The sequence below is a fragment of the Bos taurus genome, chromosome 19, assembly GCF_002263795.3.
Source record: "Bos taurus isolate L1 Dominette 01449 registration number 42190680 breed Hereford chromosome 19, ARS-UCD2.0, whole genome shotgun sequence".
Lineage (NCBI taxonomy): Eukaryota > Metazoa > Chordata > Mammalia > Artiodactyla > Bovidae > Bos > Bos taurus.
The window spans coordinates 32,895,908-32,967,562 of NC_037346.1; the positions used below are offsets into that span (position 1 = coordinate 32,895,908).

The following is a 71,655-nucleotide window of genomic DNA, read 5'->3' on the forward strand; positions in this document are numbered from 1 at the left end:
AGAAGCAGTCCAGGTGTTCACGGGCTGGCCGCCAGTGGGGTTTCTCAGATACATCCCCTCTCCTGGGTGGGTTTTTGATGGGACTCAGGGAGGTCAGGTTTCCAAAGAAAGAACTGTCCTCGGGGAATTCAGGGGGCTTTGGCTAATGAATAAATAAAAGCTCCCGAGATGCCCCTGACATCCATTCACCGACACTGTGCTATTTAATCTTTGATCTGAGAGGTGAGTGTCACCCCTAACCTGCAGGAACCGAGACAGACTGGGCCAACCAGCACTGCTTCCCAGTTCACCCACATTATTTGGGTAGCAGAAAGTGTTCGTCGCTCAGTCATGTCCGACTCTTTTGCAACCCCACGGACTATAGCCTGCCAGGTTCCTCTGTCCATGAGATTTTCCAGGCAACAATACTGGAGTGGGTAGCAGAGAAGTGGAAAAGAATTGTAGGAGGCTCAGATGTTAGCTAATTCAACTCCCCTATTTCACAAAAGAGGAAATGGAGGCCCAGAGAAAGGATTTGCTCGAAGTCTTTTATTTGGGGAGGACCCATAGGTGATACATGAGTTTGAGTAAATTCCAGGAGTTGGTGACGGACAGGGAGGCCTGACATGCTGCAGTCTATGGGGTCGCAAAGAGTCAGACACGACTGAGCCACTGAACTGAACTGATAGGTGATACTGGAACTCAGACATCATGATGTCATAACACCCAGCACCCACCAGGCACACGCTGCCCGACAGAAGAAAGATATGAGTCCCAGTTGTGCTTTTTAACTTTCGAGCGGCCCCATTTAAAAAGTGAAATGGGCATCTAGATCACAAAAGCGAATTATGCCAAGTTAAAAAATTTTTGAAGATATGAAACCAACCTGAACACAAGCTTTTTCTTTTCTATGATTGAAGTCTGTACTGAGTTGTTGAGACTGTATAATAAGATTATATCCAAACACATTAGCAGAAGCAAACTATTACATACTACATATAGGATGGATAAACAATAAGGTCCTATGGTATAGCACAGGGACCTATATTCAATATCTTAAGATAAACCATAATGGAAAAGAACACATACATGTATAACTGAATCAATTTTCTGTATGGCAGAAATTAACACAACATTGTAATCAACTGTACTTCAATTTAAAAAATTATACCCCTAAAAAGGAGAAGGAAATGGCAACCCACTCCAGTATTCTTGCCTGGAGAATCCCATAGACAGAGGAGCCTGGCAGGCTACAGTCCATGGGGTCGCAAGAGTCGGACATGACTTAGTGCACTGTCTCTCTCTCACCTCTAAAAAATAAAAATAAACATTTTAAAAAGTGAAATGGGGATTTCCCTGGTGGTCCAGTGGTTAAGACTCTGATCTTCCACTGAAGAAGGCACAGGTTCAATCCTCAGTCAGAGAATTAAGATCCCACAGGCCACATGGCCAAAAAAATTTTTAATAAAAATAAATAAAAACTGAAATGAATCATAATATATTTCATCCGGTCGATGCAAAATATACGGACTCCTCTGCACACACCTCTCCTTCCACCAGCTCAAAACACGCTCTGCACCTGCCAGGACTTGTGGGGGATGCGGGCAGAGAGTAGGGGGCCGGGCTCTGAATAGCAGCCTCTCCAAGGAAACAGTAGAATGGAAGCCCAGTAAGCCACAAATTCTGCAGAAAATCTGCACTTCTGTCAGGAGCCTAGAGCAGAGCAAGAAATGTCCCCATAATGGAAGCGTGGGCAGTCGTGGACATTGTCCCCGCCCATGGCACACAGAAGACTTTTTATCCAGCCACCCATCTCCAGGGCTCTTTTTGCTGACACAGGAGGCCCGTGGGCTGCTGGCATTCCAGCCATCTCCAGAGGTGGCTGCATGGGGGCGGCACTGCCAAGTCCTGGGAGGAATGCTCCGTCTGGCCCTGATGCTGGAGGCCCGCAGGTCAGCCCAGAGGACTAGTGCAGAATCCCCAGTCCCTCCAATCCAGGCCACTGGACCAGCTTCCAGAGCTCCACTCCCTTCCTACCGCCTGGAGTCCATTTCAGGTCCTTTAAAAGCTGCTGCTGGCTCTGCTTGTCCAAAGAGGTCCACGTGCATCTCAGGGCACGTGCTTCTTCCCTGACCCTCTAGACAAGCTCTGATGTGGGAGCCACTGAACAGGGTTGGGGAGGCAGCTGCTGACCAAGGACTGGTTCCCAAGGTCACAGAACCCTGATATCGAGGCTGGTATATCCCTCACTCTCAGCCAGCCCAAGGTGTGGCCCACCTGAGTGCCAAGGGGTGTGGAATTAGCCAGTTCCTCGGACAACAGGTTTTCGCAGAGGTGAGCTGTAAGGTTTGATTTAGGTCTGAACTGACCAATACACGTGGCCACTGAGCAACATGGCTCATCCAAGCCAAGATGCTGTAAGTGCAAAACACACACAGGTGTCAAGAGCTTAGTGTGCAGAAACGGTGTGAAAGATCAAATTGAAAACATTTATGTTGCTGCCATGCTGAAATGAGCATATTTTGCATCTATTAGGTGAAGTATAATGTGCATGCGTGCCTGCTAAGTCATTTCAGTTGTGTCCAACTCTGTGAAACCCCATGGACTGTAGCCCACCAGGCTCCTCTGTCCATGGGATTGTCCAGGCAAGAATACTGGAAAGTGTTGCCATGCCCTGCTCCAGGGGATCTTCCTGACCCAGGGATCAAACTCGTGTCTCTTTAAGTCCTCCTGCATTGGCAGGCAGATTCTTTACCACTAGTGCCACCTGGTAAAAGTCACTCAGTCTTGTCCGACTCTTTGTGACCATGGACTGTAGCCTGCCAGGCTCCTCCATCCATGGAATTTTCCAGGCAAGAATACCAGCATGGATTGCCGTTTCCTTCTCCAGGGGATCTTCCCAACCCAGGGATCGAACTCAGGTCTTCAGCATTCCAGACAGTCTCTTTACTGTCTGAGCCACCAGGGAAGCACCACCTGGGAACTGCCCGCCCCCCCCCCCAAAAAATGGTTAAGATAGTAAACTTCATGTACATGTCTTTTACCACAGTGTTTAAAAAGTTAAAAATCAGGGCCTTTTAGCCTAAAGATCAATGTCTTTCTTTCACCAATCACCCTATTCAAGGCGGCAGAACCAACAAGCTGTTGGGCATGTGAGCAGGAGCCAGGCGGCCAGCTTTGGGGTGATCAGCCTTCGAGAGGAGCAGAAGCAGGGCGTGCGCTCAGCAAATGGGCTGGGCGTTGGGGCAGGTGGGGCCCAGCTCGTGCCAGGCCTCACCTCAGGCACGTCCCATCCCCAGACGGATCTCGTGTGCCCCCTAAAGGTGGAACTCAACCTGTTATTACAGAGGTGGCTGTGATCAAAAATGTTTATACTGTCAGGGGCAGGGAGCTGAACATCCAGGTGGAAATATGCATGCCTGGATGGGGCTGGGAAGGTAGGGGATGAAACCTGAACTGGCAAATTAGATCTACTTTAACGTGGCGGTGGGGGAGGTGGTGGGATTGGCATTTGGGGGTGTAGTTTTTCATACCAGCTCATAAAGGTGCCAGGTTTGTCCTGTACAAACTAAGGGAGGAGCTTGACCTTTTGAGCCCAATTGTGCAGTTGAAGCAGCCATGTGCTTCCTGGGACAGGGCACATGTAATCCAACCTGCTGAGTCAGGCAGGGCAGGGCGGGGGGTCCCTGCACCCCAAGAAAGTGGTCACCCAGGGCTGACTTCAGTGTCAATGAGGAGGAGGAAGGAGCTGCCGGGCTGGGAATATCTTTCTTATCCAATCATGAATGTGCGCAGGTATCAAGGGTCCATTTCTGGGAATGGGGGCATCCCAGAAGGTGGATATTTCTTCCCTCTGAAATTCACCCAGGCTGCCCAGGAGCCCCTGGATGGCCTGGAATGTTTATCCAGGGTGACAGATGTCTTAGTGTTGCTCCTTTTCAGCCACTGGGGTGTTAAGACTGTCTGCCTTCATCACAGCCAGTGGTCACACACAGTGCCAGCAGCAGTTTTGGTGGTCTTGCACCTGACCTTGGCAAAGGCAGGTGGGCATATATGCATGATTCTGCTCCCCGAGCAAAAGATTCAACTGTTTATGAAAAACAGTATTGTTTTCCCTCTTGGTCGTCTAAGTCATAGGAAATTTTTGTGTGGTGATGCAAAAATCCCAGAAAGTTTGGTTTTTAAAAGTTCCCTCAAATGTGGGTGGTTCCTCAAGTTTGCCCAGATTTATTGACTACCCTGCATCCATAAATCAAGCCTGACGCTTTCACCCCAACACCCTCCAGAGGCCCCTGGGATCCTCATTAGTGAGTTTTGGCAGCTGGCGGATGCATGCAGGACTTTTAAACTTGAAGTTAGAATGACTCTACAAGCCTAAATTAACAGTCAGCAGAGAATAGGGTTTGAGTTCAGTTAAAGACAATGCTCCCAAGATTCAAAATCCCTCTAATAAAGGCATCGTAATTAGTCCCAAATAAGTTAGCTGTTTTCCTTGAAAAACTTGTCTTTGTTGTTTTACTCAATCCGTCACCTGTGCATGGTACTGTAGGAAGCCTACCCAACCCAATTCCTTCTCCTGCCCTCCCCGCCCCCACCTCCTCCCCACCCAGACAATGACTCCGCTAAGATGCCCCCTCAATGTCCAAAGCAGCCAACAGTGCATTGACACGGAGAGATGGGGGCTGACAAGGCAGCCCTCGGCCAGTGCTGCCTCTGTAAAAACATCAATGCTGTCGTGCTGTGTTCAGTCGCATCCAACTCTCTGCGACCCCATGGACTGTAGCCCAACAGGCTCCTCTGTTCTGCAGGAGGAGCAAACAGTTGGCATGAAAACCCAAATTCCTGGGGCTTCCCTGGCGGTCCAGTGGTTAACACTCTGAGCTTCCAAAGCAAGGGGCACAGGTTCAATCCCTGGTTGGGGAAATAAGAGCCCACATTCTGCACAGTGTGGCCAAAACAAAGCAAAATAAAGTAGGCCTGGACTTCTCTGGTGGCCCAGTGGTTAAGAATCTGCCTGCCAATGCAGAGGACACGGGTTCAGGGAAGATCCTTCTTGCCACAGAGCTGCTCGGCCCAGGAGCCACAACTACTGAGCCTTCATGCTCTACAGCCCGAGCTCCACAAGAGAAGCCACCGCAGTGAGAAGCCCGCACACCGTAACTAGAGGGTAGCCTCCACTCACAACCAAAGAAAGCGCACGTGCAGCAACAAAGACCCATCAAGGTCAAAAGAAAATAATTTTTAAAAAATAAAAATAGCCTATTTGTTCTCTCATAGTAAAAAAAAAAAAAAAAGGCAATATAAAGTTTAAAATAACAATTTTTTAAACCAAATTCCTGGTGTGGATATGGGTGGGAGGGGGTGATGAGGGGTAGTGTAGCTCCTGACAATAGCAATTTACATTTGGGAAAGGTTTGAAATCATGTGTTAGAGGATCGTAATTGTAGGGCTTCTTAGAACTGGTGGTTTGCCTACTGAGCTCCCAGCATGTGCTCAACCTCCTGCAGGGAAGGGGGTGAGCCTGACCAGCTCCAGAGCCCCTCCCTCCCCTTCAGCCCCAGCCTTCTCCCTGCCTCCAAGCAGACCACCCAGCTTTCACCTGCTTGATTTCACCCCAAAATCATTTCATGGGAAGAAAAGTCTCTATGATTACAAAGAGTATATAAAATAAATATTCTATATATAATATCAATACACATTAATTATAATATACTAGATTATATATAATGGTATATAATTAGTATAATATTATATGTTGTATGGGAGCTTCTCAGTTGGTGCTAGTCATAAAGAATCTGCCTGCCAGTGCAGGAGCCACAGGAGGCAGGGGTTGCATCCCTGGGTCGGAAAGATCCCCTGGTGGAGGAAATGGCAACACACTCCAGTACTCTTGCCTGAAAAACCCCATGGACAGAGGAGACTGGTGGGCTACTGTCCATTGGGTTGCAGAGAGTCAGACACGACTGAGCCACTGACTACCACCACAGATATAACATAGGATAATACTATAACCCTGGAGGAGGAAATGGCAATCTGCTCCAGTATTCTTGCCTGAAAAATTCCATGGCCAGAGGAGCCTGGTGGGTTACAGTCCATGGGGTCACACAGAGTCAGACACGACTGAGCAACTGAGCACACATATAATAAATAATGTATATGTGTATTATATAGTATTACACTGTAATATATATAGCATAATACACTAATTATATATATACTTATAAATATGTATATATGCCACTGATTTAGCTGATTTTGACATGCATATAAAATTACTCAAAATACAAATATCCAACAAAAAGTTTCTATGGTGAAATACAGGGAACTACATTCAATACCCGGTGATAAGCCATCATGGAAAAGAATATATGTGTGCATACCTGAGTCACTTCACTGTGCAGAAGTTAACACAACATTGTCAATCAACTATATATCAATAAATATTTTTTAATTTTTTAAATATAAATATTCCTCTTGCCTATGATGCCTTTTCTGAATCACATGGATTCGACACGTGTGTCTACAATTCATTCCTAATGAGAAAGAGCTCTTCAGGCCAACAGGAAACTAACTCTGGAGGAGATCTGTCCCTAGGGAAGATGCTCAGACGTCAAAAACGAGGACTGTTTGGATGGAGATGATCTCTGGCAAGAATGCCCTTGGCGGGTCTTGTGTGTCCCAAATTAACGCTTCAAAGTCAAGCCAGCCGAGAGAACCGGCTCTTCCTCCCCAAAGAGGCCGTGAGCACCGAGATGTTGTACAGATGTGGCTGCCTCTGTGGAAGCCCCTCCTGGGAAAGGAAGGGCTGAGCTCGCCAGGTGGCTGCAGGGCCTGGCCTCAGAGGTGTGTTGTGCAAGAAGCAGGCCCTGGACCGTCATCCTGACTTAAGGTCCTCACGGGTGGGCATGGGGTGCAGCGAGCAGAGCGGCTCCAGGACAGACATGGGTGCTGCCTGCACTGTGGGCTCAGTCACTCAGTCTCATCCGACTCTTCGCAAGCCCACGGACAGAGGAACCTGGCGGGCTACCGTCCATGGGATTTCCCAGGCAGAATACCGGAGTGGGTTGCCATTTCCCCCTTCAGGGGATCTTCCCAACCTAGGGATCAAACCCGTGTGCCCTGCTTTGGCAATCAGATTCCTTCACCACTGAGCCACTTGGGAAGCCTGTACTGGACCTGCTCTCATTCTGTCCCCAGTCCTTAGTGGGGCCTTCTCTCTGGGAAGCATCGAGCTCCATGCTGAGGGGACTGAGGTGGGGAGGAGGGTTCTTATTGTGAGGTTGGGAGAGGGGCCCTACGTACAGGTGATGGAATGTCCTGTGTGAGATGTCTCTGCTCCAGGGCCCCAGGGTGAGGCAGGGCCTGACGGGAAACCCAGAGAGGCTTTCGGAGCTCCGGGCAACCTCGCCAGCACGCTCATTAAAGGACTGTCTTTATGGACTTGGGGTCTATAAATATCTTCCAGTCACAGCGAATGCACTTGCTCAGAGAGATAGAATTTCAGCCTTAGGAGCAACCCCCATCTCCATGAACCCACACACTGGTCTGAGGCAGGAAGCCCCTCCAGGATGCCCTCCATGGAGTGGCATTTTTGATTGCCCTCAGGACGGGGTGCTCACTCCCACCTGTCAGAGGCTGGACTAGCTGGCATCCACTCAGAGGCACCTACTCTGTAGAGCCAGCATCCATTCTGGGGTGTGCAAGGCTGAGTTATGCTGTTCCCTGGGTGTCTGGCTTGCTTGGGTACGCCCAGGGCCCCAAGCTTGGAGATGCCAAGCCTTGGGTTACATCCCAAGTGGGGCACCCAGCTGCCCACAGTCCCTCTGGAGGCTCACAGCTCCTTCTCCAGCATGCAATGCGCCTCTCAAGGCAGTCGGCCTGGCCAGAGGTCAGGGGCACAGTACCTGATGCCCCCCTATCTGTACCCCTGCTCTGTACCCCTGCTCAGCCATGGGGCCTACAGTGACCTAAGCCTTCAGGGCTCCACCCAGCCTGGCGGCCAGCTCAGTTCATTCACAGTGCCCTGGGCTCCACTCGGATGTGCTGCCTTCCTGGCTTTCAAGAGTTCTTTTGTCTTTTAATGGGGATATAGCTGATTTACACTGTTGTGTTCATTTAAAGTGTACAACAAAGTGAATCAGTTATACATACACATATATCCACTCTTTTTTAGATTCTTTTCCCACGTAGGTCATTACAGAGTGTTGGATAGGGTTCCCTGTGATATACAGTAGGTTCTATTATCTATGCATGCTCAGTCGCTCAGTCGGGTCCAACTCTGTGCCACCCTATGGACTGTAGCTCACCAGGCTCCTCTGTCCATGGAATTCTCCAGGCAAGAATATTGGAGTGGGTTGTCATTTCCTTCTCCAGGGAGTGGTATGTATATGTCAAGCTCAATCTTAGCTTTGGAGAGTTTTTTTAAAAAGCAAGAGAGTGGGGTTTGTTTGGGTTTGGTTTTTTTTTTTTCCCCATTTATTTTATTTGGCTGCATCGGGTCTTCATTGCTATGCGGCATGTGGGATCTCAGTTACCCTACAGGAGATTGAACCTGCATCCCCTGCGTTGGAAGGCAGGTTCTTAACCACTGGACCACCAGGGAAGTCCCTAGAGGGTTCTAACTTCCTGCCTTTTGTTTCTGCTGTGGCTCAGGGGTTCCTTTTCACTATCTCAAGTGCATCAAGTTCCCTGTGAGCACAGGGGCTGTCTCTCTTGTAAGCTCTCATCAGCCACGTGGCTGCCAGTTTCAGTCCTAAGTCCTCCACCTCAGAGCTTCTTCTAGCCCTGTCTGTCACCACCCGCTACTAACCTCACCCTTTCTCAGCATCTTCAGCACCTTCAAGCTCCACCTGCCCAGCCAGGGTCTCATCACATCCTGCCTCCGGTTTCTCTCTGACTCCTCCTCCCAGTGAGCTCCTAACAGAAGAATTTCGTGTCATCTTCTTTTAATCCCCTTTGAAGCATGTAATAGGCTTTTAAGAATGTTTGTTGAATGAAGACATGAATACAATTTGAGCCCTGCCCTTGAAGAATCTCATAATCTGGGGATGGGGAGGGGAAATGATAACAAAGGACATAAAAAGCAGCATGAGGCGGGGCAGCAGGTTGCGATCACCCCAGGTGCTTGGCGAAAGTTCGGTTGCTTGATAAGATGTGCACACCGTCTGTCTCTTTCTTCCCTTAAGTCTTTGCATTCAAACCTCCGGTCAGCTTTATTCCTTACAACACACACTTGGGTTTGTGCTAAAATAAGGAGACCTGTTATCATGAAAATCGTGGTGATTGCACTTAGGTGATGATTCACAGTCTTCAGAATTTTCTGTGAACAGAGAGTCTGTATGGAGCAGTGATGGGCTGGGTGCTTCTGGAGCTCCTTCTAGATCAAATTCCCTTACTTTACGGAAAAGAACAGACATTCCAAGTGGCTTTCCTAAGTTCCTGCAGGGATGTGGGCTCCCGGGCAGCATGTTTGCTTTCAAGGACCTGTTCAGAAAAACGTGTGGCAGGGCACCGTGACACCCACTTACCTGTCCCTGACATCACACCTGTACCTGGAGGTTCCCCAAACCGTTTGCCCCTGAGCACAGACCCCTCGAAGGTGTTCTCCTGCCCCTGAGGCTGAAGACCACAAGAGTAAAATTCTTTTCTGATTGAAATTTATCATCAGTATGATAAAGATGTTCCCACCACTTTAAGCCATTTAGGCCGGTCCCCTCTTTCAGTGCATTGATTTTCTCCAGGGGATCTTCCCGACTCAGGGTTCAAACCCAGGTCTCCTGCATTACAGGCAGATTCTTTACCATCTGAGCCAGGAAAGAAGCCCATATTGATTTTAGTAGGGGTCAATTCTAAGATAATTTCTAGGTCATAGGAGTATAATCTTAGTAAGTAGTCATGGTGCTGAAGCGGGCTCTTTAGGAAAAAAAACAAAAACCTGATTTGTAGTATCTGCTGATTTCTGTGGTGTGAACACTCCCACCCTGGTCCATTTCAAGCTGCCAACATAATGTCGCGGAGTCGGCAAGGGGCCAGCTGTTCTTGGCATTGGAAGTATTCATACAGTTAGCTCTTATGAGCCCCTGTGAGTGGCTGTTCCAGCCACATTAACCGAGATTTGTCTAGGAACTAGGCATTTCTTTAGGTTCACTGAATCCTAGCATTTAAACTATGATTTATCTATGACAATAGGAACAATTAAGAGTACTTACCTCTCTGGTTTTGTAAAGTCTGAAGTCATACAAGGTGACTAAGCCCTGCCTGGCTCATGGGAAGCTCTCAGTAAACAAACACAACCATAACTGTCCTTATTACTCCATACATCATTTTATTCACTCTTTTCAGTAGCTGAGTGCAGCCGATGTCTGTCTGTCAGGCATGGGGAAGATGATGCCACAGTTCCCCTTGTGACAGACCTCCTTGGGGATAAACTGTGACAGTATCAGCTGGGCTGGGCTAAGGGATGCCCAGAGAGCTGGTAAAATGTTATTTCTGAGTGTCAGTGGTGAGGGTGTCTCTGGAGGAGATTAGCCTTTGAATCCATGGATAGAGTAAAGATCACCCCCACCTGTGCAGGTGGGCCTCATCCACCATGCTGAGGGCCTGACTAGAATAAGACAGAGAAAGGCAAATTCTCTCTCTCTCTGCTGGAGCTGAAACACTCCTCTTCCCCTGCCCTCTAGCACTGATGCTCCTGGTTCTTGGACTTTGGGATGCAGACCAGCTCTTATACCATCGGTGCCCGAATTCCCAGATCTTTAACTCAGATTCAGTTACACCACTCAGAAAGTGAAGAGGAACTAAAGAGCCTCTTAACGAGGGTGAAAGAGGAGAGTGAAAAAGCTGGCTTCAATCGCAACATTCAAAAAACTAAGATCATGGCATCCAGTCCCATCACTTCATAGCAAATAAAGAGGGGAAAAGTGGAAGCATTGACAGGAGACAGTGAAGGACAGGAAAGCCTGGTGTGCTGCAGTCCACAAAGAGTCAGACGTGACTGAGTGATTAAATAACAACAGTTAGACCACAGGCTTTCCTGATTCTTCAGCTTGCAGAGGGCAGACCATGCGCCTTCTTGGCCTCCATCACTGCATGAGCCAAGGCCTATAATAAGTCACTCTGGAGCTGTCGAACAGCATGAAATTTTCTTAAGGGTAATCGGTTTTAGATGGCAGGTTTACAATTTTTCTACAACTTGTACTATTTATGTTAAAATGTTTTGTAATTACTTCTTTACATATTATGTTCATGCTTTCTTCTTAAAAAATTTAAAAATTGTTTTGTACAAATGTAACTCTAAAACCAAAAAACCAAAAGTCTCTAGCACCTGTTGATTGAGCTGAACACTCACAGAAGTACAGGGGGGTGGGGCTTTACTGGGCACTGGGCTAGAGGCAGGGGCCCTTCCCTCACTTGACCTGTACTCAAAGCTTATTAAAAAGCAGAGACATCACTTTGCTGACAAAGGTCCGTATAGTCAAAGCTATGGTTTTTCCAGTAGATATATACAGATGTGAGAATTGGATTATAAAGAATGCTGAGTGCTGAAGAATTGATGCTTTTGAAGTGTGGTGTTGGAGAAGACTCTTGAGAGTCCTTTGGACTGAAAGGAGATCCAACCAGTCAGTCCTAAAGGAAATCAATCCTGAATATTTATTGGAAGGACTGATGCTGAAGCTGAAGCTTCAATACTTTGGACACCTGATACAAAGAGCCGACTCATTAGATAAGACGCTGATGCTGGGAAAGATTGAAGGCAGGAGGAGAAGGGAACAATAGAGGACGAGATGGTTGGATGGCATCACCGACTTGACGGACATGAGATTGAGCAAACTCTAAGAGATGGTGAAGCCTGGCGTGCTGCAGTCCATGGGGTCGCAAAGAGTCGGACACAACTGAGCGAATGAACAACAATGCAGCTCCTTCACTCTCCCTCCCTGTTATCCTCATCCGCCCTTCTCCATCTAAGACACACACCAGCGTGGTCCTCAAGAAACGGATGAGCCCAGTTGTACGTGATGCTCATCGGCTAGGTATGAGGACCCACTAGTGGGCTCATCTCTGAGTGTCAAGCTCTGGACTCTTCCTGAGTTTTGAGTGATTCTGCAGGACAGATGCTGGTGGAGAAGGGGCATGCTGGGAGGGGGGGGTCTGAGCGGTCTTGTAGCTGCAACTCTGGAGCCGAGCTCTGCCCCCCAGGGCCCGGCACACTCTCTCCTGGGGCGGGCTATGGCACCCTGGCCAAGCTCCCCAGGGTGGGCACGCACAATGAAAGCCTGTTCCTGAGGAACCAGGAATAGTCTAAGAGAAAGAAGCCGAGAAGGAAAAATGTCTTCGTATCTGTTTTGCTTCCCACGCCTCACCCACTGCGAACATTAACTTCATACCAAGCTCCCACTGCTGGGGACCAGAGACAGGAGCTGTCAGGGTGGGGGCGGCTGCTCTGCACCACTTCTAGGTCCGCGGCGGCCCCAAGGCCTTGGCCCCATGCTCTGAGCTTTCAGTGTCCTTAAATATTTGTCAGCATCATCTGCACCAGTCCTTTTCCAAGGGTGACGAAGGAGGAATTTCCTTCTGAACTGCGTTTTCCTTCTATTTTGGTATCACTTTCCCAAGTGGAAAGGGCAGGCCTTCAGACCACTACGTGAGTTGGCAAATTCAAGTTCTGATGTTCCCATCTCACCTGCTGGAGGTGAGTCAGCCCCAGCACACCATGGTTATCACTGCCTGGAGGTGAGGGAATACAGGTACCTTGCTGTCACCTTGTTATGGAGTTCAGCCTTTCAGCAGGAACAAGAGGACTGTCAATTACAAGGGTCAAGGAGCCTGCCTTCTAGTCACCAGTCTCATTACCTAAGAGAGAAGAGGGCAATTTTACTACCTGAAAATCACTTTCATTCTCACCAAGAGGCTTAGTGGTCATCAGGAAAAAAAATTCAGAAAGATTCTCTGGGCTTACTCTTATCAAACAATAAAAGAGATGTTAAAGCTGCCATAATGGAAGCAATCTGACTCTGGCAAACAGGCAGATCAATGAACTGAAATAGAAAGTCCCCAAAGAGACTGGAAAATGTAGAATAATTTAAGGTATAAGAAAGGCAAGTTTCCAATCATTGAGGGAAAGATGGATTGTTCCATAAATGTTGTTGGGAAAACTGGCTGACCGGAGAGGGAAAGTTCAACTAAATCCTCCTTCCTGCCTTTATACTAAAATTAATTAATTACAATTTATACTAAAATTAATTTAAGAAAAAAAAACAGAAAAACTGTAAAAGTACTAGAAAAGGATATGAGTTAATTTTTTCATATCTGATTAGGAGAGGAAAAAGCTTTTATAATTAAGACAAATTTTTTTTGTCTGAATTAGACAAATATTGATGAGGCTGACTGTATAAATATTTTAAAGTTTATGCATTTCAAAAGTACTAAAATGGAATCAAAATACAAAGGAAAGGTTGGGAAATATTGGAAAGATGGGTTATGAACAAAGGACTGAAGAGCTTAATACAAAAAGAGGACTTGAGAGCCACAAGTAAAAGGCCAAGTTAATTTTTTTTAATCAGTAAAACATATTTTACAAATGGTTCACACAGAGAGAGCATTAGAAATGGTGAATAAACAAATGCAAAGAAAGAAAAGGCACATTAAAATCTGTAAAATTTTTACTAATTAGGTCAAAAATGAAAGTATTAGTCGCTCAGCTGTGTCCTCCTCTTTGCGATCCCATTGACTGTAGCCCTCCATGCTCCTCTGTCCACAGGATTCTCCAGGCAAGAATATTGGACTAGCTATTCCCTTCTCCAGGGGATCCTCCCAACCCAGGGATCAAACCCTGGTCTCTGCATTGCAGGTGGACCCTTTACTATCTGAGCCATTAGGGAAGTCTTTTAGTAAAGACCAAAAATTTATTAACACATGTGCCGATTAGGAAGTGGGGGAAACAGGGCTTCTCACAACTGTAGGGGGAGTGTGAATAGGTGTGACCTTTTCTGAGGTCAATTTGGTAATAGTTTCTGTCCAGATAAGAATGAACCAGGGCAGCTGCACTCCAGGAATTCACCTTGCTGATGTGCCCCTCGTGTGAGCAGACACACAGCAGCTCTGCGTCCAGGAACCACCAAATGTCCACTATGCGGAGGCCGGCTAAAGAGCTATATTCATGGTGGACACACAACAACATTACACTCTGTGGCTGCTTAAAAGGATGCAGTGATTCTATGTGCCCAGAGAAACCACCTCCAAGATGGCTAAGTGCGAAAAGCACCAAGCAGGACGCTGCATATCATACAACATGTGGGGGGGTGGGGGGAGTGTGCACATGCACGCACATGTGCATTCATTCAGCAAAGCTTTGCCAAGCAGCTGCCTGATACGGAAACTGTTCCAAGAGCCGGGGACCCAGCGGTAAACACAACACAGATCCTATGCTCTCCTGAGAATGTATCCTCCTGGGAGAATGACAAGCAGTAAGTAGGTGGGGGGGGCTGGCCACCAGGTGGAAAGTGATGTAGAAAAAAACGAAGAGATATGAGGGATGCAGGGGACAGGTTGGAGCTTTACCAAGAAGAGGGTATTTGAGCCAAGATTCCTACGATGCGGGAGAGAGAGAGTGAGGATGGGGTGGGAGCATTTCAGCCAGGAGGGCGCAGAGAAGGAAGCCTGACAGTCCAGGCAGGCGGGAGCTGCCAGTTGGAAGGAGAACGTGGAGAAGAGGCACAGAAAGGAAGCCAGAAGAGCTTGCTGGTTGTACAAAGGATTCTGGTCTCTTACTGAGAGGAGATGTGACGTGACCTGACTTCAGGGTTTAAGAGCGCACAGAGAAAAATCCCCCAAGGAATGCACACACACGCACACACACACACACACACACACAGAAGTCACTCAGTCATGTCCGACTCTTTGTGACCCCCATGGATTGTAGCCCACCAGGCTCCTCGGTCCATGGGATTTTCCAGGCATGAATACTGGAGTGGGTTGCCGTTGCACATCCACCCGTTAATGGTGGTCACCTCCAGGCAGAGGAATGGCAGGAGGCCGGCAGGGAGGTGGGGGCGGAGAATGATTTCTCATCATATTCCGTAGATGTCTTTTTTGTTTCTTGACCGCAAACATGCACGCCTTGCTTTTTTTTCACGTTTCAAAGAGCCCTTGTGCCCTGAGTGAAACACAAAATAAAGAACTTCCCCCGCAAAGGGCCTCCTTTATTCTTGGGTGGCTGGATAAGCCAGGGGTTGCCTGCATGATGTTTTAGCTTGGGTTCCCCAAAAGCAGACTCTGAGATGAGGATTGGAGAACAAGGAGCCTACTGGGGGGTGTAAACCCAAAGACACAGGCAGGGGAGTGGAGAAGTGGGCAGAGGAAGAACACAGGCTGAGGTACAGGGCATCCTTGAGCAGATGGCCACTCAAATACTCAAGTCTGTCACCAGCATGGGACTCCCTCACTTACACGCCCAAACTGGGGAGTGGGGGAGGGGTAGGAAGCTGGGCTATTTGTCCTCCCACTCCTGTTGGCCATACTGAGGGCATTTCCCGGGACCTGAACTCCTTGTCCCCTCCAGGGCATCGAGAGAAAGCTCCAGGTGGAGAGTTATTGGTGCCTGGAGTGCGGGCAGGGGAGGGGACGTGAATGTTGCCTTTAAAAAGTCCTGGCAGTGGTTTGCCCCATGGGTATTTTCACCCTGTCTTTTGTAAAGGATGCTGGTCTTTAACTCATTCCACATGAAGATGAAATCAGTAAAGGAGAACCAGGTGGGCTTGGAAATGTTTCAAAAAACTCTCCTGGAGCACAAGAATCTAGAACCACCTTGGAAGGAGGGTTTGCACGCAAAAATGACTTGCCTGGGGCGCTCTGCTGGGAAAATAAGTTTCAACAAAATCTCTGGGGAAAACTATATTTGGCGATTTTCTTAAGAAAAGGAATTGCAGATAGTGGTCCACCCACCCCCTCCACAAAGAAATTCCAGCCTCGCACTCAAGGCTATCTGGAGAGGCCCCCTTCCCTGATCCATGGCAGACGTCAGCAGTGGATCAGGAAGACCAGGATGAACTGCTTTCAAATCCTCCAGAAACCATTGGGCCTCTCTAACCTTGTCTTCTTATCTTCAGAATGACTGGGGGAGATTAAAGGAGCCACTCTTACAGGCCCTCCCTCTTTCTGTGGTCCTAGAGCAGCTGAGTTTTGCTACAGCCCGTGAACTGAATCAGAAAATGACAACGAAAGTGGAGCTCAGAAGGCTCCAAGCAGAGCCAGCTTTTTGAACAGGACACAACTTCTCAGGTTGAGGACACGGCATCACATGGATGACTTGGAGGGGACAGCCCTCACTTGAGAACAAAATTCATGTATATATAATACTCTTTACTCCTCAGAGGCGGGCCTCATATCCCTCTTTTCCTCGTCTCTTGATGTTTAAGGTGGTTGGTGAGCTCATGTTCATGGTACCAGGCCAGGGAGCCAGGAATCCAAACAGAGTTTAGCCTCTCATAGATCTCGCTATTTCCCTGCCTGAAACCCTGCTGTAGCTGTTGGTCATTCTTAGGGGGAAAATGGTCTTTCATTTTTGTGTCCTGAGTTGACCCACTCTTACCCCCTTACTTCCCAACCTCTACTTGGATCCCTCACCCCACCCCACCCACTCATACTGGGGCTTCTCAGAATGCATTCTTCAGTCCTCCTTCAAACATTTACATGGTATTATTAGCTATAATCGGCATCCTGTACATTAGGTCTCATCAATCTTATAACTGGAAGTTTTACCCTTGGACTAATATCTACTCCTCCCCCACGCCCAGCCCCTGGGGAACCACCACTCCACTCTCCTGTTTCTGAGTTGAGCATTCTTAGATTCTACCTAAGGGCTTCCCTGATGGCTCAGATGGTAAAGAATCTGCCTGCAATGCAGGAGACCTGAGTTCGATCTCTGGGTTGGATAGATCTCCTGGAGAAGGGAATGGCAACCCATTCCAGTATTTTGCCTAGAAAAGTCCATGGAGAAAGGAGTCTGTGGGCTGTAGTCCATGGGGTCCCAAAAGAGTCAGACATGACTGAGTGACTAAGCACTCACACACTGTACAGTATTTGTCTTCCTCCGTCTAACTTATCAATAGGCCCTTTAATGAGACTGTGTCTTTGCTGGTTTCATAATTGTTCAATAAATAAGGGCTGCACTTTAATAAGTTTGTTCAGAGGTGACGTGGCCTGATGGAGGTGGTGAAGGTGAAAGCGGTGGTGGTGATGGAGACAATGACGGTGATGGAGATGATGATGGTGATGGAGATGGTGGTGGTGGTGGTGGTGATGAAGACGATGACGGTGGTGGAGATGGTGGTGGTGGTGGTGATGGAGACGATGACGGTGATGGAGATGGTGGTGGTGGTGGTGATGGAGACGATGACGGTGATGGAGATGGTGGTGGTGGTGGTGATGGAGACGATGACGGTGATGGAGATGGTGGTGGTGGTGGTGATGGAGACGATGACGGTGATGGAGATGGTGGTGGTGGTGGTGATGAAGACGATGACGGTGATGGTGGTGGTGGTGGTGGTGATGGTCACGGTCGTAGTGATGGATTTGCAGGTGGAAATGGTGGTGGTGGTGCGGTAGTGTGTGTTCTGCCAGGAGCTCCCCACTCTGGCACATCAGAAGGCAAAGTTTGCCCAAATTCTGCCAGCAGGACCCTAAAGAGGACTAGACAAAAGCCCCCTGCTAACCATTCTGAGCTATTAATTGCAGTGTGTTCTGTTGAACATTGGGACTGCCTTCTCCAGGTCAGAACTACTAAACCTCTTCTTAGAAATGGGGCACCTGGTATCCTAGCAGCAATTCTGTGATCAAGAGGGAAGCTATTGATGCAGGAAGGGAAGATGAAGGATTCAGGGGGAACTGGTTCTGGAATCTGAGTTAACGGAGATGCCCTGAGATCCGTGTTGGAGGTGGAGCTGGTCCTCACCAGGGAGTACCACTCAGAATTAGGCTGTGGGCCTCCCCAAATACACACTTCCAGTAGAATTGTAATTTATTCTGTTGAGTTTCTGCCACCCCCAGGCCTTCAGGGCAGATTTACTGATGTGTGTCAACCTGGAGGAGCCATGCCCTGGGAAACCAGAGGGGGACCCAGTGGAGAAGAGGGACAGCAGTGGCCTGGGACCTTGGAGCAATGGCTCTGGAGAGAATGGCCAGGGTGACCTCAGGTGACACACAGTCCTCAGAGCTTCCCAGGGGGCACCTGAGCACATCTCACCTCCTCAGGATGGAGGCTCAGACCCAGGATCTGAGCACAAAGGGACCTGCTTCTCCCAAAATTTGTGCAGCCCAGGCCATCTCAGTCACTTCTACTGCAGGGAGATTGAGTCACAACAAGCATCATTTCATTTTGCAATGACAAAAAAATAAACAACAATGAAAATCAGATGGAAAGGAAGGAGGAAAAGGGAGGGAGACAGGCAAGCGGAGAGGGAGGGCTCTGCAGGTATGACCAGGAGGACGACGAGGTGGAGCCGGGGACCACGCCTCATCCCTTTGTTGAAGGGCACCCCTCGCTCTGGTCTACAGAGGGGTCCCCCAAAACCCAGAAAGGCAGGTAGAAACCATGGAAAGCCAGACCTGGTCTCTTTGCTCTGAGACCTGGGGAAGTTCAGGTGAGGCTCATGTGCCTGGGGGCCCAGATGCTAAGGGCTTGGCACCACCCAGTGGGGAAAGTACAGACACTGGAGGTGGCCCCCCACATCTGAAGCTGCCTCGCCCAGCCCCAGCCCTCCAGCCAGGAAGGTGAGAGGTAAGAGTCCTAGGGCGAGCAGCCTGCAGATGTGGGTGCTGCCTCTGTTCTGCTGCGAGGGGCCGGGCCGGGAGAGAGAGGCCACGCCCCGGGGACAGCTCCATGGTGCTACAGAAACAAACACGGCAGCCGGGTAAGCGTAAACTGAAGGCAGCTTGGCAAAGCTCAAAAAACTCAGCAGGCCGCCAAACTTCAGTTTGGCCAAAAATTCAACATGACCTCACCCCCTTTTATAAGCAGCTGTCCTGATACTAATCCTGCCTCTTCCCTAATCCCTTTCTCATAAGCCTGGGGGAACACACCAGGTGCTTCAAGCAAGAGCACTCCACAGAACCCCAAGCTTTTCTGTAACATGCAAGGGCGACGGACCAGGGTCTGCACCTCCAGACGGAAGACCGAGTGTCTGCCATGCTCACGCTGGGCTCCCATGGGGTCCCTGGCACAAGCCAGCACCCAGCACATATTTGTCAGGTGCCCATTGGATGGCTGCTGATGTCAGAAAGGGAGATGGCATTAGGTCTGTGAATTTACATCCCTTCTGATAAAGGATGGAGAAAATACATTAACTTGGAGTTCCATCAGACGGGCATGGGCTGGTCATTTTAAGAGGACAAAGTAACTAGATGTTGAATTTTGAGAAACTGTGCCCACTGCTCCTCCATGTCCTTCAGGGAAGGGCACATCCAGGGTACCGCCTGGGTCTTTATTCAAATCACACCATCAGGGCCAAAAGGAGCTTTCCAGCAAAGCTGCCTGCCCCTTGCCTCAAACCTTCTACACAACCCTGGCCAAGTGGTTTCTCCAGCCTCTGAACATTACAAAAGATACCACCACATCGCAATTCATTCTGTTTCAGGTGTTGGGAACTGCTGTTGAAAATTATTTGTAATTGAGCTCAAATCATGTGTCAGGCCATGGGCCATGTTCTAGGAAGATGACCATGAGCATGGCTGACCTTGTCCAGCTCTCACGACACTTTCAGAGCCTCCTTCCCAACTTGGCTGGTCCGGCGGCAGGTGAGTTGGCCTTGGGGAATGGGCCATGAAGGACGGGCTTCTGGTAAAGCCACTCTCAAGGAGGAGTGGATGCCTTCCAAAAGGATGCCTGGCACTGACCCTGAGGGTCAAAGCCACAGGCCAAGCTCACCTGACCCTTCTGAGGATACACCAGCAGGACTGCCAGTGATGAAAACAAGGAGGAAGAGAAGGAAGAGGGGGGAAGGGGACCCAGGTACAGGGAAGGTAGCCAGGAATTAGACCTGAGGGCTTGGGTCCAGTCCCAGAATGGCTCCCTTCTAGCCAGGACAGCAGACAGAAGCCCCCAGGCAGTGAATGGACCTGGACGAGCTGGAACACACAGAAGTGGGCACAGAGGGCCTGGTGCACTCAGGGCCCACAGGGCAATCGTCCTTCCAGTGGTCACTTCCCCTGGGACCAGTTCGCCTCTCTGCAAGACCCCTCCCGACTGGTGGACCCACAGAAACCATTCTGACTTGTCTGAAATGCAGAAGCTTCCTGCCTGCCTTATCTACCAAAAAATGATGGAGGTTACTGGGTGGCTGGAAACTGGACCTGAAGGGGAAGTGTGTTACCTGGAACCTTGCTGGGCCCTCAGAACTAGGAGCTTCCTAGAAAGGCCTTGGGTGGGGTGGAAATTCTTTGCCCTGGAACAGAGAGCCTAGGAGAAGAGACGGGGCTCTCGGCACCAAGTCCAAGGTCATCTCCATATCACTGTTTTTCCTGCCTGTCCCATGCGGAAACTGGATCAAGGTGGGGACCAAGGCACAGAATGTGGGGGCAGTGGTGGGCTCCACCTAAAACTGGGGTGTTCCCGCATCCCCTGCCTGCCCCCCATGCCCATCCCAATGCCCCAGAGGAAGCCCCCTGCATATGCCCAGCCATGCCTCGCTGGTTTAGGGCAGCACAGTGTGAGTTCCAAGTACCTAAGCAGATGGCACTAGTGGTAAAGAACACGCCTGCCAATGCAGGAGACGTAAAAGACACAGGTCCACTCTCTGGGTCAGGAAGAACCCCCGGAGGAGGGCATAGCAACCCACTCCAGTATTCTTGCCGGGAGAATCCACTGGACAGAGGAGCCTGGCGGGCCATAGTCCGTGGGGTCGCAAAGAGTCAGACACAACTGAAGCAACTTAGAAGGAAAGCAGGTGGCTGAGGCTTTGGGTCCCTGGTGAGAGTTGGGGCTGGGGAAGGGGGTAGTGAGCAAAGAAGAGGGAAGATTTCCTGATTGTCTGAGCTTCAGTCAAGGCTCAGCGACACTGCTGCTGCTGCTGCTGCTGCTGCTGCTGCTGCTAAATCGCTTCAGTCGTGTCCGACTCTGTGCAACCCCATAGACGGCAGCCCACCAGGCTCCGCTGTCCCTGGGATTCTCCAGGCAAGAACACTGGAGTGGGTTGCCATTTCCTTCTCCAATGCATGAAAGTGAAAAGTGAAAGTGAAGTCGCTCAGTCGTGTCCGACTCTTCGCAACACCATCTCTCAAATATAGTCCTGAAGCTACTGCTTATCCAACATCTCCCAAACTTTGTTAGCCAAATATTGCAAACCAACTAACCATCACACTTATTTTTACCTTGTTAGATAGTTTTCAGTCCCCTTAAATCTCAGGATCAATGTTATTCTAGCCAGCTCTGTCTATCATTAACTATGCATCTCTACTCCTTTATATTCAATACCTTATACCTGACTCCATAATAGCCATGTAATTAATATATATCCAAACAAAAACAGAAGACCTACTTACATGAATTCCACTCTATAGGATGGTCATAAAGTCTGAAAACATAGGTATTATGTTAACATATTCTATAACATCAATAAACCATTTGTCGTGTATGGTTTTTTATTGTTGTTGTTTCCAGATTTGGTGGCCACCCTGTACTTAAAAAAAAAGGCAAGTAAGCAGAGACAGAGGCAGAAAGAGCAACATAAATCAAAAGCCCAACAGCAAATAAACTGAACTAAAATACAAACCTATCACTGAGAAAAAGACTCAAGATGTTAAGAGTAATAACATCCTAAATTATCACTAATCCTTAGAAGCCTCTACTTCCCTTACAAACTAGAGTCAGATTTTATAAAACAAAAACAAAATGAAAGTATAACTGAATCTATTATGTCTTAAGCTAAAAGTTACTATTTCACTTTCACATTCTGATTCAAAACACTCCAAAACAGTTGACTAGAAAGAAGCTAAACTCAATTTCCTTACATTTAGGACCTAGAGTCACCAACACTTTATAAAAGATAATTTTAGAAATCAAGTAAGGTTATTTTTGCTTCATTTTTCAGTCTAAAATATAGGCACTCAAAGATGTCCAGATGTTGAACAGCTTAATGAACCTTGTCTGAATTACAATCTTAAATTTAATATATTCAAAAGTTCAAGTTCTGCACATTAGAGTTTTGATAAAAGTGATAAATACAGTTACAAAAATACATTAAAAGTGAAACCAGTACTCTGAAGGCTTATTCGGGTGTTATAAAGGGAGTCTCTTAGGTCATGAATGGAACTAGTGTTCATTTTCATATTGGAGCACTGAAATAAACAGAAGTTGATTTGCTTTATAATAAAAAAATCATTAAAAAATCTATCTCAATTCACTACAGCAGGCAAGATCACATGAGACTCTGACGGAATGACTCATAAATGAAAGCAAAAAACGATTATGCATTAAAACAAAAACAAACATCAAAGATCTCTCATGCTTATCTTTAAAAGTGTGCAATGTATTGTGTAAACTCAAGAAGAGACTTCTTTACCAAACTGGATGGTCACTGAAAAAAAGCTGTAAACAGAAAGTAGAAAACTAAGCACCTGCTTTGTCTCTTAAGTACAACAGGACATCATGCAGAAACTTACAAGGCAGGAAAACAAAGGCACAACTTCAAGTAATACATAAACAGCTATGGAATTAAGGGATGCAGTTCGATATACAGGGCAATTTGAGGACAATAAACTAAGAGATGGATTGACTCCATCAGCTAACCTCAACAGAACTGTCAACTAACCAGAGACAGATCAGCAGTCACAAATCAGGGACAGTATTTCAGACACTACTGGCCAACCACTAATCTTTCAACTATGTTCACAAAAGAAAAGGAAAAGGGTCTTTTCCAAACACAAATAACATATATTTTATAGGAACATCCCAAGTTACTTAAACCAGACTTGTTAAAAGCCCTGTTTACCCTTCTCCCACTATTCCATCTTTTCGCCCATTCTCCTGTCCAAGAACTCCTCTATCTGAGACTGGACAGTAAATGGTGTTTTCCCCAGCTTCCCACATGCCTAATGTAGGAATCTCTTTTTTTTTTTATCTTTGGCTCACATTTTAATCTTAGGTACAACACTATTTCCCCCTTCCTACTTCCTCTTTTCATATTTCAGTTTTTGTCCAGTTATAGAAAACCTCCTCTTCCTTCTCTCTTGTTAAAAATAGTAAAGCTCGAATCACAGCTTCTAAGCAAAGTGTAGAAAACGTCACACATGCCAAATCCCACTCATAATTCAAGTCATCCATGAAAGGAGCACAGTTGTAAACTAAGGAAGAGTCTGTTATCAGAACATAAGATCTCTGTGGGCAAGGATTTTGTCTGCTTTGTTGGGCCTCCTGCTTGGAAAGTAGAAAATGGCAACCCACTCCAGTATTCTTGCCTGGAAACCTCCATGGACAGAGCAGTCTGGCAGGCTGCAGACCACGGGGTCGCATAGTCAGACAACACTGAGCACTGAGCACACACACAGGAGCAGGGCAGCCTACAGACTAAATACTATTAAGTTCTACCAATTTTTTTACTTCTCACTGGGTTGGTAACCTAAGACTAAATACTATTAAGTTCTACCAATTTTTTTACTTCTCACTGGTAACCTAAAGTAAGCAAAAGTAACAGGAAGCTCCTCATATCTAAATTTTATCTCCCTTACATTCTATCTTTTTAGAGTCGCTTTGAGTTTATTTCCTCTTTGTAAGAGACTAAGAAGGGCCACCTGTGTTCAACAGATAACGCCAGTTCATTAACTCAACTACTGTTTTAATCTGAAGAAGGAAAAACTCTTTGCCAAGACAAGTTTAAGCACCTATGAGTTATATGAACACTCTTAGATTCTCCTACTCATAAGAATATCTATTAACCATCCCTTTTCAAGGTTAGGAGTACACTTATACATACCTGTATCAAGAAAATGCCATTATACTTAAGAATCAGTAACATTACTCTCAAGCACCGGATCCTGGTAAATCCCAGGCCCTTGTTTACTGCCCCTGCAGCTCTCATTCAGTCTCATCACTGATAAGGTGTGGGTTTTGCACACACGCCCGTCACTCCAGAAGGGTGGGGATTCCAAGAAGCTTCTAGGAGTGACTGACTCAGATAGAGCTGGAGAGAGCCGCAGGGGCAGGACAGGCACAATGGGCGCACCCACATCCCACAGTGCACTTTACAATCTTTTCTACCACTTCTGTGGACATGCGGAGTGAGGCTGCAGGGCTGGGGTTCCCGCTGCTGGCTTTCCGTCTCCAGGGACGTGGGGCTGGCCCTTGGTTGGGATTCCTGGGCTGTGTCCCCTCTCCCTCCCAGGGCCCCCACCAAAGCCCAGGGGTCCAAACCCCTACCTCAGGGGACCCATTATTTTATCTCTGTCCTGAAAAAAAAGACTAGGGGGACTGTGAGGCATTTATGCCTCCCACACAAGGCCCTCAGGCCCCCTAATGGACCAGAAGGATTTGTAATCACACGCACTGTCAGTTAAGTCCATGGCTCCACCAAGCCCCTGGCCTTAGGCCCCGCCCTGGCCTCCCTTTCCAATTGGAGGATCCCTGGGCCACCCCCAAACATCTGGCTGGCACACACCAGCTCCAGGAACTGCCAGATCGTCTGTCCTTACAGCCCACCTTCCCCACCCCCACCCCTCCGAACCCCTGAATGGCAAGGACCACAGGCTCAGCTGAAGGTAAACGTCAACTGTTTAAACACCGACTGTGGAATCTGCAAACAGACAAAAACCATATCGTGCATGGGAGCCAGAGAATTTGCTCAAAAACAGCTACTCAACGTGTCAGAGGCAGAGGGGTCCTTAGTTACTGAGCAGCACAGAAGGGCTAACAAAAGATACACTCTGGTGTTTCACACACCAACCAGAGTGGGGAGACAAAACAGCTCCCCTGCCAAACAGAACTTTTCAGATGCTGTGGAGATAAAGAGGCGGCGGCTACGGGCTGTGGACTCCCAGCGCTGAGTCCAGCACATCCAAGGGAACCTGAGCTCCCCCAGGCCCTCTACTCAGAAGGCGGCTGAGGTTGCACTGGAGGGTGCACTCGGAAGAATCCACATTCCACTCCAAGCCCCGCCCACTGGGCCGACTCCAGGCGGCTGGAAGGCTGCTTGCGGGCCCTGGGAGCACGGGGAAGTCTCCCAGCTTCATGAACAAAGCTGTCCAGTCCTGCCAAGCATCCACTGGGCTCTGCAGACCCACAGTTTCATGTCCACACCCAGGGCGGGGACCTGCACGTGGGTGCCTTGTGACATCAAGAAGTCTCTCCCCCACTTTTTGTTGTTACTTCAGGGCCTCCCAGGATTTTAGCGAGTCCTCCACGAGTTTAGCACAAGTTCAGCTCCAGGGCCCCCACCTCCATGCAGTCAGGCATCTGGGCCTGGAGACAAATTTAAGCAACCGCCGCTTTGATACCTCAGGGTCACCCTCCTTCCTTCAGTGATGGAGGCTTCATCACTGGTCCAGCTACTCTGTCCATCAGCTGCCTCCCCAGGAGAACCCCTTCCAGGTAGCCCCCTCGGTCCTCAAGCCAACATGGTCAAGTCCTTGAAGTGGCTGAACCCATGAACCCAGTTTGGCCTTGAACAGACTCCTCCCTTTCAAAGCAATTAATAGTTTTTCTTTCTTAAAACAGCCCCAGAAGGCAACACATCTGTACTGCAGCCACAGACACAAGCCATTCTCATCACAGCGTAAGGTGCTTAGCTCCTGCTTGTATGTTATAACAGACTGAGAATTAAATTAATCTAAGCAATGTTATCTATAAAACAACCATTAATTTAGAGTATATATTTGTAAAAACTGTGAAACACCTAGAAATTTAAAAAGCAACAGCCACCAAAAACAAAACAAAACATTATGTAACAACTCTGCCTTCAAAGGAATGGAAAGAAATCAGCCTAAACCCCTGCAAATACTGACACAATGAAAATCTATAATCCATCACTGCCCAAGTATACTCTAGCTATGAACTCCCATAAAGGGATAGAGAAAAGAAAACTTTTCGTTGGGAATTCATCACTTGCCTCCATGTCTGTAAATGTTCCATGGACCCAAAAGACAGTCATTCGGATTCACTGTAAATCACATTATTTTTGTAAGAATTCATTCTGGCCAAGAGCTGCGGACCCAGGAATGGATCTGGAGCTCCTAACTTGTGCAGCTCTCTACACAGCTTACGGCAGCCAGAGTGCAGCCAAGTGTTTCTGCAGGGCTCCTGGGTGGAGAGGGCACATTCGCAGGGCAGCTTCCACCTTTTCCAACAACTAACTCATTGCATCTTCTGTGTCTCTGTGAGAAGCTGGGTGAGTATTAACCATTTCACTAACACAAGCTGGGTGAGGCAAAGAAGAGAGATGCGATCAGTGAAGCCACGCTCAGTGGAGGAGCCCCACAGCTGAGACTGGGTGGTCTGCCTGTCACATGGGGTCCCTCTGTGACTAAACACGTAGTGTGTCTGCCTCCAGACTGAGGACAGCATCGTTTGCTCTAGGGCCAGCTGGGAATAGCCCAAGCATGGGTGGACCAATTCCAGCTGTCTGACAAAGCACAGCTGGGGGCCAGCTGGAGCTGTCTCCCCGCCAGCTCCGCTCCACAAGCCTCAGAGAAGTCCAGGGGACAGAATCCCCCATCTCTCAGCAGCGGACACTTGGACCCCCATGGCGGCTTTGTAAGCACTTCCAAGGAAGAAACCTCCCAGTACAGGTTCAGGAACCAAGTGGGATGGCAAGGTGGGATCTCTTGGAACCCACTGGAAAGGGACTCAAGCTTAACTCCCTGGCTCTAAGTCCATCCTTTCACACTCTGCTTCAAGACGCAGGGTTTGAGTTGCTGCAAACCACATTTCTATTTCCCTCCCAGTTAGGATCCGCCTATCAGGAGACCAGAGGGAGCGTCAAGGCTGGAGGAGGAAGAAGAGACTTGCTCCAGATTTGGTTCCTGCTGGCTTCCTCTCCTCAGCAATACTCATTCACTTGGGCGGTGTCAACTCCTTCCAGAAAAATCTGAGTCCCTCTTGGGTTTCCCCAACACTCTTGGAACCAAGCTTGGGGCGTCCATGAGCCAAGAGGTGGGGGTGCCACCCCACAGGGCTGTCCTCCGAGCTCAGGACACCAGTGTCTGCTGAGAAGCATTCGTTAGCCCACCTCAGGAATCAGAGATCAGCCCACCTGCCCGTCACCAAGCGTCTAACTTAATATATTTGCTTCTTCCCTGGGTGCATGCCCCAGGCTGCTTCCTGCAGGTGCCTCTCCATCCACGCCCTCTGAACCCTCTTCTTGCCTTTTCAGTGGCCTGCTTAGGGATTCTTTCTATTAATAGAAAGAATCTCTGGTGTGGTTTCTGTCTGCTGCCTGGACCAGAACTGATTCATCCCCAGCTGGGTCCTAAGCATCTACACCAGGAACTGGAGCCTGGCATTCCCAGGCCCACTTAATTGCACTGCCAGAGGGAACGTACCCGCCCACCCATGGCCCCCATCCCGTGGGGTTGATCTCAGCCAAACTCTGCACCAGCAGGGGCGAGTTCCAATGCAAGGGCCGCCACATAATGTGTGGCAAACGGCACTTAATTGCCATACAAGCTCGGGGGTCGGCTGCGGGGACTCTGGCTAGAGGCAAAACATTTCCGACGGCCGCCCGGCCGTGTAAGGGAGCGTCCTCATGGTGGGTGCCCGGGCAAAGATGATCTTGTTGTAGCTGGCGGTGGGACTTGCCCTGGAGTCCGAGTGCAGGTGGAGGGGCTCTGGGACCCCTGAGGGCCCCATGGCCGACATGGTGAGGGGGCCCCACACAGACAGCATGGTTTCGGACCTCAGGTCCTTGAAGGTGGTGGTGCCCGAGGACTTGGAGGACTTCCTCCTCTTCAGCTGGATGAGGCTGGCTGGCTTGCTCTGCTTGCCCACCCGCCGACTCTCCTCCACCGTTTGCAAGCACTCCAGCTCTCTGGCCTTGCTCTTCTCGATGAGTCTCTTCACCATTGGGGAGGTGTACGTGACATAGGCTGGCCACGGGTCGTGTTTCTCAAGCAGATTCACTGGGAGCCCGATGTTCTCAGTGAGTTCTACTGGCAAAGAGAAACATGGGCAATTTAGAGGCACTCGCGGCAGTGGTTCCATTCTTTAGGGGTCAGAGGAATCAGAGTTTGGATTTCTCCCCATCAGGCATGATAGCCCTTCCACCCCCTATATTCAGTGGGAATAAAATGGTGGGCTTGAACTCAAGTCTAATGGGCTCACACATCCATAAACTTCTCACTCTAGCTGCTGGTCAGAAGTTTTGGGTGTCTGAGGTGGGGGGAACTTTACTGGAAAATCTGTAAAGTTGGGATACAGAATGACACTCCACGGAGTATATTAGTTAAGGAAAACAAGAGTGGGACCTTGGAGTCCAATAGGCTTGGTTTCAAATCTTTGCATACATCAAATTGTTTAACCTATAAACCTGCTGGTTTTCAGGTGTTTTTTTTTTTTTTACTGGTCATTTCACCAGTAAAAATGGTTACCATAAGGCTATAGGAAGGATGAAATAAAGTAATATAAGTCAAGGACTTGTAACGGTGTAGCTCAGGGTTGAAAGCATGGGCTTTGCACTTGGACTGCTGCTGCTACTGCTGCTAAGTCGCTTCAGTCATGTCCGACTCTGTGACCCCATAGAGGGCAGCCTACCAGGCTCCCTGGTCCCTGGGATTCTCCGGGCAAGAACACTGGAGTGGGTTGCCATTTCCTTCTCCAATGCAGGAAGGTGAAAAGTGAAAGTGAAGTCACTCAGTCGTGTCCGACTCTTAGCGACCCCATGGGCTGCAGCCCACCAGGCTCCTCTGTCCATGGGATTTTCCAGGCAAGAGTACTGGAGTGGGGTGCCATTGCCTTCTCCGTGCACTTGGACTATCTGAGTTCAAATTCATTCTCCACCCCGTCTTCTTATCTGTGAATCTCGAGCAAGTCTCTGACCCTCCTTAACTTCATCGGCTTTGTGTGTAAAGCAGTGATTAGAAAAAGACCAACCCCAAAGAGCTTTCTTGTGGATTAAAGGAAGCAATATATGTAAAGATTTTATTTAGCACAGTACCTGGCATAGAGTAATCAGTGAACAGCAACTATGAACATCTTGGCTGAGTCTCACTGCCTTTTTCATTTAATCCTTGTTACACCTGATAAAGAGTGTCATCTCCCTTTAAGAGAGGACAAGCCCACGGCTGTCCATCCTGCACAGCTAGCACATGGTGTGTTTGAACTCAAGTCTCACAGGCTCACACATACATAAGCTTTTCACTTTGGCTGCTGGCCAGAAGTGTTGGGTGTCTGGGTTGGGGCGAGCTTTACTGGAAAATCCACCCATTAGTTTGCCAAGCAGCCCATCCCTCTGTGAATACCAAGTCCTTCCAGGTCAGATCTTCTTTCTTTCCTTTGCAGCTTCACTTGGTCCCGAAGAAGGGCCTCCAAATTTCCCTCCCACAGCTTCTCCTCCCCCGTTTCCTCAGGTGTTGCCTACTTGCCCTAATTTTATAGTCCTTTGGTCATTTTGATATGAATTGGAGAGGCAGGGGACTTAAAAGGTTCATCTTGCCATTTCCAGCCTGAATTCAGTGAAAAGCACTATAACTCAAGAGAAGAGGCAGATACTAAAGTGATTCTCAGGCTCCCTTGTGGGGAAACAAGAGCTTCTCGGAGACAGGGCCATGAGGAAGAGCATCGTGGAAGGTTCCAGGTCCCGACAAGGGTGTCACTGTGCCTGGGGGAAGACAGGATGCGTGACGTCACCTCACTCTAGAAGAAGAGCATCCAAGCTTCCAGGCACAGACGTGACCACCCGTCCTTGCCTGCCCAAAGCAGACGCAAAACTCCAGGGTCCTGCGGGTTAGGGCAACCACTGTACAGGACAGAGATGAAACTACCCAGAGACCTGCCCCTTCTGTCTCTCCAAGCCACCAGATCCTCGCACCAGTGTGACAGAGCGGCCACCTCAGTGCCTCCCCTGCCCCCACCACCCCCTAACCTCGGCCAACCCCGCCCGCTGCAAAGACCTGAGCTTTACCTTCTTCCATCTTCATCTTTCTTGCATCGAGCCTCTCCATGTTTACCAAATTCTTCACAGCAAAGGCCTGGATACCTTAGGAGAAAAACATCTGTAAGCCTGGACTCCCAACAGAGAGTCCTGGAAGAAAGCAACGAGCAGCCTCCCTGGGAGCCTGAGCTCAAGGGCCTCTGTCGTCTCAGAGACAAGGAGGAGCCTCCGGGAGCCGGAGAGAGGGGCTGAACCCAGGGCATGCTGGGAGGGCAGGCCAGCTCCAGGCCTCCACCTTCTGACTGCCAGCTTTTGAGGACCCAGTGCGGGGCTGGCTTGGGGGCTGCATCAAGGCTGGACTAGGGAAAAAGTGAAGAAAGAAACGCTCCCACTTCAAAACCACGTCTTCTTCTCCACCAGAGCCCAAGTGAGCACATTACTGCCGTTGGGCGGAATACCTCTCCCCGGCAGCACCCTTGGCCTGCTATCAGGGGAAGGGGCAGCAGAGATGGGCAGCTGCCTGTAGTCAACCTCAGGCCCTCAGGCAGAGGCTGCAATAAGGCTGCCTTCCTGCCCAACATGACCATGTACATGTGGGAATCCGATGGTAACTGTAGTCTAGGAACTCTTGAGCCTGAGGGTCCATCCGCCTGGAGGGTTGTTAAAACATCCCTGGGCCCAGGTCCAGAGCCACAACTCAAATCTTCAGCAAGGAAATTGGTGAGATTTTATTATTAACCACTTAGCAACCTTTTCCAGAGAAGGCAATGGCACCCCACTCCAGTACTCCTGCCTGGAAAATCCCATGGACAGAGGAGCCTGGAAGGCTGCAGTCCATGGGGTCACTAAGAGTCAGACACGACTGAAGTGATGCAGCAGCAGCAGCAGCAGCGACCTTTTCAGCTCTTTTCTACTTCCAAGCCCCAGAAATGCACATCGGAGAATGGATGACTTTATAGATTCATTCCTTGAGCATTGGGAGGGCCCAGGGAGCATGCCCACTGCCTCCTGTCAACACCCAGGGACTAAGAATTTGAGTGGCTCTGAACAAGCTTGAGGGTGAGTCTGGAGCTGTGTCCAGGAGACCCTGCTTTGAGAACCATGGGTCCAGGGCAGTGCCACTCCATGGGAACCCTGGGGGGTGGGGCTGGGAAAACACAGCAGCAGGGTCCCGCACCAGGGATGCAGGGTCCGCCGCCTGCTCTGGGGGCCTGAGAATGTGCATGTCTAAGTCATGCCCATTGGAGAAGGAAATGGCAACCCACTCCAGTATTCTTGCCTGGAGAATCCCAGGGACGGGGGAGCCTGGTGGGCTGCCATCTCTGGGGTCACACAGAGTCGGACACGACTGAAGCGACTTAGCAGCAGCAGCAGCAGCAAGTCATGCCCAGGTGCCGCTGCCAGTGTGAGGACCTACTCTTAGTGGCCCTGTTAGAGGCTGAATGATGATTCTAAAATCTTTCTTTCAGCTGCAACATACACGAGGCTTGGCTTGTGCAGGTAGGAAACGCCCCTCAGGTGAGCAATTCCAAGACTGTCTGCCCCCTTTCCCTCCCCATTGAGGAGCCACTGGGGAAGGCAGGGAAGGGAGCTCTCAACAGGGCCACCATCAATCCTACTGTAGTTATAAAGTAAATCATTTCCAAGGTCAGAGCTTTATTATAACATGCCTCACAGCCAAATAAATAAATAAATAAAACAGAAGCAATATTGCAGCAAATTCAATAAAGACTTTTAAAAAATTCCACATCAAAATAAAAATCTTTAAAAAATAATTTTTTTTTTTTAATGAAGGGCTGTAGAGCATTCCCACCACCACCTGCTAATACTGGAATCAGGAAGATTAAAGAACCAGTGTCTCAAAGTGGGGGCTAAGGATGGTGCTTTCATGCAGAACTGGTTCACACTCTGTCCATGGCCACCAGCCGAATTCTTATCTCAGGAAACCATCCTGCAAAAGGATTTTGTGGGTTCCAGGAAAGACTGATGAATCAGCGGGTACAAATCCACCCCGAACACTCAGATTGTTTGCCCCACAGACACTGTGAAAATAGTGCTGTATGCACACCCCTGATGGGCAGGACAGTGTCTTAATCCAGTGTTTCCCAAGCTGTGCCCCACAGAATGCAAAAGAAACAGTGAAAAAAGTGAAAGTGTTAGTCACTCAGTCATGTCCGATTCTTTGCGACCCCAAGGACTGTAGCCTGCCAGGCTCCTGTGTCCATGGGATTTCCCAGGCAAGAACAGGGTTTCTCCAGGCAAGAATACTGGAGTGGTTGCCATGCCCTCCTCCAGGGGATCTTCCTGACCCAGGGATCGAACCCACATCTCTATGTCTCCTGCATTGGCAGGTGGGTTCTTTACCACTAGCACCACCTGGGAAAGGCCAAGCCAAATGGAGGGCTCAGTGCTCCCTGGAAAGTAGACCTGCTTCCTTCCTTCTGCCTGGCCTGCCCCCTTCTCTGCTTCAGACTGCAGGCATCTTGTCTTGCTTGCATCTCATCTCCCTCTTCTCCCTGAGCCATCCGAGGAGTTTGTCTGACCCCCCCTCGGCCCCCCACCCCCAACGGATGGAGAACCATATTTTCTCCAGCAGGAAGCTGGTGCAGAGTTTCTTTCCACCTCTGCACTTACCCTTCTCAACCTCCGGTCTCCTCCCTGGCCTGCCCGTTTCCTTGTCTGCCTTCTGGTTACTCTGCATTTATTTTGGGCTGAAGAGGAAGCTTCCACTTAGGGCAGAAGTGTCCTGGGAGTCTTATCTCTAAGACCTGAACCAGCCTGGTGCCGCGTGGTGTTCCCATGCTGACCTTCATCCTGAGCGGACCCTCGTCTTATAGGCTGAGAACACTCTCTGACACCCCGCACTTCAGACCTAGGGAAGCACTGGGCCCCCCAACAGACTTACCATGAGCCCACCGCCCACTTACCAAGACTCCCTCCACCTCTTCACGCTGCCCCATCCCCCCACCCAACACTATGGAGCTGACAGGCTCCAGAGGGCACCCAGGAGATCCTGATATGATACTGGGAAGCCCTGAGAATTCCAGAGCTAAGACAGAGGGGACAGGGGTGGGGAGGGGCAAACTGGCCTCCGCTCCCCACTCCCTATGAGACAACTTGCTGGCCACCTTCTCAACCTCAAACACACGCCTACTCCAAGAGAGGAGAAACAAGCCCATCACTGAGCTCTGCTAAAAAGCCTACTTGTACACGATGGGCAGCTATGGTAGCTGTCAGCTGGTCCTGATCGAGATCACACCTCTTTCCAGGGCAGGGGATGAGGGGGGTGGGCACCACCCTGGGGTGGGAGGCAGGAGTCTCATCGAAGTGCCCATCTTCTGACACAGGCCTGGCATCACTGACTCATCACAGTGGCAGGAGGGAGAAGGGGGGCACGCTGCTTCTTGAAGACGCTTCTGCACATCCATGTTCTCTAATGATTACACGTGGACTTTGAGGGACACCAGAAGTGGAAGCAGAGTTGAAGTGCCCACTGCCACACGTATCAGTTCATGCACAGGTGCAGGTGTTCACCAAATCCATACTGAGCCCCAAACACAGCACTTCTAAGAGGTGTGGGTCCCACCCTCCCCGAGAACTCACAGTGGATTCTCCATGTTCATCTCTTGCTTTCGGGGGGTGGGGGGGAAGGGGTCTACCCTTCACAGTGCCAAGGGTCCACAAAGCACGTTTGTCTCCCATGCCCATAACACATCAAACACAACCGGCCCATGTCATCCGAGTCATCAAAAATAAAAGAAGAGAAGTTCCTACAGAGACCAGAAGCAGGCCCCTCAGCCACTCTGCAGATGGGGGGGTCCACTGTCACCACGCACCAGGCCTGGAGCTTCGGTTCAAGGAGCACACGGCCCATTGAGGAGCCAGACCACAAGCTTCCCAACTCAACCCAGGTCAGGATGGGAAAGCATGAAACAGGTTCAAGAAGAGAAGATGGTTGTGCTGAGTCCTGATGGACTGGCGGGGGAGGGGCAGTGAGTCCTGAGAAGTTCAAGTCCTGAGTGAAGTGTGTCTCCACTCGGGCCCACCTTCCTCTCTGGGTGCAGCTCACACAGGCTGCAGGGTTTCTGCCTATGAACCATGATGCTGAATTGGCAGAATAAACACTTGACAGATGCGCTGCAGGAAGCAGAACTGAGCCTTGGGTAAAACTACAAATCTAAATTTCATATTTATCTGAGGACTGTTCCATGATAAATAGTAAAATTCCCAATTTAAATGTAATATGAAGACTCATTCAGCAAACAGCACCCGTGGCCATACTGTCTAGAGATCAAGGTTCAAATTTTTAAATAAAATTTCCAAAATGAGCCAAACAGGCACAATCAGAGGAACACTGTTCAACCTTTTCCTTCTGTGGATGTTTTCAGTAGCCGGGTACACAGACAGGCAAGACGGCTAGGAAAGATGAAAAGACAGGCAGCAGGAACCAGCCCTGCCTTCATACTCAGGAAATCAGACATGAAAGGCGTGAAGCAGTTGTGCCCAGGGACCTTCTCTCTGCCTGACAGCTGGCTCAGGAGTAAAGGGACCATGAAAACATGTGGCTTCGCAGAGTGTAATCAATCAGAAAGAGGAAGCTCTGCTCCACTGGAACAATGGGAGGACAGACTGGCATCTCCAGGGTGGCTGCAATCAGTGGGCCCCACCACCCGATTCTACAGTGCTCAAAGCACCAGGAACCCAGGGTTTGCTTTAAAGATGGTGACTTGCTAACAGCTAACATTGATTACCCTTCAAGTCAGGGACCAGGAGACCAGAGAGAAATCAAATTTCATTTCATCCTTAATGAACACTGTGAATTTTCAACCTGGCATATATTACTTACATTTAAAATATCTTTAAGAAAAAAATAATAAATATCAAGCAAATCCTAGAAATAATGCTTTCTTTTTCAAAAGTTAATATTTTAGATAATAATGATGAGCAAAATTTTATGTATCCTTACACAATATTAATTTTATTTTTTTGCCTGTTTACCTGTATATTTTTCTTAATTGGAAGATTTTTATAAGGCCATGTTTTACCTGATTTTTTTTAACTTCACTTTAATCATATTAAAAGGATAAAATATGAGGAGGCTTCCCTCATAGCTCAGTTGGTAAAGAATCTGCCTGCAATGCAGGAGGCTCTGGTTCGATTCCTGGGTTGGGAAGATCTCCTGGAGAAGGAAACGGCAACCCACTCCAGTACTCTTGTCTGGAAAATCCCATGGATGGAGGAGCTGGTAGACTACAGTCCATGGGGTCACGAGGAGCAGGACACAACTGAGCGACTTCACTTAATCATATTAAAATCCCTATCTTGTTTTTTTTTGTTTTTTTTTTTTTTAAAGAAAAATGGTGATTGCATTTGAGACTCTGCCTGGAAGCAAAGAGCTAATGTGGCCACCTTCTTCAGAGGTCAGTTATCCCAACATACACATAACCTATGGGCTTCCCTGGTTGCACAGTGGTAAAGAATCTGCCTGCCAATGCAGGAGAGAGGGGTTTGATCCCTGGGTCAGGAAGATCCCTTGGAGAAGGAACTGGAAGCCCACCCCAGTATTCTTGCCTGGGAAATTCCATGGACAGAGGAGCCTGATGAGTTACAGTCCCTAGGGTCTCAAAGAGTCATATACGACTGAACAACTCAGCATATACATACACATATACATACACATATACATGCATGCGTGCCAGATCGCTTCAGTCATGTTCGACTTTTTGCAACCCCATAGACCGTAGCCCGCCAGGCTCCCTGTCCACGGGATTCTCCAGGCAAGAATACTGGAGTGGGTTGCCATGCCCTTCTCCAGGGGATCTTCCTGACCCAGGAATCGAACTTGCATCTCTTGCGTCTCCTGCAAAGCAGCGGAGTGAGGGGAGGAGGATACACCACCAGTGGCACCTGGGCAGCCCTGCCCAGAAATGAGCCCAAGACACTGGCTTGAAGCCAGCAAGTCCAGGATTCAGGCTTCACTGAAACCCTGTCTCACACAGAAAACCACAGGGCCCAAACAGACTGAATTCCAACCCCGCTTTTCCTCGGAAGCCACGTGTCCTTTCGTCTGGTCCAGCACGCGCTCCGTCCCCTGCACGCCCACCATACACAGGGATGCCGCTGCTACTCGATGCGGCCCCGGGCGGCCTCCCATCTGCTCTTAGAGGGTGGAGTGGCCTTTTCTTCCCTCCAAACGATGATAAATTCAGACACCCCTTCATCTCTCCTTCCAGGACTGTTTTGACTCTTCTTTTGGGAGGCCGATCAGCACCCCCAGCGGCCTTATACCTGCTCTAACCTCTTCTCTCAAGTGTCTTATCTGTGCCTGGTCTACCAGGGCCCTTTGTCCCATTGTGCGTGACTTGGTATTGGGGTCTCTCTCCCCAGGTTTGCTCACCTCGCTCTGACCGTCTCTGGTTTCTGTTTCTCCAGCGTGCAAGCTTCTGAAAGTCTCTGGTGTGGCTCATTTCAAGAGGTTTCTGAAAAATACAGAATGAGGAAGGTAAACTGGTAAAATACACTATCATGTAACTACCATGGATGCTCTAGGGGAAACGGACAGCTGAATATGCAGGAAAACTGTTGCCTGCAGTTAAAAGAGAAAATAGCAAAGATTGAGTACCCAAAGATCAAGAAAGGGGTCTTTGCAATTGGAGAGAAAAACTGAGTTACTCATTTTAAACGAATTTTTCTAGGCACCGACATACAAACAGTCCACAGCGACCCATTAGCATATAGGAAATATGTGCGGTCACGTGCCAGGAAGTTCTGAGGCTCTGACAAAAGGAGTTTTTGTTGAGTCAGAAATCCAATTCAACAAGGGTTTTAATGTGTCTCCCCTTAGCACAGTAGAGGGGTGCACGGAGCAGTTTTACTCTCCGGGAACGGGCCCTCCACGATATGTGCTGGGGGGACATCCTCTCCTGACAGAGGCCCAACCTTCCAGACCCAGCCTTGTGCAGCCCTGCATGAGAGCCAGCTCTCTCCTCAGTGCTCCCACAGTGTTTCTGTGACCTAACTGTGTTTGTATTTCAACAACTCCAAGAGGCAACATACGAGAATATACCTAACGGGACAAAGATACATATGAAGCAGTTGTATGGAGTAAAGTATACAATCAAGGGGCTTCCCTGGTACCTCAGTTGGTAAAGAATCTGCCTGCAATGCAGGAGACTCTGGTTCGACCCCTGGGTCGGGAAGATTCCCTGAAGAAGGGATAGGCTACCCACTCCAGTATTCGTGGGCTTCCCTGGTGGTTCAGACGGTAAAGAATCTGCCCACAATGCGGGAGACCTGGGTTTGATCCCTGGGTTGGCAAGATCCCCTGGAGGAGGGCATGGCAACACACTCTAGTACTCTTTCCTGGAGAATCCCCATGGACAGGAGTCTGTCAGACTACAGTTCATGGGGTCACAAAGAGTCAGACCTGACTGAGTGACTAAGCACAACACAGCATGTACAATTAAGAGCATGAGGGCAGGACAGGCCGGCTGCTGCCCAGCTGTGTGACCTGCAGTGGGATCCTTAAACTTCCTGAGGCTCGATGACCTCGTCTGTAAACTAGGGGCAGTAACAGGATTTCTCTGGCCTTGACGGCTCTGTCGTGAGGTACATTATGTGAAGCAGGTGGGAGCCCAGGTTGGACCGCCCTCACCCTCCTTGGGTGACTGTCATGCAGGACTGTGACATCCAGGAAGAGGCTGGAGCAGGGGGAGATGAAATGATGGGCTACAGGAGTGGGGGCACACTTCTGTCCCCAAGTCCCACCCATCCCGCACATCAATGCCACTCTCAGTTCCCAGAAGCCCTGCTTATATCATCTGCTTGTAGAAACGACACCCTCTGGAGGTGACCTGAGCCCAGCAGGTCTGAGGCATCCCAGTCAATCTGCAGCCACTCGAGTCCAAATGTACAGATATGCGCACGGCCCTGATCCCCAAGGTGAAGGGGGGGTTCTATTATCTACACACACACATGTGCACATGCACACGTGCACACACAAGCCCCATGCAACTCCCTGATGTCCCCAGGCATGCCTCTGGGAAACCCTCAGCTTCAACACCCCTGGTCCCAGCTGACCCCGTTTCTCCTCTCCTCAGGCCACTGCAGCTCCAGCCTGCGATGACTTCATGAGCAAACCGGGCCAAAAAGTCTCGCCAGATTCCTGCTGGAAACAATCTGGAGACTTGGGTATGTGAGCAGCTTAAAGGGGACGTGGGCTGGAGGAGAGTTCTGAGACCCAGCTCTGCATCTTTGGTCCAGTCTTGAGTAGGTTACTCGGTCCTTCCAAATTTCAGTTTCTCCATGAGACACACCCTGTCCCATGGATGTTACTCCAATCCAGTTGATTCAGGGAGAAGGATGTCATGATCAGTAAGTTCTAAACTGTCTGCTTTTGTAGAGAAGATCAGGAAGCCTGAACTAATGGCATGAACATACCTCTCTGATGTGTGACTGGGGCGCGTGTGGGTAGCAAGATGATGACGTAACATGGGCACCCAAGACAAGAACTAGATGAATTCCAGAGAGAGCAGAGGGTGGAGGTGGGACGAGAGGAGAGAGTGGAGGGCAAGTGTAACCAGTTCAGGAGCTCAGAATCACCAGCCCCGGGTGGTCTTCAGAACACTGTGTCTTACTCTCTGGTGACCGCAGAACTCGTTTATCTCTCCCCTCACAGCCACGGGCTTATCAGAACCACCAGGGTTCCAGGGCCCACAGGCTGAACAGACTGAACAGAACTGGGCCCAGAAGCCTTGGCAGGCAGCCTCCCAGAAGGCCCCCAAAGATCCTCTGCCCACCAGAACTCACATCCTCTGAAACCCACCCCCCACCAGTATCTAATGTCTCCTTTCTAACAGATAGAATGTGATCAAAGTGATGGGACATTACATGGCGATTAGGTTACACAGAAACCTTGGCTTCCTTCTTGAACTCACTCTCTGTCTCTGTCTGTCTTTCTTTGTCTCTGTACATCAGAGGGAAACCCTATTATAAGCCACCCTAGGGGGAAGCTAATGGCCAGGGATATTTCTAGCCAGCAAGGAACGGAGGCCCTTAGTTTCACAACCTGTGAGGAACTTGATCTTGCCAGTAACCATGCGAGTGAGCTCTGGCAGGGACCCTCCCCAGTTAGCCTCTTGGGTAGGACCACAGCCCCAGCCAAAACCACAACTGTCCCCCACAAAGAGGCCTGGAGACAGAGGCACAGTTAAGTCCCACTCAGATTCTCAACCCATGGAGACTGGGAGGTACATGTGTGTTTTAAGAAACTAAATTTGGGGGTACTTGTTACACAGCAAGAGGTAACTGATACAAGGCCCATCCCATATCAGACTTCCCAAGGAAGGATCCTACTCCTGATACTGAACAGAGACGTGGACTCCGCCAGCCGTGGGGGTAATTCCCCTACATGGTTCCTCCTTCCACTCTCTTCCCATCTCTGGGGAACAATGCAACTCCTGCTACAAGGGAGCATGTGTATGTAAAGAATTCATGGCTATCAAACACCACAGAAATGAGGCCATCATCTAACAAAGCCAGTTTGGACAAGGCCATCTTGATACTGCAGACACACTGCTGTGGCTGGAGGGGTCAAGGCAGAGAGGGGACAGGGAGGGGTGGAAAGGGGTGGAGGTGGGGCTCAGAGATGATGCCAGGGTGCTTTCTTCACATGTTCCTTGAGAGGTTCAGAAAGCTGCAGCTTTAGTGGTTAGATGATGCCAAGTAAAAATGACTTTGGCATCAAAATGGCTTTGTGAAAGCAGCCAGATTATAAAGTCAAGTTCTATCACGCAATTATTTTACGCATACACCCCCTCTACAACATAAATGCTGTTTGGGCTCTGGATCTGGGTGGCTGGCCAGCCACCTTTCTCTCCTGCTGTGTGTGCATGAGTGCATGTGTGTACTCGCACATGCACACACATACACAAACCATGAATGGGATTCAGAAGTAGGTTTTCAGGGTCTGAGAGCACAGGATAAGAAAACTGGGGGTTTCAAGGCCCCCATCTGCCCCCTGCCTGATGTGGATCTAGGCTGTTCCTATCCAAAAGGCTGAAGGGCACCTGCCCCCAGGGCTGAGGCTTCACCCAGGACCCCACAGAGAGCAAATCATCACCGAGAAAAATCCAGGAACCAGGTTATTGTGTTCAAGGGAAGGGTGCCTTTATCTTTGAATTGATCCCACTGGTTTCCCAAAGGTCTCTATATCGTTAATAAAGAGAAGAGGGTCTCCGTGGCCCCGTTGTGTGATCATCCTGCTAAAGGACATCCTATTAAAGGACAGCAACAGTCACAGATCATCACAGGCACCGACCAGCATGGTTCTGAGACCCAACCAGCTATGTTGGGGTCTTTCTGGCCCAACAGTCTAGCCCTCATGTCACTAGATTTCTCTGTGAAAATAGGGTTGTTGTTTTTTTTCCTCTCTCTCTCTCCAGCTCTGACCTCCTCCCCACACAGCAGCCCAGGACCCAGGATGCACGCCAGCTTCCCAGCACCCCACCAAATGAGTTCCATGTGAGCCCAACTTCTGAGTTTATCGCAACCAAGAAAGCACAGCAAGCCCTGACCTTCAGCACTCGGCCCCCTTTCTGCCGGGTTCCAGAAGAGAAAGCTCACTTTGCCCTCTAGGGTGGGAAATGTGAAAGGCAGGGTGCAGAGCTGGGGTGAGCCCCACCACCACTGCCACCAAACAGCCAGCAGTCTTTCCATCCACCCATGGAAATTCTAGACGCACGAGGTACAGGAACCGACCCTGCATTCCCACCCTTGCCAACTGCCGTAAACCTGTTTCTCTCCCGTTGGAGTTACGACGTGGAGCCAGAAATCTGGAAGAATTTACCGCCCAGTCAGTACAGACAGAGGAAAACATTGTTCGGAATAAACACTGGGATCCCTCCCTCAGCATCCAGGAATGTGGAGCCGGCGGGGTGGAGATCAGCAGCTTCTCAGCACGGCCCTCCTGGGCCACGGCGGGAGGGCCGGCTGAGGCTGCAGTCCAGCCCAGAGCCCAGGCCTGGGGCTTCCCCCTTCCCTCCCTCGATCCTGGCCTTGGCTCCAGAAACCCTGATTCTGGGCAGGACCCTGCCCACCTGCAGAGGCCACGCCTCCCTGTCCTTGGGAGGGGCCAGAAGAGGCAAAGGGACCCAGAGGGGCTCATAGGCTCTGTCTGGGACTTTCCACTTCCTTCGACTGCACCGCCTATGAAATAGTGGCTTCTCCTGGAGGAAGAAAGGAGGCTCTGTATATGCAGCGGGGACGCAGCGCCTGCAACCAGGAGCCGCAAGGGCCGGGCTCGCTTTGACCGCCAGCATCTACCTGGCTTTGAAGGAGCCATGGGCCCGGCCCCACCCCATGTTCTCCAGCCCTGGGGTGGGGAGACGAGGGGCTGGCTTTTCCTGGGGCTATGTGGGGGTCCCAGGAAGGTGTCTTTGGGTCATGGCGTCCCTCTGCCTGAAGTGCCCCTGCCAACAGATAGGCCTGACCGGAACTGTTGACAGTTTCTGACAGTCACAGTTCAGGAGGAACTCTGCAAGTCAAGAAGGCTTCAAGGAGACGGTGCAGACAGAGCCTGAGGATGGCTGCTTTGCCCCAGGACCTCCAGCAGGGCTGCCAAGCAGTTTAGGGGCAGCAACAGAGGTGCACGGCCACCCTGTGGGCCCTGACCCTCACCATGGCTCTCACCCCGTCCTCAGCCCCAAAGGATGCACAGAGGGCGTATTTAAGTGGACTTATTGATGCCTTCCACTGGGCTTCCCATGTGGCACTAGTGGTAAAGAAACTGCCTGCCAATTCAGGAGACGTAAGAGACTCAGGTTCGATCCCTGGGTCAGGAAGATCCCTTGGAGGAGGGCATGGCAACCAGTATTCTTTCCTGGGAAATCCCACGGACAGAGAAGCATGGCATACAGTCCACAGGGTCTCCAAGGGCTGGACATGACTGAGCACGCACACATTGATGACTCCCACTGGGACTTCCCTGCTCAGTGAGCATATGACCCGGACCAGAGGTCACCAGGGTGGTCCGGGGACCAGCCTCAGCATCACCTGGCTGCTTGTTGGCAATGCTTTTCCTCTGGTCCACCCAGGCCTGCTGCATTGGAAACTCTGGCATGGGGCTGGAACCTGAGTTCAACAAGCCTGCCAGGCGATGCTGGTTCACAGGAGAGCTGTCCTCTGCCATCTCCCCACCGGATAGCAGAGAAAGGCTGAGAGGTTCATGTTGGCTTCCAAGAAGTCACAGAAATGGTGTGTGAATGTCGCCTGGACTAAGAACTGCTGTGCCAAAGTCTGGTGTCAGTGGAAATTTTTGACTCCAGCTTCAGAAACACTTTTTCCACCTCAGTGTGGTCACCCTTGACGGGTGGTTTCTAAAACTTTACTTTGAAGCCAAGGGGCGGGCAAGAAAACGGCGAGATTTCTTGGCTCTTGCAGCAGCTGCCAGCCCTGGGCGCATCACAGCTCTGCTTGGAGGGCCTGCTGTTGCCAGGGCTCCCTCCTCACCTAGTGCTTCAAGGGGCGACAAGGAGAGGATACAGCCAGACTCTCTGACTGAGCTGATTTGTAAAGAAAAGTACTGGCCGAGGAAGTAAAATCTCATTTGTCCCTTTGGCAAATGATGCTGAATATTCATTGCAAGGACTGATGCTGAAGCTGAAGCTCTAATACTTTGACCACCTGATGCAAAGAGCCCACTCGTTGGAAAAGACCCTGATGCTGGGAAAGATTGAAGGCAGGATGAGGAAAGGTGTGACAGAGAATGAGATGATTGGATGGCATCACCAACTCAATGGACATGAGTTTGAGCAAACTGTGGGAGATGGTAAAGGACAGGGAAGCCTGGCGTGCTGCAGTCCATGGGGTCACAAAGAGTCAGACACAACTGAGCAACTGACCAACTGCACGTCACCAAACTCCATCTGTTCCATTTGGCTGTCCTGAACTGTATCCTCTACAATAACCTGGTGAACATTTCCTGTAAAGTAACAGTAAAGCATTTCCTGAGTTCTGTGAGTTATTCTAGCAAATGAGCAAATCTGAGGAAGGGGTGATGGGATCCCCCAAATTTATAGCCAGTGAGAAGTAGAGGAGGCCCTTGGGACTTGAATTGAAATGGGGGCAGTCTTGTGAGACTGAGCCCTCTATCTGACGCTCTCCAGGGAGACAGAAGCTGAATTGAATTCACGTGTAAGCACCCAGCTGGTGGTGGAGGAGGGGAGAATCAGCTGGTGTCAGAAGCTATACATTTGGTGTCAGAAAAAAGATGTCATGGACATGGACATGTGAAGGCCACAGAGGCGTCAAGAAACTCAAGGACCAAATGAATCCGTTGACATTGACACTAGGAGCGTGTATGAGGCTGATTCCATAAAATGATGGGGTGAAAGCCAGAACTGGGAGAGCTACAGAGTTCATGGGGGAGGCGGCTGTGGGGACAGGGATGGGAATAATGTAAATGGAGACCCGGGAGGGCCAGCAGTGCCACCAGAGGGACCCACTTCATGCCATTCATTCCTTACCACTGTCCACCTATGACATGGTGTCCCCATTCTGTAAAGGGAGTGATGAGCCTCCGAAACACCAAGCAACTGTCTCAAAGCCCTGCAGTTGGCAAATGCTGAGGTTAGAATTCAAAAGCAAGTCAATTTGATTCTAAAACCTGCTTGTAACTAGCGGACAGTTGCCCCTCGGAGCTATAGCTGCTGAACCCGCGTATATGGGACCAACTGTGAGGGATCTGAGCATCCGTGGACTTTGATACCCTCAAAGGGTCCTGGAACAATCCCCCAAGGACACAGAGGGAAGACTCTGACTGTATCTGTAGATACCCAAGTGAATCTACAAATAAACTATTAGAATTACCGAGTTTAGCAAACTTGTTGGAGGCAAAGACAACATACTACTAAATACCAGCCAGAAACAAACGTCTGAAAAAGTTACTGTTTTCAATTACTTCAAAAATGCCAAAGTCAGTAAATAAATCCAACAAAATATGTGCAAGTCCTCTCTGCAGAAAATTATACATTATTAAAAAAACACGTTTCAGTTCAGTTCAATCGCATCTGACTCTTTGCGACCCCATGGACCACAGCACGCCAGGCCTCCCTGTCCATCACCAGCTCCCAAAGTTTACCCAAACTCATGTCCACCGAGTGAGTGATGTCATCCAACAATCTCATCTTCTGTGGTCCCCTTCTCCTCCTGACTTCAATCCTTCCCACCATCAGGGTCTTTTCAAATGAAGTCAGTTCTTCACATCAGGTGGCCAAAATACTGGAGTTTCAGCTTTAGCATCGGTCCTTCCAATGAACACCCAGGACTGATCTCCTTTAGGATGGACTGGTTGGATCTCCTCGCAGTCCAAGAGACTCTCAAGAGCCTTCTCCAACACCACAGTTCAAAAGCATCAATTCTTCAGCACTCAGTTTTCTTCATAGTCCAACTCTCACATCCATACATGACCACTGGAAAAACCATGGCTTGACTAGATGGACCTTTGTTGGCAAAGTAATGTCTCTGCTTTTCAATATGCTATCTAGGTTGGTCATAACTTTCCTTCCAAGGAGTAAGCGTCTGTTAATTTCATGGCTGCAATCACCATCTGCAGTGATTTTGGAGCCCCCAAAAATAAAGTTAGCCACTGTTTCCACTGTTTCCCCATCTATTTGCCAGGAAGTGATGGGACCAGATGCCATGATCTTAGTTTTCTGAATGTTGAGCTTTAAGCCAACTTTTTCATTCTCCTTTTCACTTTTATCAAGAGGCTCTTTAGTTCTTCTTTACTTTCTGCCATAAGGGTGGTGTCATCTGCATATATGAGGTTATTGATATTTCTCCTGGCAATTTTGATTCTAGCTTTTGCGTCATCCAGCCCAGCATTTCGCATGATGTACTCTGCATATAAGTTAAATAACCAGGGTGACAATATACAGCCTTGACGTTATCCTTTTCCTATTTGGAACCAGTCTGTTGTTCCATGTCCAATTCTAACTGTTGCTTCCTGACCTGCAAACAGATTTCTCAAGAGCCAGGTCAGGTGGTCTGGTATTCCCATCTCTTTCAGAATTTTCCACAGTTTATTGTGATCCACACAGTCAAAGGCTTTGGCATAGTCAATAAGGCAGAAATAGATGTTTTTCTGGAATTCTCTTGCTTTTTCAATGATCCAGCAGATGTTGGCAATTTGAAGTCTGGTTCCTCTGCCTTTTCTAAAATCAGCTTGAATATCTGGAAGTTCACGGTTCAAGTACTATTAAAGCCTGGCTTGGAGGATTTTGAGCATTACTTTGCTAGCATGTGAGATGAGTGCAACTGTGAAGTAGTTTGAGCATTCTTTGGCATTGCCTTTCTTTGGGATAGGAATGAAAACTGACCTATTCCAGTCCTATAGCCACTGCTGAGTTTTCCAAATTTGCTGACATATTGAGTACAGCACTTTCACAGCATCATCTTTTAGGATTTGAAAGAGCTCAACTGGAATTTCATCACTTCCACTAGCTTTGTTTGTAGCGATGCTTCCTAAGGCCCACTTGACTTCAGATTCCAGGATGTCTGGCTCTAGGTGGGTGATCACACCATCATGATTATGTGGGTCATGAAGATCTTTTTTGTATAGTTCTTCTGTGTATTCTTGCCACCTCTTCTTAATATCTTCTGCTTCTGTTAGCTCCATACCATTTCTGTCCTTTATTGAGCCCATCTTTGCATGAAATGTTCCCTTGGTATCTCTAATTTTCTTGAAGAGATCTCTAGTCTTTCCCATTCTATTGTTTTTCTCTATTTCTTTGCACTGATCATTGAAGAAGGCTTTCTTATCTCTCCTTCCTATTCTTTGGAACTCTGCTTCAAATGGGTGTATCTTTCCTTTTCTGTTTTGCTTTTCGCTTCTCTTCTTTTCACAGCTACTTGTAAGGCCTCCTCAGACAGCCATTGTGCTTTTTTGCATTTCTTTTTCTTGGGGATGGTCTTGATTCCTGTCTCCTGTACAATGTCACAAACCTCTGTCCATAGTTCATCGAGCACTCTATCAGATCTAATCCCTTAAATATATTTCTCACTTCACTGTGTAATCATAAGGGATTTGATTTAGGTTATACCTGAATGGTCTAGTGGTTTTCCATACTTTCTTAAATTTAAGTCTGAATTTGGCAATAAGGAGTTCATGATCTGAGCCATAGACAGCTTCGGTTTTATTTTTGCTGACTGTATAGAGCTTCTCCATTTTTGGCTGCAAAGAATATAATCAATCTGATTTCAGTATTGGTCATCTGGTGATGTCCATGTGTAGAGTCTTCTCTTGTGTTGTTGGAAGAGGGTGTTTGCTATAACCAGTGCGTTCTCTTGGCAAAACTCTATTAGCCTTTGCCCTGCTTCATTCTGCACTCCAAGGCCAAATTTGCCTGTTACTCCAGGTGTTTCTTAACTTCCTACTTTTGCATTCCAGTCCCCTATAATGAAAAGGACATCTTTTGGGGGTGTTAGTTTAGAAGTCTGAATAAATGGAAAGAAATGCCATGTTTACTGTAAAAATATCAGTTCTCCTACTTTGGGCTGTAGATTCAACGTCACCTCAACCAAGTTGAAAGTGTCTATAGAAACTCACAAGCTGATTGTAAAGTGTATTAATGTAAAGGGGCTTCCCAGGTGGCACTAGTGGTAAAGAACCCACCTGTAAATGCAGGAGCCTCAAGAGATGTAGGTTCAATCTCTCGGCTGGGAAGATCCCGTGGAGAAAGGCATGGCAACCCACTCCAGTATTTTTGTCTGGAGAATCCCATGGACAGAGGAGCCTGGCAGGTTACAGTCTATGGGGTCACAAAGAGTCCATGACTGAAGCAACTCAGCAGACCACATACTAATGTAAAATGTTTTAAGGATGTAAGGATGGCAGGGGCCAGAAAAGGGAGGCAAGAGTGTGGGAAGTGAAAAGAGAGATGAGAGACTGTGGAGCCGAGTCAGGGGGACCCTTACATCCCCCACTGTCAGCACCGCTGTAGGGCCACCAGCTGGGGGTGCATCTAGATATGGAGAGGGGATTCTCTTTAGCGTCAGAGAGGAGACTTGGTTTGAAGAAGTTGGGAAGAAGAAAAAAAGGATCAGATGTGGTGGAAAAACCAGTGGGCTACAGAGTCAGGGAGGGTCAGGGTCTCGATGAGCAAGAGTGAAATGATGGTTCCAGGGTGGCTGGAGAACAATACAGGCTGGAGACATCCTGCAGGTGGCCCCTCCAAGAAGCCCTGGCTGACAGCCCATGACTGTGATTAGCTAATTGGCTTCTGTCTCTCTGCGACCAAAAGTCAAGAGTCTAAAAACCAGAACAAAGTCATTCTCTGGCATGTTCCTAAAAACTTGAAGAATTACAACGGTGAAATAAACATTTGTTAGAAATAAACAATGAAAAATGAAAACCAAAACGGGCCAAGTATTTCCCAGGCTGCTGGCCTGACCTGCTGCACATTCCTGATGCCTAACCTAGACCAGACACTCGCTTGTTGTTGTTCAGTCGCTCAGTCAAGTCTGACTGTGACCCTGTGGACTGCAGTGCGTCAGGCCTCCCTGTCCTTCAGAATCTCCCAGAGCTTGCTCAAATTCATCATTGAGTCAGTGATGCTGTCCAACCATCTCATCCTCTATTGCCCCCTTCTCCTCTTGCCCTCAGTCTTTCCCAGCATCAGGGTCTTTTCCAATGAGTTGGCTTTTCACATCAGGTGGCCAAAATATTGGAGCTTCAGCTTCAGCATCAGTCCTTCCAAAGACTATTCAGAGTTGATTTCCTTTAGGATGAACTTGTTTGATCTCCTTGCAGTCCCAGGGACTCTCAAGAGTCTTCTCGTGAGCATTCCTCACAGCAACTTGGCAAACTTTTCCTTCCTTTCTGTTGATTTCTGGGCATTTTCCCTGCAGCACCAGCCTCCATGAGCTGAGGAAGCAACTTCCCATCTTCTCTCTGCAGCAGACTGCCCACCACGCAGTTTACCAGGTGCCATCAGACCTGACACTGACCCATCCGGCTGGAAATGCCCTGTCATCAGCCCCCTCCTCAGAGCCTGACTTCCCGCACACCTGTCTGTCCCATCACCAGAGACCTGGTGGCCTGAGGAAAACGGGAACTGGGAGAAGAAGGTCCTGAGGTCCTGGAAAAGAAACAGGGGCCAGTAGTTGGTGGGAAAGTCAGAACTGGCACATGGACTGGCTGAGGTCTGGACAGTGAAGGGCCACGCCAGGAGTGGGCAAAATGACAGGTCAAGCAAGCAACAGAGTCAGGGTTGCCAGAGGGGCTGGGAACCCAGTGCTCTACACTCGCCCAGAGCGCGAACACGGGTCAGAGGGCACTGGGTTCCTGTCCTAGTTCTGTTTTTTGCCAGCTGTGTGACTTTGGGCAAATTACCAACCTCACTTGGCCTCATTTTTGTCTAGTGAAGAGAGGGTGGGGTGGGGGTGGGGCAGGGGTGAGGGTAAGGGTGGCAGAGAAGTGAAGACCCATGGGCCAGGCAAGCCCTCAGGCGCGGGAGACTGATACGTCTTTGTCCCAGGAGATGCTGAGCCTGTTAAAGGCAGAGACCAGCTCCCGGCCTGGGCATGGTGTTTGGCATCCTCTCTCTGCGCCCTTTGCTGGTCAGCGCTCACTGGGGACATCGACAGCATGGATGCTGGGGGTGTGAGCAATCTGGGCGCATGGCAACTGGCCCGAGACAGACCGCAGCAGTGCTGACGTCCACTGTCCACGCTCGGCCCCTTCCGCCCACCCCGCCCATTGGCCTCACTCCTCGCCCCCATCACCAGCATTTTCCAAATGTCCCTCCCTCTCTGCTTCAAACGTTCCCAAGTCTCCCCTCCTCTAGAAAATTCTTCCCTTGACCCCAAGCTTCTCTGACTTCTATTTTCCTCCTTCTTCTGCCAAAACTCCCCAGGGAGTGGCCTGTACCAGCTGCTATTCCTTCCTCACTCCCCCAGGCCCAGCTGCCTGGCGCCCATCCACCAAGCCCCACGGCCCCACTGACAGGCTGACGGGGAAGGACAGGGGGCACGGCCATGGAGGGGCTAAAAAGTGCAGGGGTTGGGCCCATGTGTGCACACACACACATATACACCGATGCACACAGAAACACATATGCACATAGGAACACAGATATACACAAATGCACATGAACATGTACACACAGGCACACACACAGAAATACAGACATGCACACCCAGACATACACCGACACACACAAATACGTAGAGGCAACAGATGCACACACAGACACGAATACATACACCCATGCACGTGTGCATGCTCAACCATGTCCATGGGCGACTGGAGTCCACCAGACACACACAAGTACATAGAGACAACAGAAATGCACACACAGACATAAATACATGTGCACACTCAGTCATGTCTGATTCTTGTGACCCCATGGACTATAGTCCACCAGGCTCCTCTGTCCATGGAATTCTCCAGGCAAGAATACTGGAGCGGGTTGCCATTTCCTCTTCCAGGGAATTTCCCCAACCCAGAGATCAAACTCACATCTCCTGAGTCTCCTGTATTGGCAGGTGGATTCTTTACCACTGAGCCACCTGGGAAGCCCCCAACACACACACAAGCACATATACACACATGCCCACACAGACACAAAGACACACACACACTAACCCATTCCAATACAACAACCGAGGGCCCCCTGCTCTGACTAGGGGAGGAGGAGGGATCCCAGGGCTCCAGACCCCTCATGGCAGCACCAGGAGGGCAAAGAGAAGACACTGGAATGGCTGTCCTGCATTCCAACCCAGGCCATGTGGGCCTGACCATTCATTACTAGGGAGGAAGCGTCCCTGTACCCTGCACAGGTCCCAGCTGGGAGCACTCAGAAAACACCCCGAACTAACTCAGCTGAAAAGGAAGGAGGCAAGTGCTGGTTGGAGGCCTGAAGGAAGACTGTGACCTTGGAACGCAGCAGGTGAAGTGGACAGGACCAGCTCCCTGACCCTAGGCTGGCCAGTGACCCTCTCCCGGACACGGGGCAGTCTGAACTGAACCCAGGACTCTGGCCCCCTCATCCTTGCCCCTCCCTTCCTGCTTCTCCCACAGCAGCTCCTCACACCTCAAGCACATGCAAAACCGAAGCTGCTGGCACAGACGGTAGCCTCTGGGGGCCTGGGTTTGAGCCCAGCCCCCCCTCCCTCTTCCCCTTCCCCATTCACACTGTGTCCACGCTGATCAGAAAGCTTATGGACTGCTGTGTTTACGTACTCACCCTTTTTCCTCCTGTTCTTTATTATTCTTCAATAAGCAACTGGAATATTCATCATCACTTTTTCTAAAACCTGCTGTCTGTGTGGCTGTCACGACCTTCTCCCCTCCGGGTTCCTATAGGTCCTTAACCGTCAAGGCCTCCCCCAATCCCGATGTAGCATGTCCTGGGTGCTGAGCTCCTGGTGGGTGGGGAGGGAACGTGATAGGAGCCCTGTCCCCCACCCCTAGGGAGGAAACGGGTTTATTTCGTGTGTTTGTTTTGGTTTCTTAGACTTGTTGCCCTGGCTGCCTTGTGGAGTCACCTGACCATTTTAAAAGACAGGCCTAAGTTCCTGCAAAGTTAATCCAGACCTCAGTAGAGTTAGAGTCCAGGGGTGGATGGCATGGAAGGAGGAAGACCGAGGCTCCGACGTCCAGCAAAAGGGCTCCTGCTACTGTGACAGGCTGGCCTTTCTCCACATTCATCCCTGACTGTTCTCTCTGGAACACCTGGTGCTCCAAGGCAAGACAGGACCTACCCCCAAGTTACCTGAGAGGTTTCTGTGCTTCTCCATGCTACCTTCAGGAGCCTGGTGACTCTCCCTCCCGGGGCTTATTTTCGCCCCCAAATGTCCCCGTATCCTTGACTCTACTTCCCCGTTGGTCCTCTACTCGTGGCCGCCAGCCATCCTCTCTCCACTGCCCCAGGTGGTCCAGGAGCCTGCGGCCAGAGTAAATGGGCATTGTGATGTCAGCAGGTGTTATGGTCACCACCCTGAACAGAAGAGGAGCAGAAGAGGCTCCTTCCCTCTTCTCTTCATCTCCCTGGAGCTCAGCCTGCTGCAGGGTGCTGTCCTCAAACCCTGGTATGGGATCCCCCGACCCCTGGCCCGGTCATAAACACCGACTGGGTCCTGGGCCTTAGCCCAGGTAGCAGGGGGGTTCTCTGCCCCAGAGAGGCAAATAAACCCCTATTCAGTGGTCACCTGGAAGGTCTCTTGAGACCCAGATTGCCAGACCCCACCCCAGAGTTTCTGATTCAGTAGATCTGGAACTCACCTGTCCATATTTCTGGACATTTGGGGGCTCTGAGAATCTGCCCTCTCTCCTGGTGGGTGTAGAGAGACAAGACTGTGGACACTTGTGTGATATTTGGGGGCTCTGAGAACATTCCATCTTCTCCTTGGGAGTCTAGGGAGACTGTGGACACTTGTGTGCAAAGGCCTGGGGTGGCGGCTGGTTTGCAGCATGGAGGGTGGGCAGGTGAGCACAGATTCACAAGAACCTCCAAAGAATCAGCCCGTAAAGCCTTCTGCAGCTTAAGGTGGCTCTTGGAGCCCCTCACAGGCCTAGCGCTGCAGGTAACAGGGACCAGGCCCTTGGACCAACCAGCTAAGGAGCCTTCTGGGAGTGACCTCAGCCCCACCGCCTGCCAGCACACAGTGGGCCATGATGCTAGTCACGCTGTGTCTGTGTTGTTTGTGGCGAGGCTGCAAGCCCTACAGAGAAAACCTACAGCCTGAGTTCTCTTCCTCCCACTGGGCCTGCCTGGCCTCTGATTGTCCCCTCTTAGAGAGGTGCATTTTTCCCTCCTCTGTGGGCAGAAAATTCCCCGAGAGTCAGCATGCTGTGCCCCTGCAGTCACCCACCCACTGCCATCACCTCAAGAGGGACCCCTAAGGGAACATGCAGGGCGAGCCATGGGCCTCCCAGTGCCCCAAGGCTTCCAGCGTCCCCCCATGGGGGAGGGCCAGCCTCATCCCTGGCTCCCCCGTGATCGCCCTGCAGCACGTGCTCAGCCCCACCCTCCCTCCACCGGGAGCACAATGAGTTAGGACACCCAGGGGTCAAGCGCCGGCTCCGGGTACATGCCCCCCGTGCCAGGGACTGTCCTCATCTCACCAGGCCCTCCCCGATCCACCGTTCAAAATCTTCTCCACGTGCTAACAGGCAGGTTTCACTACTTCAATCCCCATTTTACAAGTGAACACAATGAGGCACAGAGATGGTAAGTGAGTTGTCCATTGACACAGTCTATAAGAATCAACTCCAGAACATACATGGATAAAGGCTATGTGATGGTCCTAAAAGACAATATATGCTGATTCCATTTATCTGAAACATCCAGAATAGATAAATCCATAAAGACAGAAAGTGCTGTGTACAGTGCTCCAGACTAGGCAAGCCTGCAGGAATTTCTTTTCTCTTTGAAACACTACATAATTTATTTCACAAGAGATCCACATACCTAATTCCACCTCTTACTGTATGTAGTCACTCAGTCGTATCTGACTCTTTGCGACCCCATGGACTGTAGCTTCTGTTCATGAAATTCTCCAGGCAAGAATATTGGAGTGGGTGGCCATTCCCTTCACCAGGAGATCTTCCCAACCCAGGGATCAAACCCAGGTGTCCCGCTTTGTGGGCAATCTTTGGGTGTCTATTAATAGGAGCTCCCGCTGCTCCCAGGTGAAACTCTGGAGCTACAGCGGGTGCAGGTGGAGGGGACAGAGGACAGATGGGGAGGGAGCCGAGTCCACAGCCGGAGTCCTGCAGCCCTGACAGCAAGGGACTCTGGCCAACCTGACGTCAGCTGTGGACCCTGAGTGACCCGTCAACTACAGACACCCACCATCCAACAGCCCCCCACCGCCAGTCGAGCAGGAGGAGAGACTCAAAAACCCCATGATGGGTTGGGGGCATGAAAGCAAAATCTTGCCCTGGAGAAACCAAGTGGAAATTTGCGGGGGGCTTGCTTCCTTTTGAGCTGAGCCAGTGAGGCTCCAGAATGCTCCCTATTCCCAGCTCCATCAGGTGTGTTCGTGCTGGGCCCTGCACCCAAAAAGCCCTCTTCTGTACGTGCAAAACCGCTCATTCTTCAAGGCTCACTTCACCTCCACGAGGCCTCTCATCCCACCAGGCAGAGCCCCTAATTCCCCCTTGGAGGTTCCCGATGTGCCACGCATACGTGTCTCATGGTAACAGCATCACTTCTTCACATGCATGTTAACCCCAGTGGGTCAATGGCTTCTTCCTCTTTTCTTTTTTTTTTTTTTTTTGGCCATTATGTATTCATTGGTCTTGCAGAAGGAAATAGCAACCCATTCCAGTATTCTTGCCTGGAGAATTCCATGGACAGAGGACCCTGGAGAGCTACAGTCCATGGGGTCGCAAAGAGTCAGATACAACTGAGCGACTAACACACACACATATTCATTGGTATATTAGATTTGAGCAATTCCCTCCTAATAGTTACAGAAGTGTGTAAATAAAAATAAATTGCACGTAAACAAAAAAATATAAAGACATGAAAACAATATTGTAAATATCATCAAAGTGTTTACTACACAATAATATTTATCAGAGATGTTAATTTTGTCTTTATCTTTCTAATTAACTTTTATTGGAGTATAGTTGCTTTATAATGTTGCATAGGAAACTCTTCTCAATGCTCTGTGGTGACCTAAATGGGAAAGAAATCCAAAAAAGAAGAGGCATATGTGTACATATGGCTGACTCACTTTGCTATAAGGTAGAAATGCTCTGGCTTCTTGAGGGTTAGCAGCTGTGTTTTAGTTGGCGGCTGCATCTGAGCCATAAAAGGCTGGCGATGTACCTGGCACACCTCCTGCTGTACATTACTGAACTACTATTTCTTAGAACCCTGGAGAAGGAAATGACAACCCACTACAGTATTCTTGCCTGGAAAATCCCACGGACAGAGAAACCTAGCGGGCTATATTCACAGGGTCACAAAGAGTCGGACATGACTAAATGACTGAGCTCATTTTTTGGAAATCCTATAATTAATTTAGCATACTGCAATTGTATTGTACTGGGATTTAAGTATATTGAAAAGCATTATCTTTTTAAGATTAATGTATGTATTTTAATTGGAGGCTAATTACTTTTCCAGTGGTCATGTATGGATTTGAGAGTTGGACTATAAAGAAAGCTTTGTGCAGAAGAATTGATGCTTTTGAACTGTGGTGTTGGAGAAGACTCTTGAGAGTCCCTTGGACTGCAAGGAGATCCAACCAGTCCATCCTAAAGGAGATCAGTCCTGGGTGTTCATTGGAAGGACTGATGTTGAAGCTGAAACTCCAATACTTTGGCCACCTGATGCGAAGAGATGACTCATTGGAAAAGACCCTGATGCTGGGAAAGACTGAGGGCAGGAGGAGAAGGGGACAACAGAGGATGAGATGGTAGATGGCATCACTGACTCAATGGACATGGGTTTGGGTGAACTCCCAGAGTTGGTGATGGACAGGGAGGCCTGGCGTGCTGCGATTCATGGGGTCGCAAAGAGTCGGGCACGACTGAGTGACTGAACTGAACTGAACTGAATTACTTTACAATATTGTGGTGGTTTTTGCCATGTATTTACATGAATCAGCCATGGGTGTACATGTGTTCCCCATCCTGACCCTCCCTCCCACCTCCCTCCCCATCCCATCCCTCTGGGTAGTCTCAGTGCACCAGCTTTGAGTGCCCTGTTTCATGCATCAAACTTGGACTGGCGATCTATTTCACGTATGGTAATATACATGTTCCAATGCTATTCTCTCAAATCATCCCACCCTCACCTTCTCTTACAGAGTCCCAAAGTCTGTTCTTTATACAACCTTGTCTCTTTTGCTATCTTGCATATAGGGTCGTTGTTACCATCTTTCTAAATTCCATATATATGCATTAATATACTGTACTGGTGTTTTTCTTTCTGACTTACTTCACTCTGTATAATAGGCTCCAGTTTCATCCACCTCATTAGAACTCAAATGCATTCCTTTTAACAGCTGAGTAATATTCCATTGTGTATATGTACCACAGTTTTCTTATTCATTTGTCTGTCAATGGACATCTAGGTTGCTTCCATATCCTAGATATTGTAAACAGTGCTGTGATGAACATTGGGGTACACGTGTCTCTTTCAATTCTGGTTTCCTTGGTGTGTATGCCCAGCAGTGGGATTGCTGGGTTGTATGGCAGTTCTATTTCCAGTTTTTTAAGGAAATACACTGTTCTCCACAGTGGCTGTACTAGTTTGCATTCCCACCAACAGTGTAAGAGGGTTTCCTTTTATCCACACCCTCTTCAGTATTTATTGTTTGCAGAGTTTTTGATGACAGCCATTCTGACCAGCATGAGATGGTACCTTATTGTAGTTTTGATTTGCATCTCTCTGATAATGAGTGATGTTGAGCATCTTTTCTTGTGTTTGTTAGCCATCTGTATGTCTTCTTTGGAGAAATGTCTGTTCAATTCTTTGGCCCATTTTTTGCTTGGGTTGTTTATTTTTCTGGTATTGAGCTGCATGTTGCAGCTGCTGCTAAGTCACTTCAGTCATATTCAACTCTGTGTGACCCCATAGATGGCAGCCCACCAGTCTCCTCTGTCCCTGGGATTCTCCAGGCAAGAACACTGGAGTGGGTTGCCATTTCCTGTTCCATGAGCTGCATGAGCTGCTTCTATATTTTTGAGATTAATTCTTTGTCAGTTGCTTTGTTTTCTATTATTTTCTCCCATTCTGAAGGCTGTCTTTTCACCTTGCTTATAGTTTCCTTCATTGTGCAAAAGCCTTTAAGTTTAATTAGGTCCTATTTGTTTATTTTTGCTTTTATTTCCATTACTCTGGGAGGTGGGTCCTTTTTAAATACATTTTTTCATTTTTATTTCATTGGAGTTGCTAAAACTAAAAAGCAATGCTTTTTATTGCTTAAAGCTATAAAGCAAAGTGAATCAGCTATACGTGTACGTATATCCCCTCTGTTTTGGATACCATTCAGTTTAGGTCACCAGAGAGCACTGAGTAGAGCTCCCTGTGCCTTATAGTAGGTTCTCACTATTTTATACACAGTAGTGTATATGCATCAATCCCAATCTCCCAATTTATCCCACCCCTACTTTCCCCCTTGATATTCATATGTTGGTTCCCCACATCTGTGTCTTTATTTCTGTTTTGCAAATATGATCATCTATACCATTTTTCTAGATTCCACATACATGCATTAATGTACAGTACTTTTTTTCTCTTTCTGACCCACTTCACCCTGTATGTATGCGTGTGTTTTTGTTGTCCCTTCAGTCATATTCACCCCTTTGCGACCCTGTGGCCTGTAGCCCACCAGGCTCTTCTGTCCATGGAATTCTCCAGGCAAGAATGCTGGAGTTGAGTTGCCATGCCCCCTCCCCCAGGGGATCATCCCCACCCAGGGATCTCTTAAGTCTCTTGCACGGGCAGGTTCTTTACCACTAGCGCCACCTGGGAGGCCCTCTGTATAAGGACTGTATTTTCTAGCATGATTTCCTGTTTAAACACACTGGCGGTACAGAGTTCCCATACACCCCCCAGCCCCCACATATGCACAGCTTCCGTATAATCAGCATCACCCATGGTGATCACTGACACCATGGGTGAGACATGCTTCACCCAGGATGAATCTACACTGAAACATCAGAATCCCCAAAGTCCATAGTTTACCTTAAGGTTCGTTCTTGACACTGCACGTTCCATGGGTTTGGACAAATGTATAGAGGACCCGTGTCCATCATTACAGTATCATACAGAATGTTTTCACTGCCCTAAAAATACTCTATATATTCACCTCACTTCCCAAGCCCTTGGAAACCTCTGATCTTTTCCTTGTATCCATAATTTTGCCTTTTCCAGAGTGTCCTATAGTTGGAATCATACAGTATGAAGCCTTTTCATGTTGGCTTCTTTCACTTAGTAATAGGCACTTAACATTCCTCTGTATCCTTTCACGACTTGATAGATTATTTCTTGTTAGCACTGAATAGTATTCCATTGTCTGGATGGACCACAGTTTTCCCATCCATCTACTGAAGGACATCTTGGTTGCTTCCAGGTTTTGGCAATTATGAATAAAGGTGCTGTAAATGACCGTGTGCAGCTTTTTATGTGAATGAAGATCTAAGTTCATTGGGATAAATACCAAGGAGCACAATGGCTGGAGGATGAGATGGTTGGATGGCATCACTGACTCAATGGACATGAGCCTGAGCAAACTCTGGGAGTTGGTGATGGACAGGGAAGCCTGGTGTGCTGTAGTCCATGGGGTTGCAAAGACTCAGACACAACTTAGCAACTGAACAACGATGTCACAGCAAAAGCGTTCCATTCTGTAAGAAACTACGAAACATCTTCCAAAGAGGCTGGACCACTTTGCATCCCCACCAGCAACCAACGAGAGTTCCCTTGGCTCCACATCTTCCCCAGCCCCTGTGGTCTGTGTTCTGGATTTTGGCCATTCTAATGTGTGTTTTAATTCACAATTCCCCTGGATGACATACCATGCAAAGCATAAAATCTTTACTTTTTCCACATAAACATGAAAATTCTCAGAATGAATCTAGAAACTTGCTTTCTCATTTCTGCTTTTTATAAGTCCAGGAACCTGGAAGTGGCCTGTGGCTCTCCTGACCTCCAATGGACCTTGTACCCACATCAAAGTCCATGCAGGAGATGTTCAGGAAATAAATGCTGATCATGGGCTACTTTATTGCAAACTTGCGTGAGCTGGACCAACACCAGAGGGTGGTGGCTTTTCATAGGAAGACAAACTTGATATTATTGATTTGCCTTATGGAACTTGATTTGCTTCATGAAACATTAAGTGTGTAAAGCTCTCAGCTGCAAGAGATGAGCTAAGGGCTGAATCGTGTCCCTCCCCACCCCCCTAGAAAATGTTGAAGTTCTAAGCCCTAGTACCAGTGTATGTGACATCATTTGCAAATACGGTCTTTACAGAGGTAGTCAAGCTAGAATTAGGTCATTAGGGTGGGCCCAAATGCAAAGTGCCTGGATCTTTAAGCCAACCAGTTTGAGGCACTTTGTTATGACAACTCTAGAAAACTAATACAGATGGACACTAGCGGAAGCAGAAAAAGCAATGTCATCAGAACTCAGTGATTCTCAGTTTCTCTAAGCTCTGCCAGCCTCAGTCTGGGCTCCACTCCCAGGCAAGCGGTGGCTACATGGTGGCCCCAACAGCGACAGCCTTCCCATTTCACATCCTCTTCGGGGAAAGCTTCTCCTCCTAGGAAATCCAACAGTAGACCTGGGATCCAATCTTAGCAGCTTGAGTCTTAGGGGTAAGATTAGCCTTCTCCCTTGGGACTTTTCTTGTGGCCCAGTTATTAAATACCTGAGCTTAAGAACCCACAAGAGGCACAGGTTCAATCCCTGGTTAGGGAACTAAGACTCCACATGACATGTGGTTCAGCCAACAACAACAACAAAAAGATTAGTCTCTTTCCACACCCTACAGTCTGAAAGTGAGAGGATTTTTCCTCATGGAAAACTAGGGTTCTCATCCCAAGTGGCAGTGGCGGGGTTGGGGTGGGGGCGCATAGATGCTGAGTGCTAGACAGGTAAAACACAGGAAGGTGTCTAGAGCATATTTTTTTAGTTTATTTTTGGCTACATCAGGTCTTAGTTGCAGCACTTGGACTCTTCATTGCAGTGTGCTGGCTTCTCTCTAGCTCTGGCATGTGGGTTTAGTTGCCCTGCAGCATGTGGGATCTTAGTTCTGCAACCTGGGATCGAACCCAGGGCCCCTGCATCGCAAGGTGGATTCTTCACCACTGGACACCAGAGAGGTCCCTGGAGCACATAGTAACATGCATCCATTCACTCAACAGTCTTTCTTGAGTGCAAGGTGTTATTCTATGTCCTTAAGGTGTGTCAGTGAGCAAAGTGGACAAAGATCCTGGCCCTCCTGGAGCTTACACTCTCGTAAGAGGGAGAGTAAGTCATCAAAGGCCAAGGAAATCACTGTGGCAAATTCGGAGCCAGTCATCTATCCTGTGGGCTCTGAGTGTTTGCTGAATGAATAAACGAAGGGAAATGAGGACAAGTGACTCTGCCAAGTGAATGCTGGCTATGTCTGAAGGCCCACAGAGACGGGGTTATAAGGTTCCCACAAGCTAAGTGGGAGGGGACTTCTGTCCACAAACAGGCAGGTCAGAGATGAAAATGCTTAACTTCACCCAAACTGGAGAACCCAATGCCTGGTGCTATGGCGTTCTGTGACAGACACATGGAAACATGATCAAAGTGAACACAAACACACACACACAATGAAAAGCCGTGTTACAATGGTCCTTTTACAGCATTAAAACAGGATGCTTCTGAAACACTATTTTTCTGTTCTTTCGGGGAACCCTTGCCAGGCCTCCCCCATGTGAAGAGAACTGTGCTTCTGAGGGGAAAAAAGAAGAGCGTGAAGTCACCCTGTTTTGCAATCAGGGTTCTTCAACAGCCAAACGTGTTTAAATCCAAAACACTCCCTCCCTAATGAGATCACAGAGGGAGTGAGAACTGGCAGCTGGGTCGGTGAGCTTTCAGAAAAAGCAGAACTCTAAAATAACGGCCCCCCCCACACGCAGCTCCTGCTGAAATTCTGAACCACTGAACCAGGTCCTGCTCCCTGAGAGAAGGACACAGTCTCTTTGTTTGCTTTAAGCCAAGGGCAAATGGTGCCACTGGCGACAGCTTTAGTGGAATCCACCACCTTTCAAACTGTCCGTGGCATTTTACTCATTTATGTATTTGCTCATCAACAGCTTTTTCTGAGCACTGTGTTCCAGCATGATGAGCAAAAACAGACCCAGTCTACCCCCACGGAGCTTACGACCTACCCTGACTTACAGTTTGTACAGCCTATAGATTCACACCAACCCATCACAAGAAAACATACAATCTCAAGTTGCATGGGGCATAAATGTGGAGATGTGAACCAATCAAAGGTGTCAGAGAAGATGGCTCTGAAGAAGTGATAACTCTACTGAAATGCAAAGGACGGAGCGGAAGATCCATGATGACAAGAAAGGAGAAGCAGTCATTCCAGGATAAGGAACAAAATGGCCAAAGTTAGTAGTGAAAACGAGGGGCCCTCAGTCTGCCTGAAACACACACAAGGGTGTGGGGGTAAATGAACTGGAAAAGCAGGGAAGAGCAGACGTTGGAGAGAAGCCACATGAAGAAGCTTTGTCTCCCTCCTAAGAGCGACAGGAGGGCGTCAAAGAGGGACGCATACACTCAGAACTGTGTTTTGAAGCAGTGATGGATGCAAAAAGGGAAAGACTGCAGGGAGTCAAGATGGAAGCAGGCAGAACTTGAAGAGGCTCTCGAAGTTTTCTACAATGAATATGCATTACTTATGCAGTCAGGGGAAATGTTATATAAGGGGGAAAAGAATCCTGCCACTGCCTTCCACAGTTCATAGGATGAAATCTCCAGCTCCTCAGGAGATCCTGGTTTTTCTAAAAGGCCACTTGAGGCTGGGATGTGTCTGCATGGCTCTGGTTTCCCCAAGATAAAAGTAGATGTTTTCTGGGACTTTCCTGGTGGTCCAGTGGTTAAGAATCCACCTTGCAATACAGTGGACGTGGGTTTAATCCCTCGTCAGGGAACTAAGATCCCACCCACATGCCTCGGAGCAACTAAGCCTGTCCACCACAACCAGAGAGTCCGTGAGCCTCAACGCAAGATCCCGCATGACATAACAAAGATCCCAAGTGTTGCAAATAAGATTCAATCCAGCTAAATTTTTTTTTTTAAGAAACTAAGAAGTCTGAACATGGAAGAATTGATGCCTTTGAACGATGGTGCTGGAGAAGACTCTTGAGAGTCCCTTGGACTGCAAAGAGATCAAACCAGTCAGTCCTAAAGGAAATCAACCTGTTGCTGAAGCTCCAATACTTTGGCCACCTGATGTGAAGAACCGACTCATTGGAAAAGACCCTGATGCTGGAAACGACTGAAGGCAGGAGGAGTGACGGAGGATGAGATGGTTGGATGGCATCAGCGACTCAATGGACATGAGTTTGAGCAAACTCTAGGAAATAGTGAAGGACAGGAAAGCCTGGAGCACTGCAATCCATGGGGTCGCAAAGAGTCAAACAGGACCTAGTGACTGAACAAAGACCACAGTTATACAAAGTCTGAATAAAACAAAACAGCCAAGAATTATTTTTTTAAAGTAAATGCAAAACCAATACAATATTATAAAGTAAAAAAAAAATAATAATAATAATAAAATAAAGTAAATGTTTTCTGAAACAATAAAGGGAGGCTCCTTTGCTTATAAACAGTTAAACAGGTTGTGTCTCCTTCATTTGTTTTGCCAAGAGGCTTCCATTCACTTCCGTGTGTGGTGGAACTTGTGACCATGTGCCTCTTTGGTGGGGGGAGGGGAGGTGGTGGCTGGCCTCCAAGGATGAGTTCCAAGGAACAAGCCTTAGAAGCACCACCCTAGGCGAGGCAAGCAGGGCTTCTGCCATCCAGAAGCATCTCATGGTCTCTCAGGAGGATGCTGTGGGAACCCTGATGACGGTACACAACTGTCTCATGCTCCGTGGTCTCCACCACCATCAATAAGAAAACTCAGATGGGATTTTCACCCCCTTCTCTCTAGCCCCTTCCAGGATGGACTTTGAAGAGGGGTGCAGTCATCCTTTACCTGGTGGGACACAGGTGGTCGGGTTGGAGAGCTGGGCTATGACTTGCACCCACCCTACACTGCCTCCCTCTGGGCAAACCGCGTGCAGAGAATCCATCCAGGAGACTAATTTTCAACATGTGTGGTCATATCATCCCTTCAGCACCCTTTGTCCATCCAGGCCTCCTGTCCTGATTCAGTCTGGAAGCTAATGGTTGCTATAGCGATGGCTCTGTCCCTCCTGCGGCCAGGAGCTCATGGGCAAGTGAGTCAGCTCTTCCCGGACTTCCAGCAGCCTCCGAGCAGAAGGAAGAGGACAGGGAAGCAGAAACAGAAATCCTGGGGAGACAGTCACCATGCCTCGTCCTGGGGGCACTCCTGGCAAACCCCGGCTTTGCCTCCTTTCCTTGATGTTGACCTGGCTGAGGAAAAGTTGATGCCACTTGGTGATGTCGTGGGCGAGGAAGGCACAGATGTCCTTGCTGGCAGTGATAAGTGGCTTCTCAGGAAGCCTGAGTCACCTTGGGCAGAGTGTCTCTGGAAGCAGGGGGACCGCCAAGCTTGTGTAGCCTGGGCTTCCTCCCAGCCTAGGGGCCCCGGGAGGCAGCATTTCCTGTTGGTATCCCTTGATCTGGGCAGCCACCACCCCTGGGAAGTTTCCAGCCACCCTCACCCTGGCACTGTGAACCTGGTGCTCGGAGGTCTTTGTCTCTCTGTTCATCTTGCGTTTGTTTCCTCTCGAATGTTATAGGCCCCTGGAGTGCTCCTTGACAGGAATCTGAACATTCCAAAAGTGGGGAGCAGCTTCAGGGTATTCATCTGTGTATGGGATTTCCCGATGAGGAAGCAGAGAACTGAATTCTGGTCCAGGTCTGCAAAGTCCTGATGCTCACAGTCAAGCCCCCCACCCCCACGCTCCGCCTCTGCAAAACCTACTTTCCTCATTTACCTAACTGGGGGTGTGGGGCAGGATGGGACAATCTGGGGACTTTTAGCAGTGGGGTGATACTAAGACCCTTACGCCTCTGGCAAACTCGCTACCTACTGGCTGGTAGCTGTCGTTCCATCACTGAATGGAAAAGAAATACTTGAAGCTGTTTTCCTTCATGGGTTCTTTTTATTTTATTTACTTGGCTGGGGCCTTAGTTGCAGAGCTAACGGGCTCAGTATCTGTGGCGTGCAGATACTGAGTTGCCCCAAGGCATGTGGGATCTTAGCTCTCCGACCAGGGATTGAACCCAAGTCCCCTGCATTGCAAGGCAAACGGAATCTTTACCACTGGACCACCAGGGAAGTCCCTCCTTCATGATCTCTGATGGAAGCAGGAGTAACTAAATTCCACAAAGGCACTGGTTCCTTGCCCCTCCGTGGATGGAGGAAGCCCTGGGGAACACTGGGGAAGGAAGGAAGCTCAGAAAGAAGAGTCTGCTTCATGCATTTCTTAGAGTATAGCCCAAGGAAAGGGACTTTCAGAAATTAGGACATAAGGGAATGTGTGTGAGAGCAAAAAAAAAAAGTCACTGAAGGTCAACTAACCCACCCTGAATTTTCCAAGTAGGAGACCATGACGTCAGTCTTAGGAAAGTTCCCAAAGCCAGGAACAGTACCCAGCAGCTCAGCTCAGCAGCTCAGGACTCTGGGCCAACACTCAACCTGCCAGGTGGCAGTCTGCTCAGCTGTCCAGTGAGAGTGATAGCAGGATTGTGGGGTAAGCAAGACACGGCACGCCGCATCGGGCAAGTGTCAGTGCAGCGAGCTCTGGCAACAACAGCAATAGCAGTGAACAACGCCACCCGGCTCTCCTGACAAGTTCTCCCTCTAGAAGCATCCTCCTTCTGATCCTTCAGTAAGTTTGTTTTTTTTTTTTAATGGAGGTAATACGAAACTGAAGCTGAAACTCCAATACTTTGGCCACGTGATGCGAAGAACTGACTTATTGGGAAAAAAAGACCCTGATGCTGGGAAAGATGCAAGGCAGGAGGAGAAGGGACGACAGAGGATAAGATGGTTCGATGGCATCACGGACTCAACGGACATGAGTTTGAGCAAGCTCCGGGAGTTGGTGATGGACAGGGAAGCCTGGCGTGCTGCAGTCCATGGGGTCGCAAAGAGTCGGACACGACTGGGCAACTGAACTGAACTGAATAGGAAATTGTTCTTGGGACTTTACTGGTGGTCAGTGTCTAAGGCTCCTCACTCCCAATGCAAGGGAACCAGGTTCTATCCTAGTCAGGGACCTAGATGCCATGTGCTAAGACCCAGCACAGCCAAACAAATAAATAATTGTTCTTAATGGACCTAACTTCATTTTTCCACATCCCCCACCCAAGTCTGGTCTTGGCAAAAAAGCGGGGGGACTGCTGGGGGAGAAGACAGCCTGGTGCCTCCAGGACCCCGGGAGCAGAGTGCAGGTCCAGAGCCCGCCCTCGGTGGCAGTGGAGCCACTCCTGGGGCCAGCCCCTGCTGCTGAGCTGTCCTGCAGCCCAGAGCGCTGGTCTTTGTCAAAAGCAGGGATTTGCGCGGGGAAAACCCCCAGGGCCCGGCATTGTGGAGCTGTCCAACTGCATTTCAGCCCTGGGCTTCACCCTCTGCTGAAACCGATCCCCTGTCACCACACATCCAGAGAGGAAACAACAGCCTCACCCTTTTCTGCCAAGAGTTTTGTGTGATCTGGGGTGGGGTGGAGTCGGGGGCAGTGCTCCCGGAACTGGACACCTACCCCTGCCCACAGGTCTTGCTGTCCCACCCGGAGAAGGACCCCTGGGCATCTGGAGTCTTTCTCCCTCTACCAGCCTCTGAATGCGGAGAAGGCAATGGCAACTCCCTCCAGTACTCCTGCCTGGAGAATCCCATGGACGGAGGAGCCTGGTAGGCTACAGTCCATGGGGTCGCTAGGAGTCGGGCATGACTGAGCGACTTTACTTTCACTTTTCACTTTCATGCATTGGAGAAGGAAATGGCAACCCACTCCAGTATTCTTGCCTGAAGAATCCCAGGGACAGAGGAGCCTAGTGGACTGCCGTCTATGGGGTCGCACAGAGTCGGACACGACTGAAGCGACTTAGCAGCAGCAGCAGCAGCAGCCTCTGAATGAATGCTGCTGATTTGAGCTCAGTCTTCCCTAAATAGGGCTGAAATCCACCTGTCCCTGGAAGCACCTGGCAGGAACCTGAGGGTGGGAATGCCAATGCTGCTCTTCTGGGAAAACTCTGATGCAAACCTCCTTCACTGCATGTCACACATTTGACAGGTGACTCTAACATAAGGGTGTGCTCCTAGTTGATGTTACAACTGAAATCACTGCAGGGAAGTCTGAGGACAAGTCACACCATGGCTAGGTCACACCAGGTCACCTGTCCTGGCTACCTCTCACCTGGCAAGGTGTGGTGTACCTCAACCAACATTTTCTCATTATTTGCAGGTTATTTCTCATAATGCTTAGGTTTCCTTTCTCTTGCGGTTTACAATTGTCTCATGCAATAGTCCCAAAGTACAAAATGGATCAAGGGTCCAAAAACAATTCATGGTGGGATAAGGGCAGGACTGAAAGCAGAGCACAGAGTATACTCAGAATAACCTAACAGGAACATGGACCACATCTCAGTATGATAGTCATGCATCGCAAGCAAGACCTCGGTGAGAATACAGACGGAGAATTTATAAGCATTGTGACCAGTAAATCTGCAAATTCACTAATTCCCAACAGATTGCCAAAAAAAAAAAAAAAAAACACATGAATAGGAATTAATCTCATAATTGAATGCTTTGGGACAATGTTTCCGCCAATCTCCAGCAGACTGGCAGTCAAAAACACTCTATTAAATCACTTCCAGGTAAATCAATTAATTTTTTGTAGAAAAAAATGTGAGATCGTGTTTCCCAAAGAAAACAAACTTATTTCACTCTTGGTAGAGACCCAAAACACAGAGACATCGTTCTGAGTGATACTAGAGTAGCAAAAAACAGTTTGCACTACTTCAAAGATGCTGAGGGAGGGGGACAGGGAAGACCAGAAGATCATGCTTGGAATAAAAGCATGCTTTTATCAATCAATTCCTTTATCGGATGATCCTACTAGACACAAAAATGTCAGTGATTATGTGTAAGAGCAATTACTGCCAAGTGTGACAGCAGATACTTCCATGTGATTTGTCTAAACTGGTGGTTCTCAACTGGGGGTCAGTTTTGCATACCTCCCCCTCCCCAGGGGAACATTTGGCAATATCTGGAAATATTTTGAGTTGTTATCACTGGAGAGGGGAGAAGGAGTGTCACTGTCATCTACATGTAGAAACCAGGGATGCTGCTAAAATCCTAGGATGCAAGGATGGTCCCCATGACGAAGAACTATCTGCCCAAATGTCAGTAGTGCAGATAATTTAGAAGCTCTAGTCTAAACCCCTAATATGCAGAGAGGAGGGTCAGCTATGTGGGCAGATGACAAGAGCGGAGGAGAAAGGAGATGATGGAGGGGAAGACAGAGGGGGTTGGGGGGAGGGGAAAGGGGGGATACAGGAAGAGTTCGAAGACTCTTGGTTCTGTCTTTTCTTGCAAATCCATCCTCCAGACAGAGCGGTGTTGTTGCTAAGATGATTCTGTCCTGAGCCACAATGCTCCGCTGCAGGGGCAGCCTCTGCTGGGTGAGCGTCCTCCCACCGCGACTCAGTAATGGACATAAAATCATGAGTATGGTCACCTTGTGGCCACTGAGAGCTCACCTTTCCAGCACATCTTGTGAGAAAATGAGCCCAAGTACAAGGTCCTCCTTGTGCATCCTGCAGAATGAAGGCACTCAGGGAGGAAGCACTTTCCTGAGGTTTTGAAAGGAGTTTTTGCTGTTCTGTTACTAACGCGTGTCCCACTCTGCGACCCCATGGACTGCAGCACACCAGGCTTTCCTGTCCTTCACTATCTCCTGGAGTTTGCCCAAACTCATGTCCATTGAGTCTGTGATGCCATCCAACCATCTCACCCTCTGTCGTCCCCTTCTCCTCCTGCCCTCAGTCTGTCCCAGCATCAGGGTCTTTTCCAATGACCAAGACTTGAGCATCTTCTGGTAACAGAAGGAAGGTGCCGGAGGCTGCTCAAGCATTTCTGTGGGGGTTTTCTCAGTGTCCTTCCCTGGTCATCACTGATCCATCCCCAATGACTCATTTTAACTTGGCACTCACTGCAATCACTGGATCCTTTTCTTCTGTCCTCTATTCTGCTTGGAGTTCATTCTGACCACTTGGAGATTATTTAATTCCACAGACATAAAGCCTTCCTCCCCAGTCTTGGGCTGACTTTGGTGACCTATTAGCGGTAGTTCCTATTTCATTCAGCGTGTCACCTGGGGACATCACATTTGTGTGCAATAGGCCTCCGATCGGAAGGCTCGGGCCACTTCCTTGGGGAGCCCTTGGGGAAGGGGGGCAGAGAAGAGTCTCACAAGAAGCCAGGTTGGCCCAGCCTGGGGCTCTGCTCAGAGTTTGGAACGCCCTTTCACATGCCTCTGCCAAAACACAGCCTTCAAGTACAGGGAGGGAAGCTTGAGGCTGTGCACTGAAGTGAGCAGCCAGCTGCAGGGGGCTTCAGCTGGAAACCACCTGGATTAGGTGAGAAAGGATGCAATGACCTGATTCAGGGGGCCACGGCCTCCTGAGAGCAAGCGCACCCCCTCAGTGGGCAGGCTTTTAGATGGAGCTCCTGTCCACCTTAGCCAGGAAGGCTTCTCTGACCCCCAGGAGTGGGAGAGAGAACTGGACCTCACTGCCTACCTCACTGCCACCACGTCCATCCTCTTGGGACCCCCACCCCCAGCCCATCACCACTGGCCAGTGGATCACATGGCCTGTTAGCTGCTGAGCAGTAACCACTTGTCACCATCACAGCCCAGAAAACAATAAGGGGGGAAAGCAACTGGGAGGAGGGGTGACTGAGGGACAGGGATCGTTTCTAGAATTGGACCCCTCAGCCATACCCATTAGTCACCCTTAGACGCGAGGGTACGTCCGGCAGGGGAGGAAGGTGGCCGGCCTCCACCCTTCCCTCTGGGTCCCCTCCTGGGAGGGTCAGCCGTGCCGGGAAGAGGGGGGCTGGCAGGCCCAGCGTTCTGGGACCCTGTCTTGTCATCCTTTGTTTGGAACCCTCTGGCTCACCGCTTCCTTCCTCCGGCCGTGCCCCCCATGCCCCCTGTCCACCCCGAGCGGACGTGAGGGGGTGGGGGGGCCGCTGGACGGCCCAGCTAGGGCAGGGCCAAGCCCTTCCCTCCACTAAGCAGCCCTCCGTCTTCCCTTCCCCAGCGTCTCCGGCCGCGTCCCTCTCTCTCTCTCTCTCTCCCCGCCAAGAGATGAGAGAGAGAGCCAGGGCGTCGGCAAGGCGGTCCAGATTGCCGGAAGAGTCCCGGGCGCAGCCTCCGCAGCCTGGTCTTCGGGCCTCCCCGGGCCCCACACCGGGCGGCTAGCGCCACCTAACGTCCGCAGCCTGAAGCTCGCGAAGACGAGGGGGACCTTAGGGTGGGGCCGGGGGTGCCGGTAACTGGCTCTGTTCACGCATCCTGGGTGAAGAAGCCCGCTTATCTGAGGATAGGTCCTCGAGGCAGAAGATCACAGAAATTATTAACAGAATGCCTCAGTCCTTAGAAATGAGCAGTGAAGAGCATTGAAAATGTAGGGTCCGGCGGGGGGCGGGGTGCCCAGACAGCTATCTTTGCCTCATTTTGCAGCCCTCTTAGTTCTCTTTGGCTTCCCCCGTGGCTCAGAGGTTCAACCCCTGGGTCGGGAAGATCCCCTGAAGGAGGAAAGGGCAACCCACCTGGTATTCTTGCCTGGAAAAGTCCATGGGCAGAGGAGCCTGGCAGGCTACCGTCCATGGGGTCTCGAAAGAGTGAGACTGGACTGAGCGACTGAGCACTGCACACTGTGTAGAGTTAATGAGAGTAGTTTGTACCTGTCTTACCCCATGTCCAGGGCAGTGTTTTGCATGCAGTAGGTGTTCAGTAAGTAACTTTGTGCTCCGCAGAGGTTCTGGCATCGAATTGCAGAGAAGGGAGTGCTGAAGCAGAGCGTGGGTAAAAGAAACGGAGGAAGCCAGATGAGGGGAAATCTGAGGAGCCCTCCCCACATGAGACATGTCTGCTTCCTGTAGCTCAGGGAGAGAGCTCAGGGCTGAAGCCCCAATCACCCCAACCAGAGCTGCAGCTCTGTGATGGCATGGCTGTCCCTAGAAAGCCACTTCATTCCTCTGTCATGCCCCACGTTGTGATGACAAGTTAGTAACCACTAACTTTTACCAGGGCTTCCCAGGTGGCAGTAGTGTTAAACAGCCCGCCTGCCAATGCAGGTTCAATCCCTGGGTCGGGAAGATCCTCTTGAGAAGGGCATGGCAACCCACCCAGTATTCTTGCCTGGAGAATCGCAGGGACAGAGGAGCCTGGCGGGCTGCAGTCCATGGGGTCACACAGAGTCGGACACAACTGAAGCGACTTGGCACACACAACCTTTACCAAATCTTAACTACACCAATGCTTTTTCAGATATTAACATAGTTTCCTTAAAAATGGAAACAGGTGTCACTGGCCCTTTTCATTTTAAGAAGGGAAGATCCCCTGAAGGAGGAAATGGCAACCCACTCCAGTATTCTTGCCTGGAGAATTCCTTGGACAGAGGAACCTGGCAGGCTACCATCCATGGGGTTGCAAAGAGTCAGAGTCAGACATGACTGAGCCACTTAAACGTCAACAAAAAATGGGCGGGGCAGCCCACAGATTACCTGACCTTGAACAAACCACCTCCTGTGCTTCACAGCTAAGAAAATGGGATGAAAGTGAAGTGAAAGTTGCTCAGTCGTGTCCGACTCTTTGCGACCCTATAGACCATACAGTCCATAGATTCTCCAGGCCAGAATACTGGAGTGGGTAACCATTCCCTTCTCCAGGGGATCTTCCCAACCCAGGGATCAACCCTAGGTCTCCCACATTGCAGGTAGATTCTTTACTAGCTGAGCCACCAGGGAAGCCCCTAAAGAAATGGGATGGCAAGAGTAAATCGCAGGTACTTCATCTCCATTAGGGAAGACAAAATACAGGACTGGATGTCGAAATGCTTTGAAAACCACAGAGCCAGACAAATGTGAGGGGTTATTCTGGGCAAACAATGACATTACAGACCGGGAAGTGCTCACTGCCCTTGAGAACAAGGGTCCTGTTTCACTCCCTGCATCACCACAAGAGAGACAATCCCTGATCTCAAGACATATATCTGCCCCACTGAAGCCTTCAGTCTACAGAGTATGCCAATCTTAAGTCCTTAGTAAAAATCATCCTAAATGTTTCTACAGACTCCAGGAACCCAGAGGAACTAATCTTAGGTCCTGACAAATTAGAACCATTAAGAAATATACAGAAACAATAGAGATCCTGGCCCTACAAAGACAGAGGAGCTTTTAATTAGTCCCATTTTCCCTTTTCTCTTTGTTCTAATCAGAAAATCACTTCAGTCCTCCATCTTTCTCCAGATCAGAATAGCCCTGAGTTTACAAGTGGGCTTCCCTTCTTCACCTGATAGCTCAGGACCCACCGTAATCTTGTTCATTTCCCCTTTTCAACAATATGTACGACTTTGGAGAAATAACTTGCAATAGCTAATACATAAAAATTCGGAAGTCTGATATAGTTAAATAAGCTTTGTATCAGACCTAACTCACAGAAGGACAAGGAAGACTCAAGAGCTGGAGAGTGTGACTTCATCGGTGGTCCTTTAGAGCAGTGATTCTCAAACCACAGTGAGCACCAGCGCCCCTGGCCCATTTGTTGAACACAGACCTTCTCTGGCCCATCCTCAGAGAACGGGGGTAGGATCCTAGACATACCTTTGCCCTGAGGTCTCTAAGTCAGGTTGTAGGTGCACCCTGGCATTCCCCACCGGTGGGCTAGACAGCATGCGATTTAAGGTTTTTCTTTAAAGACCACGTTCTGTCTGTCTACCTGGAAGGGACTTTTCCTGATGTGGCTCAGAGAAACCAAGGCTCCAGGGGGAATTCTCCAGCATTGGTAACCATGACAGCCCACACAACCCCTGCAATGCTCAGGGGCTCATAAAAAAAAAAAAAAAAAAAAAACTAGAATATGTTGTCCCAACTGTCAGTACCCAGCCCCTGAGAGGGAAGTGATCTATGTCACTACAGTCTGAAACTGCTGGGAGCATTCCCTCTCTGCTGCATATTGATTATTAGATAAACATTATAGATGATAGACAGACTTGGGGCTTCCCAGGTGGCGCTAGTAGTAAAGAATCTGCCTGCCAATGCAGGAGACGCAAGAGTCACAGGTTCAATCCCTGGGTCAGGAAGATCCCCTGGAGTAGCAAAAACCCACTCCAGTATTCTTGCCTGGAAAATTCCTTGGAGAGAGGAGCCTAGCAGGCTGTAGTCCTGTGCTATGCTGTGCTTATCACTCAGTTGTGTCTGACTCTTTGCAATCCCATGGACTGTAGCCCACCAGGTTCCTCTATCCATAGGATTCTCCAGGCAAGAATACTGCCATTTCCTTCTCCAGGGGATCTTCCCAACCCAGGGATCAAATCCAGGTTCTACTGCAGACGGACTCATCTGAGCCACCAGCGAAGTCACAGAGCTAAAGTCCACGGGGTCACAAAGAGTCAGACACAACTGAGCACAAGCGCAAGACAAGCCCTAGATAGATAGATAGACGGATAGATAGGTGAATAGATGGATAGATAGATAGATGGATAGATGAACAGATAGATAGGTCAATAGACGGATAGATAGATGGATAGATAGATAGGTGAGTAGATGGATAGATAGATAGGTGAGTAGATGGATAGATAGATAGATGGATAGATGAACAGATAGATAGGTCAATAGATGTATGGATAGATAGATAGGTGAGTAGGTGGATAGATAGATGGACAGATGAACA

At 49.2% G+C, this 71,655-nt stretch overlaps 1 protein-coding gene across 5 annotated transcripts; it reads right to left on the minus strand.

The window, feature by feature from the left end:
- Positions 1 to 23,784: 23,784 nt before the first annotated feature.
- On the minus strand, positions 23,785 to 50,978 carry CDRT4 (CMT1A duplicated region transcript 4). Of its 5 annotated transcripts, none has more exons than XM_059878043.1 (5): positions 50,819 to 50,978; positions 48,111 to 48,181; positions 36,442 to 36,523; positions 30,075 to 30,149; positions 23,785 to 28,104 (listed from the first exon to the last, which is right to left on the minus strand). In XM_059878043.1, the coding sequence occupies exons 3-5, from the start codon at positions 36,509 to 36,511 to the stop codon at positions 27,650 to 27,652; spliced, it is 600 nt and encodes a 199-aa protein (XP_059734026.1). In that variant the 5' UTR covers positions 36,512 to 36,523; positions 48,111 to 48,181; positions 50,819 to 50,978; the 3' UTR covers positions 23,785 to 27,649.
- Positions 50,979 to 71,655: the final 20,677 nt, after the last annotated feature.

Excerpts from the sequence above, each read along its gene's own strand:
- CDRT4 (XM_059878043.1), bottom strand. The coding sequence starts at position 36,511 with ATGAGCCACACCAGAGACTTTCAGAAGCTTGCACGCTGGAGAAACAGA. Across the intron at positions 30,150-36,441 it reads CCAGAGACGGTCAGAGCGAG|GTATCCAGGCCTTTGCTGTG; the intron begins GTGAGCAAACCT and ends TTTTCTCCTAAG. Across the intron at positions 28,105-30,074 it reads AAAGATGAAGATGGAAGAAG|TAGAACTCACTGAGAACATC; the intron begins GTAAAGCTCAGG and ends TCTCTTTGCCAG.